Source organism: Pyrus communis, chromosome 7 (assembly GCF_963583255.1).
Source record: "Pyrus communis chromosome 7, drPyrComm1.1, whole genome shotgun sequence".
Classification (NCBI taxonomy): domain Eukaryota; kingdom Viridiplantae; phylum Streptophyta; class Magnoliopsida; order Rosales; family Rosaceae; genus Pyrus; species Pyrus communis.
This window is the reverse complement of record NC_084809.1, coordinates 619,672-680,619: the sequence shown is the minus strand read 5'-3', so window position 1 is coordinate 680,619 and position 60,948 is coordinate 619,672. Positions and strand designations below refer to the sequence as shown.

The 60,948-nt window shown below is 38.0% G+C and overlaps 6 protein-coding genes and 1 long non-coding RNA gene across 8 annotated transcripts in view; 6 read left to right on the top strand and 1 right to left on the bottom strand.

Moving 5' to 3' along the window:
• The first annotated feature begins 7,226 nt into the window (after positions 1-7,226).
• LOC137739232 (DNA replication licensing factor MCM2-like) lies at positions 7,227-8,722 on the top strand. Its single transcript, XM_068478784.1, has 5 exons — positions 7,227-7,593; positions 7,695-7,914; positions 8,056-8,134; positions 8,310-8,450; positions 8,603-8,722. The coding sequence occupies exons 1-5, from the start codon at positions 7,227-7,229 to the stop codon at positions 8,720-8,722; spliced, it is 927 nt and encodes a 308-aa protein (XP_068334885.1).
• A 2,379-nt stretch (positions 8,723-11,101) lies between these two features.
• Positions 11,102-14,597, bottom strand: LOC137741109 (uncharacterized). Of its 2 annotated transcripts, XR_011069215.1 has the most exons (6): positions 14,107-14,597; positions 13,029-13,268; positions 12,296-12,362; positions 11,966-12,072; positions 11,625-11,687; positions 11,102-11,269 (listed from the first exon to the last, which is right to left on the bottom strand). It is a non-coding gene; the product is annotated as an uncharacterized lncRNA (long non-coding RNA). The 2 variants fall into 2 exon arrangements; XR_011069214.1 differs by having other exon boundaries at positions 12,296-13,268.
• Positions 14,598-18,907: 4,310 nt separating this feature from the next.
• LOC137739231 (F-box/FBD/LRR-repeat protein At5g22660-like) lies at positions 18,908-20,266 on the top strand. Its single transcript, XM_068478782.1, has one exon. The coding sequence runs from the start codon at positions 18,908-18,910 to the stop codon at positions 20,264-20,266; it is 1,359 nt and encodes a 452-aa protein (XP_068334883.1).
• An 11,285-nt stretch (positions 20,267-31,551) lies between these two features.
• Positions 31,552-33,078, top strand: LOC137739229 (DNA replication licensing factor MCM2-like). Its single transcript, XM_068478780.1, has 5 exons — positions 31,552-31,930; positions 32,050-32,269; positions 32,411-32,489; positions 32,666-32,806; positions 32,959-33,078. Exons 1-5 carry the CDS (start codon positions 31,552-31,554, stop codon positions 33,076-33,078), a joined length of 939 nt encoding a protein of 312 aa, XP_068334881.1.
• Positions 33,079-38,741: 5,663 nt separating this feature from the next.
• Positions 38,742-40,100, top strand: LOC137739224 (F-box/FBD/LRR-repeat protein At5g22660-like). The gene has a single exon (XM_068478773.1). The coding sequence runs from the start codon at positions 38,742-38,744 to the stop codon at positions 40,098-40,100; it is 1,359 nt and encodes a 452-aa protein (XP_068334874.1).
• A 13,552-nt stretch (positions 40,101-53,652) lies between these two features.
• LOC137739222 (DNA replication licensing factor MCM2-like) lies at positions 53,653-55,175 on the top strand. Its single transcript, XM_068478770.1, has 5 exons — positions 53,653-54,031; positions 54,147-54,366; positions 54,508-54,586; positions 54,763-54,903; positions 55,056-55,175. The coding sequence occupies exons 1-5, from the start codon at positions 53,653-53,655 to the stop codon at positions 55,173-55,175; spliced, it is 939 nt and encodes a 312-aa protein (XP_068334871.1).
• Positions 55,176-60,838: 5,663 nt separating this feature from the next.
• LOC137739221 (F-box/FBD/LRR-repeat protein At5g22660-like) overlaps positions 60,839-60,948 on the top strand; it is a 1,359-nt gene continuing 1,249 nt past the window's right edge. Inside the window, exon 1 of the mRNA XM_068478769.1 lies at positions 60,839-60,948. This exon is cut by the window's right edge and continues 1,249 nt beyond it. Within this exon, the coding sequence (XP_068334870.1) occupies positions 60,839-60,948 (110 nt within the window).

The following is a 60,948-nucleotide window of genomic DNA, read 5'->3' as shown; positions in this document are numbered from 1 at the left end:
CTAATTGCCTATAGCAATTTAGGATAGGACTGGCACTTACAGTGAATCCAAAGTGAGCGTGACGTGAAGCCTAGCCCTGGTCCAGGCAAGTACAAACGCTAGTGTAGCATACGATAAGTAGATAACGTAAATATGGTCATACCACAATAATTCAATAACTTTAGTCAACATAATACTATCCATAGCCGTACATTTAATTAAAGCATCCACTATAGTCCTCTTACATGAGCATCCCGTAGGATTATTTTATAATTTCCCAATCGTAAGACATTCTCATAGACGTTAGTTTAATTATGGCATCACGTAGAAAATTTAATAGTAAATATAGATATATCGAAACTCAATAAGTACAAATACTATATAAAAGAAAAGACCTCCTCACAGATACAAGGCTGCAGCCGTTCGGACTAGGAAAGCCAGAGTCTCTGATAGGAATCGCACCTAAGCATAATATTGTGACCCATTAGTAAAACTCAACTAGAACGATTAAACTTCAGAAACGGAGTGCGGATTTGGAATCATGACGACGAAATACACTAGGAATGGTTCTGGGCAATTTTTGTAAAAAGTCAACGATCAACCTTAAAAAGTCAATTGAGCCGCAGCGGTCAATTACGTTAAAACTTCGAAATTTCACTAAATAGATGTCCAAAATGGACTCAAGGCATCGAAATTAGCCTCAGAAGATTTTAGAGAAAATTTCGTAAAAGTCAACACAAGGAATATTCTAAAGAATATCCCAAGAAAATTCCAGGTTCCAGATGCATTTTCAGAAATAGGCCAGATCGAGTCAACTGGCCGAAGGTTTGGGCTGGTTCATAGATTCGACTTGGGCTTTTTTATTTCCTCGATTGCCTCTGCAACCGTTGAGAGCTGAGTATTTTGGCCAAGAAACTACCACGGCTCTGTTTAGCTCCAAAAACTCAACCAAAACTCGCCATTTAAATACCATAGTGTAGCTAGGAAAGTAAAGATTCAAGTCATGCCAATGTTGGGTCAAGTAGTGACTGGAAAATGGCCTGCAACTCGCGGGTCCTTTGCTAGAAAACTGGAGAGATTTCCCAGAGTTAGTTCTGCATTCAACCATCACTACAAACTTTTAAAAATATTTTAATCGTACTACAAATTCCAAAAATATTTGGATAGATTAGGAGCCAAGTGCTTTTATTAAGCCTTTCATTTCCAAATTCCAAAACTAGCGCCAAAAAGATTCCCGCTACAAATGTTAACTTTGAAAATATCCAACCAAGGCTTCCCTCGCAAGCTTCTTTCCCTTAAAACCCTCATTCCACAAACGTCCTTCTTCAGTTACCATAAAATGACCATTGCCCTCTCCACACCATTCTCATCTGGTAGCCGCAATTGCAAACGCAAAGGAGACAAGTTGAATTGCACGCCTACTTAGCTTCCTAAATTACCCAAGGTACCCTCGTGTTCGGTTCATTCTCCCGCAAGCTTCTCGTAGATTCGAAATTACCCGCTCCCAAAACCCCAATTCAAGAAATTCTCTATATATTCAGTCCAACCCCCCAAAACACTAATTTCGAAAACTCTCAAAATCCCAATCCAAATTTCATCACAAAAATGCCGGCCTTCCCAGAATACCCGCTGCTAGCTCCGAACCTGGACTGATTATGTATCTTACCAATCCAATACCCAGGGCCGGTCCAGAGTTTTTTCGTGCCCAGGACGAACGTTCAATGACACACCCCGACCGAAGTCAGGGCATGCTGGCCGTCACGTGGAATTGATGTAACCATGTGCACAGTGCGGAAGCTAAGAAATAATAATAAAAGTACGAATAAATAAAAATCAAGCTATACACCCAGTAGAAACATACATGTGCAGCGTAAGTGTGAAAAACAATAATCAGAGCACGGAAGACCTAGTGCAGTCCGGGAGAAACAAACACTAAATAACACACCCAAATGTGGTCCTACACTGATGATAATCTGTCAAATATGTCGTGAATCCCTCGAGAGCCATTAACAGAGCTATCCAAACTAGAACCTGGAGGGGCGCAAAACAGAAAGCGTGAGTGGGCAAAAACAAAGCTTTTCAAAATCATTTCAATATCAAAAGTAGCCCCTCGCCGTAAAACCTGTATAGTTTCCCAGAAAATAGAGTATGCACATATATATAAAACATGCTCAGAAATATGCCATGTCAAATGCCTCAAAACAAAATGCAAGTACTCAGGTAATGTCAAATCAATGCCATATAATATGTCAGCCGGAGTCACCTAACATGACATGTACGGCTGAATCTAGAGCTCAAATCCCCAACTCAATAACTATACCTGCACACGAGTCGGAACCACCTAAAGTGATCTGTACGACATGACTAGGTGTAAATAAATACACTCAAGTGCTACGATCACGTGAAGACTGGGCGAATAATCGCGGGTCACCAACGAGTCGGAACCGCCTATAGTGGTCTGTATGACAGGATTGTGCACCTAACTTGGATCCAAGATGAGCGTGTGGTGCAGGAGGTGAACATCACGTGAAGGACTGTGCCCTACTTTGGGCGGGAGCACTAACACGGTGGGTGCATGTTATGAGCTCTCTATGCATCTCAAATCGCTACTAAACATAAACATAAACCATAACTTACCTGGCACTTACCTGTGCGTCCGCAACACCAAACATATGTATATATGCAACTAATAATGCATAATTAAACGGGCAAACATAATGCATGGCATATAAAACATATAGACGCTTAATTTCATTTTCTGGGAAAATCACAAGTATATAGGTATATATGGAAAACCAAAAGCCCACTCACTGGTATGTAGAAGGGTTGTAACCCCCTTGTCTCGAGTGACTGCGCTCGTCCTCGGGATAGGTTTCACCTATATGCGAAACAACTATAAAAACGTTAATTTAAAGCACATAACCCAAACTGGGTAAAAACTTCTCATACAATGCTTAAATTGGGTGTGTGAATACACCAACGTGATCTACTCAACCTCACGAACATCCCCATATTTTTAAAATAATTTTCTGACACCGCACGTGCCATCACGCGCCAGCCAAGGCACTGCCACACACGCCGCCCACGCGCAGGCACGTGCCTAGCACACTGACGACGTCAATTAACGTCGTCAGGAATATTTCGTTAACTCTGACAGATTCCGTTAACGCCGTTAGGTATATTCTGTCCAAACTGACGGAATATTCCGTCGTCTTCTTCGGCCAAACTCCGGCGCCGTGGCCGTCGCCGGAAAACCGGGAAAATTTCTAAACTTAATATCTCACTCGTTTTTCACCTAAATTTCACAAAATTGGTACCAAAATGAAGTTTACAACTAGAGGAACAAATCCTTACCACTTTCAAGCACTAAAGCCAATGGAATCTTGCCGGGAAAACTCCACCAAAACTGGCCAAACCTGCAACTCACGATCCCGACGTCCAAAACCTTCAAACGAACCACCCCGAGCCTCCTAAGGACCTCACCAAGCTTCCTACAAGCCTGAAAATCCCAAAAACACAAGATTTTACGTATGCATGAACAGTGAACAAATCGGGGATCACGAGTTCGACGTGAAAATGAAGGTATCCTTACCTGAAATGGGTATGGTTGAACTCCTAAAGAGCTCACAAGCACAAATATGTAGTTTTCTTCCTTGATCTACCACGTTTGCGAGCAATTGGACTCTTGTCCGTACATATGAAGAAGAGGGGAAAGAGAGAGAGAGACAGATACGGGACAGAGCAGAGAAGATGATGAGTGTGGGTGTGTGTGTGTGGTCCAAAACAACCAACCAAAACCCTAAAATAACCACACAACGAAACAAAAATACTAGGGGCAAAATCGTCATTTTACCCCTACGGTACGAAAAATCCGGGACGGGCTGTCACACTCAAAATATGCCTTTTTTTTAAATACAAGAACATGTATTAAAATGAATATTTAAAGATGGTTGGAATCTAATTGAAGTTGGGAGACTAGACCCTCACGCTCGTATTATATTACTTTAAAGAAAAAAAATACAAGGGGACATAATACCTAAATGCCGACCATCAAAAGCAAAATCATATTCAACCACTCCAAGCAAAACTCTCTTGAAATTTCAATCTTTAAGAAATCGTCTTCATCATTTATTGAAGTCAAATCATCAATCATATGATCATAATTCAAGTCTCCAAATGCATAAAATTGCTAATTTATTTAGGCTACCTTGAGTTATAATGGTCACAAGTAAGATTTTAATAATTTTAATTTTAAAAAATTTTCAATATCAAATTATAATTCCAATATATATTATAAAAAATACTAACTTATCATTCCAATATATATTAAAAAAATCATTAACATATCAATTATTGTAAGATTCCACATCGCCTAGGGGTGACGATCCTGTAAGCCTTATATGTATATTCCTATCTCTACTTAGCACGATGCCTTTTGAGAGCTCACTGGCTTCGGGTTCCGTAGGAACTCCGAACTTAAGCGAGTTTGGGTTAGAGCAATCCCAGGATGGGTGACCTCTTGGGAAGTTGCTCGTGAGGCCCAAACCGGACAATATCGTGTTACGATGGAGTCGAGCCAGGGATGTGATGGGATGTGATGGGGGCCCGGGCCAGGATGTGACAATTATCATTGCACATATCATTCCAACTATATAATAGAAAATTACTAATATACATTATAAAAAGTACCTAATATTATCAACCCAAGCTAGCAAACCATGCCAATCTGAAATTCGTAGACGAGGAGTTTTGCAATTTGCAGTCGCCAATCGGGTTTTGCAGACGTCTCAAAATGCAGTCTCACATTTGGCTGCAAAATAGAGCCATAAATCCATTATCAAACTGCAATAAAAAATAAATCCATTAAAAAGAAAGAGGCCAAATCGGAGGAGAGGCCAGACCGCAATCATTCCAACAAACATATATTGTAAAAATTTATACATTACTAAGAAAAGAGTCAGAAAACCAAATATATAATATCAAATAATACCTCTCGTCCAAAATATATATATATATATATATATATAATAATACCTAATAATGACTTTATGATCTGTGAGGTTTCACGACGCGACTTCCGAGTTGCGAAGAAGGAATACGAAGATAAGAGTCAGACTCAGAAGACGCGACTTCTGGGTTTGCAAATTTTTATTTATTTTTCTTATATATCCCCACATTTGTTAGTATAGCAAATTTTGGTGCCCCATAACATTCTGGGCCCTGGACAGTTGCACTGTCTGCACTGGGCCATGACGGAGCTTGCCAATACCCGAAATCTAGGTAATGTGCAAGAAGGCGGAAGCCTCATTCTGGACCGCCGAAGAGGTCGACCTCTGCCACGACATCCGCCTATGGGAAGCCTTATTCGACGGCGAGAGGCCCTTCGTCTCGCACATCCTCGCCTTCTTTGCCGCTTCGGACGACATCGTCCTTGAAACTACTAGGATATTTGATATTGCCCAACCTATGCTGAATTTACTTGCAAGCCTCTCTTGATACTTATACCGGATAAATTTTTGGTAAATATCGACAAATGTAATTTATTTATCATGCTACATTGATATATTTGTTAGTTAAATTTCTTCTTTATGTCGAGTCGAGATCTAGAACTTGTACGTGCATGTGCCTAATAATTACCGTTTTGGAGGTCTAGTTACGAAAACATATGTTCAAAGTTTCAAACATGTACCACAAAGAGATAGAAGCAAACGTTTTTGGTAAAAAGAAACTCTCCTTGCGTGGTTAGGGATGGATGAAGTGTGGAAATTTACATAATAAGCTCACGTACGTTGATTAGGTCAGTAATTTTTCGAGGTAGCGTGCTTGCTGCACTTACATACGAATTTGAAACTTTGACCACCTGCATTAGAGCAGTCTGAAATACATATCAAGATTGAAAAATATGCTTTCACACCAAACTATGAATAAAGATTTGAAGAATCGACAAAACTCAGTACATATGAAAATAACGTGAAAAACATGCATGTACGTCTATATTGGTTTTGCAGAGTTTTAAGAGAAACAATTTTAACAAATCATAAAAAAAATGTATTATAAACGAATTTAAAAATTTAAAACAATTTAAGATAGGTCACTTACATTTAGGAAACCAAAACGGTACACCAATTGCAAAATATCAAATCCGTTGCAGCCGGTTCCACGTGGATAACCGTCTCTCCTTCGAGCTGGGTACAAAGGCGGTTAGTGACTTCTCCATACTCAGCTCCTCTCTCTGCTGAAGCTCTGATCCTTCGAGCTGGGTACAAAACGTGGCCCTTTTGCCTGGCTTTGGTCTCGAATTGGTTATCAAAAAGGTTTACAAAATATTGATTTTGAGAGCAATTTAATTCAGATTGTTTCCGCATTGATGATCCTTCTACTTCGACTGTTCGTCTCGAATTGGTGATAGAAAGGGATTTAAAAAAAAAAAAAAAAAAGAAAAAAGAAAAAAAAAGGTCATTAGTTAGATTTGAGGATGGGGGGAATCGAACTTGGGTGAGGTGAGAGTTTTCTTGGCTCTAGTGCCACTGCAAATATGTCCCCATCCTCGAAAAAGAGACGGAAAAAGAAAAAAAAAATTAAAAAAAAAGGTTGAGTTGGATTAGGAGAGTAAACTAAATGGAATGAGGACCTCGGGCGTATAAAGCTTATTGGAGGGGTCCCAACATCAATCAAAACTCCTGACTCTTAAAGGACTTTAATTAATCTCTCCCTCCTTGGACTTGAAAACCCTAACTTAAGGCTAAAGAAATTGATCACATCATCTGGATTCCGCTAGCTTCTCAGTCACAGTTTTCAGAAGGAGCAAAGGGTTGATCAAAACCGATCGATCAGCTGCAGCACCGCACCGCACCATCTTCACATGCTAAGAGTGCGTAACACTTAAATAATTACTCCCTCTCTCTCTCTCTCTCTCCTTGTTATTATTTTGTAATTCTGATTGTAGTACGTACCCGATGTTTTCATATGAATTGATTGTGAAATCTTCAACACTACCTCTTCCGAGATTTTTAGATATACTAACAAATATTTTAGATTTCTTGAATTTTAACCGCTGGAGGATCTTAAGGGATATTGAACGGTTTGAGCATATGGGCTTCCACTAGTTCCGAGGGAGTGTATATATAGGGTTTAGGGTTAAACATATTGTTTGTTTGCTTTTCAAGTTTTCGCTAAGTCGTGATTATTCAGCTTTCTCTAAGAATACTGAAAGCTAATGATTATGCATGCAATGCATGGCAGTAGGAATGAATGGGCATGACCAGCTAATCATGGATTTCGATGAGGACGAATACATTAGCGACGACGACAATGTTGACGACGACGACGGATACTTTAGCGGCATCGAGGAAGAGGACGACTACTTTGGAGACGAATACCACTGCGACCAGTACTACTGCTTCGAGTTCGGCCAAGATCTCAAGTTTGAGAAGATGTTATTTCCTGAGGGGACGATCAAAGAGTGGGTTGCTAAAGATGAAGTGCGAAGATTTATAGCTGAGAAATTCAAAAAATTTCTACTCACCTTTGTCAATCATCACAGTAAAAATGTTCAGCAGCAGCATGATGAAACTGAAGTTGAGTACGTGCGCCTCATCAATCAGATGGTGTCAGGTAAACATCAATATATATATATATAAGTATATGTATATTGTCCCTCTTAAAAATCTGGATCACAAAGATAAAAGATTTATGCTCCATTTGTTTTGTTGCAGCCAACAAGTGTAGTCTGGTGATCAATTACGAGCAGCTTCTCCCCGTTCAAATCCAAATTGCCCGTTGGATGATCAAATCCCCCCGACTTATTCTGGAAACCTTTGAAGATGCTGCCAAAAATGTTGTGCTTAATTTACACCCAAACTACAAAAATGTCCATCGAAGCATCTACGTTCGCATAACCAACCTCCGCAAGTGCGTTTCCATTCGCAACATTAGGTATTTATGGAAAAACCACTCTCATTTTTTCACCTTGGCTTTGGGCAACCAATTTTACTTTAGTGGCTATTGTCCGTCTTTTTTGATGATATTGATTTCAATTTTGTTCCCGAATCTCTAACATGATGTTGTTGAACGCAGCGAAACCCATTTGGATGCCTTGATTTGCATTCGAGGGCTTGTGACCCGATGCTCTAACATATTTCCTAAGTTGCAACAGGTAATTAATTAGGCCTTGTTTGGTAGTGTTTTAGAACGAGTAAAAATACAAAACCTTGCCTTGTTTTCAGCTAAAAAAAAAAACTTTCTAACAACAAAAAATGCTTCTGAAATCATTTGGCAGAAAGAGGTTGAAAGTGTTTTAATTATTTAATTCCGTTTGTTTCTTGCATTAGGCAACATCGTCGTCCAGGAATTATCAGATACTCACACTCCAAGAGAGCTCCGGAAGTGTGCCTGCATGTCGACTTCCGAGATGCGTGGAAGTGATAGTATCGAATGATCTGATTGATTCTGCCCTTTCTGGGGACGAGATAGTGAGATATACTTATTCCTCCCCACCTTGATTGATTTGTTTGCTTTAATGCCCATTTAGCTTGTTATTTGTTTCAGTGAATGAATATTTACTCACCTTATTATGTTTCTATATACCTCCTTAATTAATTTTGATTTATATTTCTAATTATAGGAGGTCACCGGCATTTATACAGATAAATTCGACTTATCGTTGAATGCAAACAATGGAACTCCGGAGTTTGCCACTGTGGTTGAAGCAAATTATATCGCCAAGACCAAGAGCCGGGATTGATGATTAGGCATCTCCATATCCATCTCCGTCGCGGTCGCCTTACAATGCAAGAAAAGAAGTCATTTTGATTCTTAAAAGTTAACATGAAATGGGTATTTCGAACTTGGAAATTCGTCTATTATGTTATTCATATTAATGCAAATCGTCAATGCATTCATTATTTGTGAGCAATTAGATAACACTTTGAACCCATCTCTCGATTTCCATTTGAAATTCACTGTTCCGCATGCTGGATCCTTTACCATTCCATGTTCTTCCCGAAAATGGGCTAATCTCTATATTGTGCGAAGCTAAGCATCTTCTATAATGTTCCTAGTTGAAATATTATTTTTCTGCCTAGTATTATTGCATAAACTCGTGTCTATACCCAGATCTATGCTTATATTGCACAAATCAATTTCCACATTCGCGGGTAAATGGTTTACATAATTACTAGATTAGTAGTGGGCTTCAACTAAAGGGCGATGCTAGGGAGACTAAATTTGTAAACTAAATGATGTGTCATCAATAGGAACGAGCACGTTTATCAATGTTTCAGTAACAACTCAATCATCACCTTCCATGTCATTTATTTAGTTTGTAAACTAAATGATGTGTCATCAATAGGAGATACCACGTTTATCAATGCTTATGTAATAATCAACCATTGTCTTCCATGCCATTGAGTTTGCAAAATTTTATGTACAAATTAAGTTTACCTAGCATTACCCTAAACTAAAACAAGCCAAAATCCAATCTCTCTTCCGCCCAACATCCCAAACCCTGAACTCTTTCTTCATCCAACTAAAATCCCCCAAAAATTAACTTTCACATTCTTCCGCATTCCAAGAGGAACAATATTTAAATTGAAAAAAAGAAAAAGAAAATTACAAATGAAACCGACCTACCAAACCAAATCATACCCAATCACTCTACATAATATATCCTCTCTTTTTTTTTGGTGGGGGGAGGGATGGGGGGAATTGATATTTTATCCTTGCACAAAACTATGACTTGTAAATAAAATAATAAATAATAAAAATATGTTGCAGTCTTAATTTGGTTAGGAATGTGATTGCGTAAATCATATTGGAATTCTGTAGTATCTTTTAGATGGTTGTAATAACTAAAAGGTAAGAAATTTACATTCCTATTATTATAAATAAATAAACGCATAATGAGGTGACATAACATCCCCATCACAATTCCTCAAATTCTCTCTCCTTCGCACCGCACCGCTCTCTCTCCCACCCTATCATTTTTCAGTTAAATAGACCTACAACAAAATTCAATATAATATTAATACCAAATGAGATTTGGCTCAGACAATGGTTGAGAGGGAGAGATCGGGTCTTGGCACTACAAGAAAAAGACTCTTTTGCGACCCTCTATTTGCGACAGAGCACACATGTCACATCCCGGTCCGGGCCCCCACCACATCCCGGACTCGACTCCACCGTAGCACGATATTGTTCGCTTTGGGGCCCGACCATGCCCTCACGGTTTTGTTTTTGGGAACTCACACGAGAATTTCCCGATGGGTCACCCATCCTGGGAATGCTCTCGTGCGCTACTCGCTTAACTTCGGAGTTCCTACGAAACCCGAAATCAGTGAACTCCCAAAAGGCCTCGTGCTAGGTGGAGATGGGAATATACATATTGTTTTTGGGAACTCACACGAGAACTTTCCGATAGGTCACCCATCCTGGGAGTGCTCTCGTGCGCTACTCGCTTAACTTCAGAGTTCCTACGAAACCCGAAATCAGTGAAATCCCAAAAGGCCTCGTGCTAGGTGGAGATGAGAATATACATATAAGGATCACTCCCTAGGCGATGTGGGATGTCACAACACAACCATCACAAATTCTTAGTAATATAGATCGTAAGGTTTCTTGGAAAAAAACTTTTGCGACTCTACTTTAGGTAATGTCGCAAAAGATGACATTTGATACGACACCCTCCCCAAAATTTTTAATTTGGCGTCTGGTTTTTCATAGCACGCCCTATCTTTCGATGAAACGTATTTCACCGCTTTCAATTTTTGGTAAAGTTAGAAAGAACTAGAAGCTAAAATGTTGATCATACACACTACAAGAAAAATGAGCACTGCACACAATAAATTATCTGTGCCCTTTGAGGCCAAAAAGCACCAACAATTGTGCTCATAGACCAATAGCAACAATGCAGCTACTATCTTTGCGTCTGTGCCCTCTATGGGCGTCACCATTTGTCAAAGGGCACAATATGTTCTTTGCTGCCCAATGGCTCAGCACAAATAAGGGTTTTCTGTGCCTCTTTTCTGACACCATGTCAGATGACTTTTCGTTAGCCAAGTTTGTTATTGTGCCCAATAGGATAAATATATAAAAAAAATATATATTCAAATAGTAATACCATCAATAAGAAATTATTCATACATATAATGAAAATAATTCGTAATACATTTTTTATTCCATGAAAAACTATTAACTAAATCTAAGAACCTAACAAATACCATTACTCTCGAGTTCCTCGCATGCCAGACAACCCTCAACCACCGCAAACAACCTTCAGCCTCTGCTCCAGCCTCTGAAAATGAACATGAGTGAGAAATCTATCGAGCAGTAAAGGCAGCAATGCTGATGCATTGCTACTTTCTTTTGAAAGACTATGTAGCAAAGTTTCGACAGAAACGCCAACCAAAATACATAAATATTTTTCAATCATTGCCTAAATACACATACCATAAACTTTAACGATTTCTTATGTAAGAGAGTAGCTAAATAGCAAGTTGTTACACTAGTCCTAATTATAATAGTAGAAAGATATACTCTTGGCAGCATAATGCAACAACCAGCCAAATTGAAGAAAAGAGCAAAGAATAAGTAAAAAAACAAATAATCAGGCAAGCATAAGCTAATAAATAAGTTTTTTGAAATCTAACCTGCTTATAATCAAGTAGCTTTCAGCTTTGATAATGTCTTTCGTGCTTCCACTCGGTAGGGAACTATACAACAATATGAAAAATCATTATAATTTATCAATTTATTATAAGTCCGAAGAGAGGAAAGGTAACTTATCAATTCTAATACACAAAAAAAAAAAAAAAAAAAACATGTAGTTACTCTCCAATGGAATAACCAGACAAAAGGAATCACCAACGGGAAATAATAATGCACTTAGTGTAGCATATACAGAAAGAACAAACTTTTATAATCCAATACAACAGAGGAGAAAACATATACCCTTAAAAGAATAAAATTTACTGGAAGGCGAAAACCTAACCTGTTCTGGTATGGAAAAATCTGAATCTCAGCATAGTCCCAAGGTGCACTGGCATCAATTTCCCCTCCATTTTCAATGCGCTTAAAATTGAACCCAAGCAGAGCAACCTGTATGGGAAAAGAGGGAAACAAAGTTTAGGTAAAAAAAATTCAAATGCAGATTTACAAAAATTCAGCACTTAAACAAACTAAAAGCCCGCGAATTCAGTGTAGTAGATACACATACATACATACATCCGTACGTACATATACATATAAATTCAAAGATAAAGAAAAACCAAATAGTTTACAAGAGCAAAGAAAATGAAGGGATAAAGAATGAAAGATATACCTCTATCATCTGTGGGAGGACTCATATTTGCTTTAGGGGCCTTTCCACCACCTGCTTAAAGATGATTCTTATTTCACAACTCCACCATCCAAAACAACCAACAATGGAAGCAGAAGATTAATAGGGGAAACTACAAGTACTCCTCATAAAAAATACATTTACAAGCAAGATAAAAAACAAACAAAACTTCTAAGATTTTCTATAAAGCAGTTCACACAACCAACAAGAGGGGAAACTACCACATATTTCCAGTGATGTTCAAGGACCAAAAAACTTTCAAACATTAAAAACTTAATAATGCATTACTAGGTTGTTCAGTCCCATAAGACTTTGCACAAGGTTACATGGCTAGTTGCTCAATGATCAGATTCGTTATAGATAAATATTATCATCTTCATTTTGATTCCAGTATTCAAGCAGAGACTAGAGAAGTTTCCTATCCTTTTAAGTTATGTAACATACCAAAGAAATTGACCAACTGGAATTACCGCTATTGAGAGTGACCATGGCAAAACCTGTTGAAACCGACTGACATAACCCTTTGCTTGATGTTAGTGAATAAAAGACCCACTCGGCTAACAGACTACAATATTCATTACATACACATTCATTATGTAGTCAAATAGATACACATTCATTATATAGTCATCAAAACGAATATAGTCGAATTCAAAACCATTCCCACAATCAGTTGAAAATGACACCAAAAAATAGAGTTAATTAAAATCAATACCTAGAAGTTCCAGATCTGCCATGGAGTAAGGCTATCTCAGCATCTTTCAGAACTTGCAAATTCAAAATGTCTTAATCAAGTATATAAAAAGAAAAATCAGGTAAGCAAATACAATAGCTCTGAAGGTTAACATCATAATCCCCTGTTTGTTGTAGAAGCCCTTTGCAAGGTTTGTGCTTTCTTGTGCTTCTTTGGATTAGGACGTATGGAAGTTCTTGTCGGGGAAATTTTAGATGGAAGCTAGTTGGAAATTAACAGCATCATATCAAGCAAATTGATTAGAGCATACAAAAGCTAGTTGGAAATAAAATTAACTATAAAGGGAAGATTAGGAGAAAAATTGGAAGAGACTTGAACAAATAAACCATTTGCCACTTCCAATACCATAGCAATTTGACAACATATCAAAGTACAACCAGTGCCAGTTCATTTGCTTTCTAAGAAACCCCTTCTCTTTCTAGATTGTAAGTTCATCAATACATTATACATACTACTACCAGTACCAATTCATGCTTTATTTCCTAAACTAAATTACTCTACCAGTTCAACTTCCTTAAAGAATCATTGCCTACTGTTCAAATACGAAAACCCACTCATTGTACAATCAACCTGAATTGTACAAATGTGTTCATAGTGACAAGTCACAAATATGAACAATCAACCTGAATTGTACAATCAAAGAGAAATATGAACAAATTTGAGCAAAATGGAATAACAGCCTTCCAATTAATTATTGTGCCATGAAAAAGCTGAATAACAGCTTTCCAAAGCCAAATATACCATTGGCTAATACATTAATTAGTACATATACAACTCAATATTTGTTAATTCATAAAAACATCCAATCACCTTCCAGTATAAACCTATTCGAAGTGACAACAGGTCACTTCCCATTCAAAGCAAAAATGGATATGTTTGAATCTGAACCAGATCAAATCCCCTTTTGATTACCCAAAAGAGAAAAACGCTCAGTTCCCTTGTGTTTCAAACGAACCCTAACCCTAACCCTAACCCTAAAATTAATCACAAATTATTAACTAAATTAACCAATACAAGTTCTAAACTGTTACCATTTTACCTGGAACGAAGTGGAAAGGAAAGAATCCCATTATACAGGCATTGAACTGAAGGGGAACTCGGGATGAGATGAGAGTTGAGGCCAACTGATTTGTAGATTCTGTGTGAAGGAGATGGATTTGCAGAGTCTGAGAATTTGTGAACTCGACTGAAGACTTGAGTTGAGACCCACCGATTTGCAATGTGTGTGAAATTTGAAGGGGAAGGATTTGCAAATTCTGTTTCTGCGTGAGATGTGAACTCTGACTTGAGAATTGAGATGAGAGGCAAGAGAGACACAGAGAGGGAAATAGAAAATTTTGGCGAAAATAGATAGAGAGAGAGAGAGAGAGCCTAGGGTTGAAGAGAGGCTCGGAAGGGGAGAGCCAGAGAGAGAGGAGAGGCGGAGGAATTGAGGAGAGGCTGGGTTGAAAGGGGAAACACAGAGAGGCGGAATGAAGGAATGAGGACAGAGAGGCGTGAAGATTGAGGAAAATGGCTTCTTATTTTGTTTAAAACATTATTTTAAACAAAGGGCACAAAAAATCTACTTTTACTTTAAATATATTAAATTATAGGACACAATTATATTTATGGTGTCATTGCAAATTAATAAAAAATTTCCATTGCTGACATTAACGGCACAAAAGTCATGGTTCTGTGCCCGATAATGTATTTGTGTCCACTTTTCTTAACATTGCGCACAAGTCATGGTGGCCATTACCAAATGAGCACTGTTCCACCGTATTGGTGTTTAAACAAACACAAACACCTCATTCGTGTCCCTAATTTTGTGCCCAAAGGCCATTTTTCTTGTAGTGACAACATTTAATGTTTTTGCCCATTTGGATAAGGGTAGTTTCTTTGATGGACAATTGTCTCTAAGTTTCCGGAATTAGATAGAGGAATCAAAACGCATCCATAAAGCAAATTATTTGATCATTCATTAGCCTTTAAGTTGCTATTGGTGTGAAAAAAGTATGCATTGTTAGATATTTGGAAGCAAAATTGGGGTTCTTAATCTTATGAGACTTGAGTTTGGGTCTTCTATGTAAGTAAGTTTAAAATAAACTTGCAATGTAATTTTAGGTTATAATACCAAAATTGAGTTTTTCCCGCCAAGAAAGAACCGAGGGAGATAAAATGTTGAGCATACAACATTTAATGTTTTTGCACTTGTTTCTTTATTTATAATGCACTTGTTAGCACCTTCTTGTTTTAGAAATAGTAGTTTTCTACTCGTGTAGATAATTACAGGGGATGAACACTTGGTCAAACTACCTCTTGTAAGATATTACTTTTGTAGTATTGTGTTTAGATGAACTCTCCCAACTGTTTTAGCTACGTGTACTACTTTGCAACCTATGTCAAGGACGATCTAGTCTCTTATGCGCACCATTAGGGTCTGTAGGAGAGAATTTCCGATCAAGAACATTCTTCGTTTGTCGTGCTCTGGCGATCTCATGCAAATAATTCCCAACAATGCATACTTTTTTCCACACGAAAAGCAGCTCAAACCCTAATGAATGATCAAATAACTTGATCTATTCGCACATTTCGATACCTCTATCTAATTCCGGAAACTTCAAGACAAACAAGCACCAAAGCATTACCCTTACCCAAATCACTGCATTTATGCATGAATTTATCGATTTCGAGACATGGGTTCTACTAAAATCGAAAATTAAGCAACACCCATTTGATCAATTTAACTTTAAAATCACATTCCGTACGAAAAAAACCACATGCAATTGAGATTTTATTCATGTTCTATCACCACAACACCTAACAAGAAAAAAAAGACCAGAACAGCGAATGATTCGAAGAAGGAAAGGAGTCTGTGGATCTCAATTTAATTTAATTATGGTATTCAATTGAGTATTTTAATCTGATTCAGGCTTTTGGTTCACAAAGTTGATTTCTTTACACAATCTGAATTTTTTGTGTGGAACCCACTTTCGTAATCGTATTTAGATTAATTTTTCATTTAATTGTTGTTTTGTTAAATCTGAATAGTGATTGATACTATATGTTAATTGTCAAGATTAATACTTTTCCAAATTTGGGGTTTCTTGTTTTGTTTTTGGTTTTATGACATTCCTTTCGCTAACATTGTTTGTGTAATGATTAGTCATTGCAAGCCAGTGTCGAAGGAGGAGCGAAATGGTTGGTTAATAAATTCAAAGGTTAGTTTTCTCCGCTGGCTCTGTTTACTTGCATTGTCTGTTAGAGTAAACCTCACATAATGTTGTTTATATGACTGATTTTACGAGTCCTGAAAGTTCGGACACTGTAGTTGTATTAATTCATGGGGTTTATATGTAATACGTCTAAGTAGTGGCAATGAAAAGTGAGTTAGCGATCGCGGATTCTGGCCAAAGTATCGGTGAGCTCGAGTTGTAGAACGCGTTGTGGTTGAGGTTATGCCCGAGATGGTATGTTCCTTAATCTTAATTATGCTGGGTAGATATGTGTATATTTATACAACCCTTTTCCTATGGCTTTAACTTGCTCAGGCTCTCGAAAATGTCGTATGTGGAGTACAAGTAAGTAACTTGCTGCTGGGGTTTCTTGAAATAGCCCAACTTTACAAGGCAAAAGAAAAAATAGCGAGTTCTATAAGTTGTACTTGTGCTGTCGTGGAGGGCGGAATGGTGCTTCCAAGGTCTAGGTTTTGGATTGTATAAACTGCTATCCTCATGGGTGAACTAGTACTATATTCGTTCACTGATTTTTTGGGCGACAGAGTCATTACTGGTGTAGTAAATTGAAAAGAATTGAAGATCATCTCGGTGAGTATTTTTTGCTATCTTAAGCTGCTTTGCTTCTTTGTTTTTAGATTGTTATTATTCAAGTTAGGGTCTTGCTTTTGTCATTCGAATCAGGGTTCCACTTCATTCTTGTTTTTTGTTCTGTTGTCGATCAATAGTACTACAGTGAAGTAATCTTGATTTGTATTGCTAGAATGAAATAAGATTGTTCTTTGTTTTAGATAGCTACCCCTTCCCTTACTTATCTTGATTTGTATTGCTACAATGAAATAAGATTGTTGTTTTTTCATTTGCGTTTTTTATATATGTTCAGGGATTATTCGGATGATGTACGCAACACATGATACAGATGCTTGTAAGTCGACGAAGAGGGAACCAGATTATCTACCTGTAAGAATGTCACTGCGTCGAATACGTATATTTTCTTCTTTGCATCCCAACATATAGGATCTTGTCATGTTTTTTCTTTTACAATCAGCATTTTACCAAAATAAAAAGTACACGGAAGAAGGGGGATTGCTCGTGAAGTTCTAAGATTGGTCTTGATTGTATCATGGTTTACACAAATTGGTTGCCTATGTATATGAAAATGTTCTCGCATGGTTTGCACAGATGGGAGTGCACACTTGTTACTGCAAAGGGGAACTCTTTTTTGTTCATAGCTTGTCTTATACGAAAGTGTTCTTTCATGGTTTTAATGCCCATCCTGTGCTTCTGACTGCAGATTCTTTGTTCGTGGTGATGGGCCTTTTGGAGCGCTTGCCTAGTTTATTGGTGTTCAACTCGGTAACTTTCACATTCGATTGTATTTCAAGAACACTCGTACCTCCGATTGGTGAGCAGAGATGCATTTCTTTTCTTTTTGTTTCCCAAATTATTTGCAGACTTTGTGTTTGTAATAACTCTAATTCTTGCACTGTTGCCGAGGTGGACATACCTCAGTTTTAATTTGAGCCTCTATTCGAAGGACTGAGAGTAGAGCTGCTGCAAGGGGTGACATAATTTCTCGCAGGTTCGAGGGGAGGAAGTTAGTTGTCGAACTAACTTCCTAGCAAGGAGTGACATATTTCCTGTAGGATTGTAGACGGTATAAATGTTTAAATACTGGAAGTGAAATATTTTCTTTAATATCAAAGAAACCAAATAAGTGTTTTTTTGTTTTGTGAATTATGAATTATATCAATGCTTTTGGATTTTATTTAAGTTTGAACCTGCAGTAGAATTTCAAATGAAATAATTTGGTGAAGCTGTTAAAAATAATGTCATTGTGGCATCTCATTTGACGATCCATTTATTTTTTTTATTTTTATAAACCTGAGGCCACTTATTTGCGACGCGTAAGTTGACGTCGCAAGTCCGTAGTTAATACTATTTGCGACGCGCTTAAAGCGTTGTATATAATCGACCAAACATTTACAACGCCACTTTGTTGCGACGCGTTGCTACCCGTCGCAGGCCTGTCGTAAAAGGACTATTGCGACGCTTTTAGCCGCTTTCGCAACGCTTTTTGTCCGTCCGAAAAGGCCCATTTTTTTGTAGTGTGGGGTGTTAATTCAATTATTTTGGTAAATTTAATTTGTTGGGTGGAAGTTCTTGCACGGGGAGAGTAGCAAAGTGAAAGAGAGAAGGGTAGAAGAGTCACTTTCTCACTATAGCATTGCTCGTTAATTTGTGCCTAATTAATCAAAATATTTTATTGAGGTTCAAAACAATAATCGATCACTGATATATGACTAACTTACAAAGATTTCATTGATTTTGAATAAATAATTTTAGCTCCAAATTCCTTTACTTTCTCACACAGTACGTAATCCGGATATATATCTATATAGGATCGGTATCAAATTTAAATATACCAATACCGCAAGGAGTTAGTTCTCTCGCTAATTTTAATCCCTTGTTTCACAAGTAAGCCCTTAGATGTGTTGGACTTAATCTCTAACCGGACTACAAGAAAACCGATAACTCTAACTTAGTCTTTAGCCTATATATACCATTCATATGTTCGTATGATCAGAACTCCAAAACCAACAAGATCGTCTTTAAGGAGCAATGGATTCGAAAGCAAAACGCCAAACTCCTCCTGGAGATAGGATCAGTGAATTACCGGATGCAATTCTTTGTCACTTACTTTCGTTCCTTCCAACTTTACATGCCGTGCGGACCACGATTTTGTCTACAAGATGGAACAACGTATGGTGTACCAGTGCTCCCATTAGCCTACAGTTTGATAGCAGAGATTTTTCTTCTGGACCTCAACAACAAACGAGGTTTATGAGATTTGTTGACTGCGTGATTAAATTATGCGGCTCATCATGCAACATTAGAAGACTATGTCTTCACTGTCACTCTTTCGCTTTCAAAGATGAAGATTTCTCTCGCATTCATAGATGGATATCCACTGCCATAAAAAACAATGTCATTGACCTTGATCTTTATTTGTTTAGTAATAATAATTATGATTCCTTCGAGAAATTTGAAATGCCTCCTAGCGTTTTCCAGTGCAGATCATTGGTGAGTCTGAAGTTGGACACAAATTGTCTTACCTATAGTCCATCTACATCAGGTTGTTTCCCAAGCCTCAAGTACCTTCATGTTACGTTTCGGGACTATATTAATGAGAGAAGGGTAAAGATCTTTCTGAACTGCCCTGCTCTTGAAGATTTGACTATAGTTGAAAACGTGGGTGGAGATGTTTTGGAACTTAACATCTCCGCACCTCAGCTGAAGACGTTAACAACTGATAATCTCGACTGCAAGTTTTTCGTTGATGCCCCGAGACTTGAAAACCTCAATGTCAACATCGATTGGCCTTCTTTGACGTCGAATTATGTTTTGGACAATTCTAAATCTTTGGTCAAGGCCAAAGTTCACGTCAAATATATAGCACCAAAACATAAGCATCGATATCCATCTTATGTTCCCAATATATCTAAGTTACTTGCAGGTACTTCAAGTGTTAAATATTTAACATTTTTAGCTCCTCAGTATCTGGAAGCACGCTATCTGCCGGATTATGAGAATCTGAACCAACTGGAGTTAGATCTTCGTTGCTTTTGCTGGGACCTTGTAATAGAGTTGCTCAAGAAATGTCCTAGTATGAAACACTTGATCTTAAACCTTCATCGTACGGCATGGAATCACGATTACAAGCCAGTCAATCCACCAACGCTTGTGCCGGGGTGTCTCTCGTCACACCTTAAGACTGTCTCTATGCGTGGATTCCACGGAGAACAGGAGGAGGTTCAAGTGCTCAAGTACTTGTTAAACTACGGTGAGGTTTTGAATAAGATTACTATTTCTACAAGGAATTTCGTAGGTAATCCCGCATGTCTTACAAAAGAGGACTTGTGCAAGGAAATTTTGTTGTTTCAAAAGGGTTCAGAGACATGCCAAGTTGAAGTTATCTAGAAGAATGCAAGCAGTTTTAGCCTCTCTGGTAAGAGAAGGGCCGGGTTCGTATACTCTCAAAGTTGTAATTTAGACATCATGATATTTTCTTATTGTGAATGCAATTACGCTCCAAAAGCGTTTTAATTTTTATAAATAAATGTGAACTAGAGATTCGTGCAACACACATTTTTCGAGAGTTGTATATATATATATATATATTAGATTCACATTTTTACGTGGACATGTTGTCATGACAAATATTATATGACGTCCTATTTAGTAAAATCTAAATTCTGAAAATTGTTGAGGCAAATTTGGAAAACAATATAACAGCCGGCCTCGTAATCATCATCTTTTTACCACCTTTTGTTTTTCTTGTTTCCTAATCTATTTACAATAACAAGGAGAACATGATTCCTTAATTCTAGGCTAATTACAACATAAGAAGCCATGTTGGACAAAGGACTAAACCCTAGCTTTGTATTGTACCTGGAGTAAAACTCTAAACCCTAGTTGACTAGAGGATTGGACTTGTGTTGATGGGATTCCCGATAGCCTCCAATCTCTCAATCGAGAGAAAAGGATGTAAAACTATTGCGATATGGATATCGCTTGGTCCATGCTGAATTTTTGGTAAAATGTCGAGTGGAGATCCACATCCTGTGTGTACGTGCTTTTGACCAAGCGAGAGAAAAGGATTGACTCCTCCTCGAGGCTTCATTTGTCAGTGATAGAATGGAATGACTAAACGCACCGTCTTTGAGTTTGCACTCAATCCGAATTAAGCCCAATAACATCTTCGGCACACGGGGCAAAAGCCCAAAATCATAACTTGACAGAAATAAGTTTGGATTAGGTCCAAACATAGACTTTGATTCTAACCCCAAATCCTTGCGGCATTTGTTTTCCATTTTCTTTCGTTGACATTTCGGGACGGTTCGTGAACGACTTCATCAAAACTCCATTTAATAATTAATAGTGGAATGTTTTTAATAAAAAAAAAAAAAGTAAACATTCTGAAAATTACAATTTTTTCCTGGAATAGATTCATTCTTGAAACGTTTCTAACTAAGGAATGTTAATTGACACACCCCGACCCAGAGTGTTAACTTGAATTCCGAATCGAGCTATGTCGGCCGAAGTCATAAAGTGTAGCGAGGTGGAAAATGTGAGTAAATTTAAACCTAAAAATGCCTAAATGCGAGAGTGTGCTTGTGAGCGGGAATGAACCCATTTCACAAGTGATGTCAAAGCATAAGTAAAGTAAGTAGAATGAAAATTATACAAACGAAGGGAATCTCCTACACCAAGATTTGCCAAGAATCCTCATCAACACGAAAGCTCTGCTACTAAAACCTGGAGGGCGAAAAACAAGGGTGAGTGTGCCTAAAAATAAAGCTTTGTAAAAACCTTTTCGAAAACATAATAACCCCTCGCCATAAAACAAGTATAGTTTTCAAAAAATAACATACTATGTATATTATGAAAATACTTACCATAACCTCAATATCTCCAGATTTCAATACTTCACAATATTTTGAAAATAAACAACTAAGTTCCGGTAATCACATAATCTCGCATAAACAAACATATCGTATCGAGTGCTCATTCACATATGCTGACACACGAGTTCATGCAGAGGTATTCTGACATGAACATGACTGGGTGCAATAATGATTTATGCTCTAGTACTACAATCATGTGAAGATAAGCGATATGCGCATCACATACGAGTCCTAATTGCCTATAGCAATCTAGGACAGGACTGGCACCTACAGTGGATCCAAAGTGAGCGTGACGTGAAGCCTGGCCCTGGTCCAGGCGAGTACAAATGCTAGTGTAGCACACGATGAGTAGATAACGTAAATATGGTCATGCCACAATAATTCAATAACTTTAGTCAACATAATACTATCCATAGCCGTACATTTAATTAAAGCATCCACTATAGTCCTCTTACATGAGCATCCCGCAGGATTATTTTATAATTTCCCAATCGTAAGACATTTCTCATACACGTTAGTTTAATTATGGCATCACGTAGAAAATTCAATACTAAATATAGATACATCGAAACTCAATAAATACAAATACCATATAAAAGAAAAGACCCACTCACATATACAAGGCCGCAGCCGTTCGGACTATGAAGGCCAGAGTCTCCGATAGGAATCGCACCTAAGCATCATATTGGGACCCATTAATAAAACTCAACTAGAACGATTAAACATCGGAAAACGGAGTGCGGATTTGGAATCATGGCGGCGAAATACACTAGGAATGGTTCCAGGCAATTTTCGTAAAAAGTCAACGATCAACCTTAAAAAGTCAACCGAGCCGCGGCGGTCAATTACGTTAAAACTTCGGAATTTCACTAAATGGATGTCCAAAATGGACTCGAGGCATCGAAATTAGCCTAGGAAGATTTTAGAGAAAATTTCGTAAAAGTCAACACAAGGAATATTCTAAAGAATATCCCAAGAAAATTCCAGGTTCCAGATGCATTTTTGGAAATAGGCCGAATCGAGTCAACTGGCTGAAGGTTTGGGCCGGTTCATAGATTCGACTTGGGCCTTTTTATTTCCTCGATTGCCGCTGCAACCGTTGAGAGCTGGGTATTTTGGCCAGGAAACTACCACGGCTCTGTTTAGCTCCAAAAACTCAACCAAAACTCGCCATTTAAATACCATAGTGTAGCTAGGAAAGTAGGGATTTGAGTCATGCCGATATTGGGTCAAGTAGTGGTCGGAAAATAGCCTGCAACCCGCGGGTCCTTTGCTAGAAAACTGGAGAGATTTCCTCGAGTTTGTTCTGCATTCAACCATCACTTCAAACTTTTAAAAATATTTTAATCGTACTAAAAAATGTGATTTGAAAAAGTTTAAGGAGTTTTCGAAGTTTACCCTCGTCGGAGAAATTCTTGAACTGTGGCGGTGCCACTGTGCATCGATAAGGAAAATGAAGAGAGAGTGGCCACGTCCAGGGCTTTGGGTTATGTGACTCCGTCATCATTTGTTGAGAAAGAGTTCGTGAATGAGGTGTTCTTCAGAAAAGATGGTGTGTGGTGGCAGGTGTTGCCGTCGGTGTTGCAAAAGAGAGACTCGGGAGGGAAGTGAGGGAGAAGAGAGAGAGTGCTTGAGAAAGTTGGGTGAGAATGCCATGCGGAAGAGAAGGAAAGGTGAGTTCGGTGTGAGTATGGGTCCCACTGCCAGAAAAATAATAAAATATTAAAAATATCCCCAAATATTAATAAAATAATAAAAGTAATAATTTCTTAAAAAAAAATATTTCGGATTAGTAAATCCGTGAAATTTTAACCGTAAGTCCTATTTTGGTTCCACATGCACCTACGCGTTCGTACCGTCGAGTACTTCAAGAATACGGTAAAATAATAACTCATACGTATCACAAAATGACGGTCAACAAAAATCAACAATCTCGTCTCCAGGGGCATTTTCATCAATTTCATCTTTTTAAAATTAATAAAATCGTAAAATTAGGGACGGGATGTTGCATTAATTGGTAATGAGTTTACATTGGTTGATAATGAATTAATTGGTAAGAAAATTAATATAAAGACAAAGTTAAGAAAAGTTAATTGTTAATGGAAGGGAGGCAAACTATTTATACCAAATTTTGCAAACCACATGACGTGGTTATTGATAATTTAGATTGTTATTTAAATATTGATTAACGTATTTGTTTTTCATTGATGACATATCAAATGATCAACGTATTTGTTTTTCATTGATATTTGATCCTCGCACAAAACTATGACTTGTAAATAAAATAATAAATAATAAAAATATGTTGCAGTCTTAATTTGGTTAGAAATGTGGTTGCGTAAATCATATTGGGATTCTGTAGTATCTTTTAGATGGTTGCAATAACCAAAAGGTAAGAAATTTACATTCCTATTATTATAAATAAATAAACGCATAATGAGGTGACATAACATCTTCATCACAATTTATCAAATTCTCTCTCCTTCGCACAGCACCTCTCTCTCCCACCCTATAATTTTTAAGTTAAATAGACCTACAACAAAATTCAATATAATATTAATACCAAATGAGATTTGGCTCAGACAATGGTTGAGAGGGAGAGATCAGGTCTTGGCACTACAAGAAAAAGACTCTTTTGCGACCCTCTATTTACGACAGAGGTCGACCTCTGGCACGACATCCGCCTATGGGAAGCCTTATTCGACGGCGAGAGGCCCTTCGTCTCGCACATCCTCGCCTCCTTTGCCGCTTCGGACGACATCGTCCTGGAAACTACTAGGATATTTGATATTGCCCAACCTATGCTGAATTTACTTGCACGTCTCTCTTGATACTTATACCGGATAAATTTTTGGTAAATATCGACAAATGTAATTTATTTATCATGCTACATCGATATATTTGTTGGTTAAATTACTTCTTTATGTCGAGTCGAGATCTAGAACTTGTACGAGTTGATGTGTAATTTATTTATCATGCTACATTGACATATGTTCAAATATGTACCACAACGAGATAGAAGCAAACGTTTTTGGTAAAAAGAAACTCTCCTTGAGTGGTTGGGGATGGATGAAGTGTGGAAATTTACATAATAAGCTGGCATACGTTGATTAGGCCAGTAATTTTTCGAGGTAGCGTGCTTGCTGCACTTACATACGAATTTGAAACTTTGACCACCTGGATTAGAGCAGTCTGAAATACACATCAAGATTGAAAAATATGCTTCCACACCAAACTATGAATAAAGATTTGAAGAATCGACAAAACTCAGTACATATGAAAATAACGTGAAAAACATGCATGTACTTCTATATTAGTTTTGCAGTTTTAAAAGAAACAATTTTGACAAATCATACACAAATGTATTATAAACGAATTTAAAATTTTCAAACAATTAAAGATACGTCACTTACATTTAGGAAACCAAAACGGTACACCAATTGCAAAATATCAAATCCGTTGCAGCCGGTTCGGCCACGTGGATAACGGTCTCTCCTTCGAGCTGGGTACAGAGACGGTTAGTGACTTCTCCATTTGATACAGCCGGTTCGGCCACGTGGATAACGGTCTTTCCTTCGAGCTGGGTACAAAGGCGATAGTGACTTCTCCATACTCAGCTCCTCTCTCTGCTGAAGCTCTGATTCTCTCTCTCTCTCTCTCTCTCTCTCTCTCTCTTCTCTCTGCTTTCTTGATTTTTCTTGCTATGGGAGGCGGTGACGATCAATGCAGCGAAATGCTTCCTAATGTTGAAGAAATGGCAGGTCTCCATCTCTCTCTCTCTCTCTCTCTCTTTCTCTCTTTCTCTCTTTTTCTCTCGTTCGTTTTCTTTATATTTCTTTCCATTGTTTTGGAAGGCGGTGACGCTCGATCCGAAGAAATCTCTCTCTCTCTCTCTCTCTCTCTCTCTCTCTCTTTCTCTCTCTCTCTCAAAATGTTTATTTATTTTTCTTTCAAATTGTTTTGGAAGGCGGTGTCGCGCGATCCGAAGAAATGATTCCTAATGTTGAAGAAATGCTTCCTAATGTTGAAGAAATGGCGAGGCCCCGTGTCTGGTAGGACTGACTCACTTGCTTATTTACTATCATATGTGTATAAATTCAGCTTCTTGGAATTTGAGAAATGACTTGATATATTTATGTGATTTTAAACCCTTTAAATTTTAATTTGGCTGGCTACAACTCCATCTGTTTCCCAATCGAAGCATTATTTTGTGTGCTTGCCCTGATTCTTGGTTCTGGGCTCCTGACCAAAAACTATGTCAGGAACATTCGGCAAGAAGACACGCATTCTGCCAATGTGCCCGTGTTCATGCACCTGGGCAAGAGGATTTTCAGGCTTGGCGAAGCAACCCGCCAGCAGCTGACAAGCTGGAATGATGTACACAACATTTTGGTCAGGTTGGATGACGGCTATGTGCGAAGGTGCAGACTTAGATTTGAAGTGAAGTATTCCTCCTGGTCGCTGAAGAAACGCTATGCCTCGGGGTCTACAGGGAGGATGCCTGGAACTGCCTTCAAGGTTGGGGAGCCCGCGAGGCGCAGGGGTGAGATAGCTAAGATGAGGGAGCATTTGTTTGCAATCCACATGTTTCAGGTTAAAAGGTACGTCTCTGAACATCTTGCTTGCTTGATTTCATTTGCTTAATTCCCTTTTAAGTTTTAATAATTTGTATCATGTGGGTTTTTAACTGACTGTAGTTTTCTTTTTCTTTTTCAAGGGTGCTGCCATCGCGAGGTGTGCGTGACATGATCGAGATCGATATCGAGTGATGGCTGCGTACGTTTCAGATGTTACCTTTATCTGAAAAACAATTATATACTTTTACTTCTTCTTATGATTACCATTTATAACTTTTACTTCGCATTCGTATTCGACTTTTTAGTATGAGTTTACCTTTTACTTCCTATTTGATTCTTTCGAATTACTTTGAAAATATAGGGTTTTGCTTCGAATTAGTTTTCAAGTTAAGATTGGTTTCGTTTCTTCAATTTAGGGTTTTTCGTTTCTAGGGTTGGTGAAATTTGTGGTTTTTTGTTTTTAAGTAATATTTATGTGGTAATGTGATATGAGCAAATTTAGGAAGAAAAAGAATTCTTAACGGGTCATAACGGGGTAAAATGACCCGACTTGTTAAGAATCCGTACGTTAAGATAATGGATGTAACATGACATGAACCTTTAAGATAACATGTATTATACGAAAACGACACGAACACGGCAAATATGGAACTTTTGCCTGGCTTTGGTGTAGGGGTGGTAATCTGCGACTCTAGTTGAGGGTTGGTCTCGAATTGGTTATCAAAAAGGTTTACAAAATATTGATTTTGAGACCAATTCAATTCAGATTGTTTCCGCATTGATGATCCTTCTACTTCGACTGTTCGTCTCGAATTGGTGATAGAAAGAGGTTTTAAAAAAAAAAAAAAAAAAGGGTCATTAGTTAGATTTGAGGGGGGGGGGGGGGGGGGTGGTGTGGGAATCGAACTTGGGCGAAGTATGCTAATCTCTATACTGTGCGGAGCTAAGGATCTTCTATAATGTTCCTAGTTGAAATATTATTTTTCTGCCTTGTATTATTGCATAAACACATGTCTATGCCCACATCTATGCTTATTTTGCACAAATCAATTTCCACATTCGCGGGTAAATGTTTTACATAATTACTAGATGAGTAGTGGTCTTCAACTAAAGGGTGATGCTAGGGAAGCTAAATTTGAACAAATTTTTAGTTGTGACGGGAATACAGGTGGTACACCACATGTTTTTATGTAAGTAGTGAAAATTTTTATTTTTTAAGTTATTAATTTTTTAACACACATCCCACCATTTATATAGCAACACGTGGTGTACCACCCCGTGTGACGGTCACATTGAAAAATCTCTCCTAAATTTGTAAACTAAATGATGTGTCACCAATAGGAATTAGTACGTTTATCAATGCTTAAGTAACAACCTAATCATCACCTTCCATGTCATTTAGTTAATTTGTAAACTAAATGATGTGTCATCATTAGGAAATACCACGTTTATCAATGCTTATGTAATAACTCAACCATCGTCTTTCATGTCATTTAGTTTGCAAAATTTTATCTACAAATTTAGTTTACGTAGCATTACCCTCAACTAAAACAAGCCAAAATCCGATCTCTCTTCCGCCCAACATCCCAAACCCTGAACTCTTTCTTCATCCAACTAAAATACCCCAAAAATTAACTTTCACATTCTTCCACATTCCAGGAGGAACAATATTTTTTTTCAAAAAAGAAAATTACAAATAAAACCGACCGACCAAACCAAATCATACCCAATCACTCTACATAATATATTCTCTTTTTCTTTTCTTTTTTTGGGGGGGGGGGGAGGGGGAGGGAACTAAAATACCCCAAAAATTAACTTTCACATTCTTCCACATTCCAGGAGGAACAATATTTTTTTTCAAAAAAGAAAATTACAAACCGACCGACCAAACCAAATCATACCCAATCACTCTACATAATATATTCTCTTTTTCTTTTCTTTTTTGGGTGGTGGGGGGGAATTGATATTTGATCCACGCACAAAACTATGATTTGTAAATAAAATAATAAATAATAAAAATATGTTGCAGTCTTAATTTGGTTAGAAAAGTGATTGCATAAATCATATTAGGATTCTGTGGTATCTTTTAGATAGTTGTAATAACTAAAAGGTAAGCAATTTACATTCCTACTATTATAAATAAATAAACGAATAATAAGGTGACATAACATCCACATTACAATTCATCAAATTCTCTCTCCTTCGTGTTGCATCTCTCTCTCCCACCCTATAATTTTTCAGTTAAATAGGCATACACCAAAATTCAATATAACATTAATACCAAATGAGACCTGGCACTGTCAATGGTTGGGAGGGAGAGATCGGGTCTTGGGGTGTTAATTCAATTATTTTGGTAAAATTAATTTGTTGGGTGGACTTGCACGGGGAGAGTAGCAAAGTGAAAGAGAGTAGCAAAGTGAAAGCGAGTTTGGGCTAGAGCAATCCCAGGATGGGTGACCTCTTGGGAAGTTGCTCGTGAGTTCCCAGAAACAAAATCGTGAGAGTGTGTTTGGGGCCCAAACCGGACAATATCGTGTTACGATGGAGTCGAGCCAGAGATGTGATGGGGGCCCGGGGCGGGATGTGACAATTATCATTGCACATATCATTCCAACTATATAATAGAAAATTACTAATATACATTATAAAAAGTACCTAATATTATCAACCCAAGCTAGCAAACCATGCCAATCTGAAATTCGTAGACGAGGAGTTTTGCAATTTGCAGTCGCCAATCGGGTTTTGCAGACGTCTCAAAATGCAGTCTCACATTTGGCTGCAAAATAGAGCCATAAATCCATTATCAAACTGCAATAAAAAATAAATCCATTAAAAAGAAAGAGGCCAAATCGGAGGAGAGGCCAGACCGCAATCATTCCAACAAACATATATTGTAAAAATTAATAAATTACTAAGAAAAGAGTCAGAAAACCAAATATATAATATCAAATAATACCTCTCGTCCAAAATATATATATATATATAGCGAATAATACCTAATAATGACTTTATGATCTGTGAGGTGTCACGACGCGACTTCCAAGTTGCGAAGAAGGAATACGAAGATAAGAGTCAGACTCAGAAGACGCGACTTCTGGGTTTGCAAATTTTTATTTATTTTGTCTTATATATCCCCACATTTGTTAGTATAGCAAATTTTGGTGCCCCATAACATTCTGGGCCCTGGACAGTTGCACTGTCTGCACTGGGCCATGACGGAGCTTGCCAATACCCGAAATCTAGGTAATGTGCAAGAAGGCGGAAGCCTCATTCTGGACCGCCGAAGAGGTCGACCTCTGCCACGACATCCGCCTATGGGAAGCCTTATTCGACGGCGAGAGGCCCTTCGTCTCGCACATCCTCGCCTTCTTTGCCGCTTCGGACGACATCGTCCTTGAAACTACTAGGATATTTGATATTGCCCAACCTATGTTGAATTTACTTGCAAGTCTCTCTTGATACTTATACCGGATAAATTTTTGGTAAATATCGACAAATGTAATTTATTTATCATGCTACATTGATATATTTGTTAGTTAAATTCCTTCTTTATGTCGAGTCGAGATCTAGACCTTGTACGTGCATGTGCCTAATAATTACCGTTTTGGAGGTCTAGTTACGAAAACATATGTTCAAACATGTACCACAAAGAGATAGAAGCAAACGTTTTTGGTAAAAAGAAACTCTCCTTGCGTGGTTAGGGATGGATGAAGTGTGGAAATTTACATAATAAGCTCACATACGTTGATTAGGTCAGTAATTTTTCGAGGTAGTGTGCTTGCTGCACTTACATACGAATTTGAAACTTTGACCACCTGCATTAGAGCAGTCTGAAATACATATCAAGATTGAAAAATATGCTTCCACACCAAACTATGAATAAAGATTTGAAGAATCGACAAAACTCAGTACATATGAAAATAACGTGAAAAACATGCATGTACGTCTATATTGGTTTTGCAGAGTTTTAAGAGAAACAATTTTAACAAATCATAAAAAAAATGTATTATAAACGAATTTAAAATTTTAAAACAATTTAAGATAGGTCACTTACATTTAGGAAACCAAAACGGTACACCAATTGCAAAATATCAAATCCGTTGCAGCCGGTTCCACGTGGATAACCGTCTCTCCTTCGAGCTGGGTACAAAGGCGGTTAGTGACTTCTCCATACTCAGCTCCTCTCTCTGCTGAAGCTCTGATCCTTCGAGCTGGGTACAAAACGTGGCCCTTTTGCCTGGCTTTGGTCTCGAATTGGTTATCAAAAAGGTTTACTAAATATTGATTTTGAGAGCAATTTAATTCAGATTGTTTCCGCATTGATGATCCTTCTACTTCGACTGTTCGTCTCGAATTGGTGATAGAAAGGGATTTAAAAAAAAAAAAAAAAAAAAAAAAAAAAAAAAGGTCATTAGTTAGATTTGAGGATGGGGGGAATCGAACTTCGGTGAGGTGAGAGTTTTCTTGGCTCTAGTGCCACTGCAAATATGTCCCCATCCTCGAAAAAGAGACGGAAAAAGAAAAAAAAAATTAAAAAAAAAGGTTGAGTTGGATTAGGAGAGTAAACTAAATGGAATGAGGACCTCGGGCGTATAAAGCTTATTGGAGGGGTCCCAACATCAATCAAAACTCCTGACTCTTAAAGGACTTTAATTAATCTCTCCCTCCTTGGACTTGAAAACCCTAACTTAAGGCTAAAGAAATTGATCACATCATCTGGATTCCGCTAGCTTCTCAGTCACAGTTTTCAGAAGGAGCAAAGGGTTGATCAAAACCGATCGATCAGCTGCAGCACCGCACCACACCATCTTCACATGCTAACAGTGCGTAACACTTAAATAATTACTCCCTCTCTCTCTCTCTCTCTCTCTCTCTCTCTCTCTCTCCTTGTTTTTAATTGTTATTGTTATTATTTTGTAATTCTGATTGTAGTACGTACCCGATGTTTTGATATGAATTGATTGTGAAATCTTCAACACTACCTCTTCCGAGATTTTTAGATATACTAACAAATATTTTAGATTTCTTGAATTTTAACCGCTGGAGGATCTTAAGGGATATTGAACGGTTTGAGCATATGGGCTTCCACTAGTTCCGAGGGAGAGTATATATAGGGTTTAGGGTTAAACATATTGTTTGTTTGCTTTTCAAGTTTTCGCTAAGTCGTGATTATTCAGCTTTCTCTAAGAATACTGAAAGCTAATGATTATGCATGCAACGCATGGCAGTAGGAATGAATGGGCATGACCAGCTAATCATGGATTTCGATGAGGACGAATACATTAGCGACGACGACAATGTTGACGACGACGACGGATACTTTAGCGGCATCGAGGAAGAGGACGACTACTTTGGAGACGAATACCACTGCGACCAGTACTACTGCTTCGAGTTCGGCCAAGATCTCAAGTTTGAGAAGATGTTATTTCCTGAGGGGACGATCAAAGAGTGGGTTGCTAAAGATGAAGTGCGAAGATTTATAGCTGAGAAATTCAAAAAATTTCTACTCACCTTTGTCAATCATCACAGTAAAAATGTTCAGCAGCAGCATGATGAAACTGAAGTTGAGTACGTGCGCCTCATCAATCAGATGGTGTCAGGTAAACATCAATATATATATATATATATATATATATATATATAAGTATATGTATATTGTCCCTCTTAAAAATCTGGATCACAAAGATAAAAGATTTATGCTCCATTTGTTTTGTTGCAGCCAACAAGTGTAGTCTGGTGATCAATTACGAGCAGCTTCTCCCCGTTCAAATCCAAATTGCCCGTTGGATGATCAAATCCCCCCGACTTATTCTGGAAACCTTTGAAGATGCTGCCAAAAATGTTGTGCTTAATTTACACCCAAACTACAAAAATGTCCATCCAAGCATCTACGTTCGCATAACCAACCTCCGCAAGTGCGTTTCCATTCGCAACATTAGGTATTTATGGAACAACCACTCTCATTTTTTCACCTTGCCTTTGGGCAACCAATTTTACTTTAGTGGCTATTGTCCGTCTTTTTTGATGATATTGATTTCAATTTTGTTCCCGAATCTCTAACATGATGTTGTTGAACGCAGCGAAACCCATTTGGATGCCTTGATTTGCATTCGAGGGCTTGTGACCCGATGCTCTAACATATTTCCTAAGTTGCAACAGGTAATTAATTAGGCCTTGTTTGGTAGTGTTTTAGAACGAGTAAAAATACAAAACCTTGCCTTGTTTTTAGCTAAAAAAAAAAAACTTTCTAACAACAAAAAATGCTTCTGAAATCATTTGGCAGAAAGAGGTTGAAAGTGTTTAAATTATTCAATTCCGTTTGTTTCTTGCATTAGGCAACATCGTCGTCCAGGAATTATCAGATACTCACACTCCAAGAGAGCTCCGGAAGTGTGCCTGCATGTCGACTTCCGAGATGCGTGGAAGTGATAGTATCGAATGATCTGATTGATTCTGCCCTTTCTGGGGACGAGATAGTGAGATATACTTATTCCTCCCCACCTTGATTGATTTGTTTGCTTTAATGCCCATTTAGCTTGTTATTTGTTTCAGTGAATGAATATTTACTCACCTTATTATGTTTCTATATACCTCCTTAATTAATTTTGATTTATATTTCTAATTATAGGAGGTCACCGGCATTTATACAGATAAATTCGACTTATCGTTGAATGCAAACAATGGAACTCCGGAGTTTGCCACTGTGGTTGAAGCAAATTATATCGCCAAGACCAAGAGCCGGGATTGATGATTAGGCATCTCCATATCCATCTCCGTCGCGGTCGCCTTACAATGCAAGAAAAGAAGTCGTTTTGATTCTTAAAAGTTAACATGAAATGGGTATTTCGAACTTGGAAATTCGTCTATTATGTTATTCATATTAATGCAAATCGTCAATGCATTCATTATTTGTGAGCAATTAGATAACACTTTGAACCCATCTCTCGATTTCCGTTTGAAATTCACTGTTCCGCATGCTGGATCCTTTACCATTCCATGTTCTTCCCGAAAATGGGCTAATCTCTATATTGTGCGAAGCTAAGCATCTTCTATAATGTTCCTAGTTGAAATATTATTTTTCTGCCTAGTATTATTGCATAAACTCGTGTCTATACCCAGATCTATGCTTATATTGCACAAATCAATTTCCACATTCGCGGGTAAATGGTTTACATAATTACTAGATTAGTAGTGGGCTTCAACTAAAGGGCGATGCTAGGGAGACTAAATTTGTAAACTAAATGATGTGTCATCAATAGGAACGAGCACGTTTATCAATGTTTCAGTAACAACTCAATCATCACCTTCCATGTCATTTATTTAGTTTGTAAACTAAATGATGTGTCATCAATAGGAGATACCACGTTTATCAGTGCTTATGTAATAATCAACCATTGTCTTCCATGCCATTGAGTTTGCAAAATTTTATGTACAAATTAAGTTTACCTAGCATTACCCTAAACTAAAACAAGCCAAAATCCAATCTCTCTTCCGCCCAACATCCCAAACCCTGAACTCTGTCTTCATCCAACTAAAATCCCCCAAAAAATAACTTTCACATTCTTCCGCATTCCAAGAGGAACAATATTTAAATTGAAAAAAAGAAAAAGAAAATTACAAATGAAACCGACCTACCAAACCAAATCATATCCAATCACTCTACATAATACATCCTCTCTTTTTTTTGGTGGGGGGAGGGGTGGGGGGAATTGGTATTTGATCCTTACACCGCACCGCTCTCTCTCCCACCCTATAATTTTTCAGTTAAATAGACCTACAACAAAATTCAATATAATATTAATACCAAATGAGATTTGGCTCAGACAATGGTTGAGAGGGAGAGATCGGGTCTTGGCACTACAAGAAAAAGACTCTTTTGCGACCCTCTATTTGCGACAGAGCACACACGTCACATCCCGGTCCGGGCCCCCACCACATCCCGGGCTCGACTCCACCGTAGCACGATATTGTTCGCTTTGTGCCCCGACCATGCCCTCACGTTTTTGTTTTTGGGAACTCACACGATAACTTTCCGATGGGTCACCCATCCTAGGAATGCTCTCGTGCTCTACTCGCTTAACTTCGGAGTTCCTACGAAACCCGAAACCAGTGAGCTCCCGAAAGGCCTCGTGCTAGGTGGAGATGGGAATATACATATAAGGATCACTCCCCTGGGCGATGTGGGATGTCACAACACAACCATCGCAAATTCTTAGTAATATAGATCGTAAGGTTTTTTGGAAAAAAACTTTTGCGACTCTACTTTAGGTAATGTCGCAAAAGATGACATTTGATACGACACCCTCCCCAAAATTTTTAATTTGGCGTCTGGTTTTTCATAGCACGCCCTATCTTTCGATGAAACGTATTTCACCGCTTTCAATTTTTGGTAAAGTTAGAAAGAACTAGAAGCTAAAATGTTGATCATACAACATTTAATGTTTTTGCCCATTTGAATAAGGGTAGTTTCTTTGATGGACAATTGTCTCTAAGTTTCCGGAATTAGATAGAGGAATCAAAACGCATCCATAAAGCAAATTATTTGATCATTCATTAGCCTTTAAGTTGCTATTGGTGTGAAAAAAGTATGCATTGTTAGGTATTTGGAAGCAAAATTGGGGTTCTTATGAGACTTGAGTTTGGGTCTTCTATGTAAGTAAGTTTAAAATAAACTTGCAATGTAATTTTAGGTTATAATACCAAAATTGAGTTTTTCCCGCCAAGAAAGAACGAGGGAGATAAAATGTTGAGCATACAACATTTAATGTTTTTGCACTTGTTTCTTTATTTATAATGCACTTGTTAGCCCCTTCTTGTTTTAGAAATAGTAGTTTTCTACTCGTGTAGATAATTACAGAGGATGAACACTTGGTCAAACTACCTCTTGTAAGACATTACTTTTGTAGTATTGTGTTTAGATGAACTCTCCCAACTGTTTTAGCTACGTGTACTACTTTGCAACCTACGTCAAGGACGATCTAGTCTCTTATGCGCACCATTAGGGTCTGTAGGAGAGAATTTCCGATCAAGAACATTCTTCGTTTGTCGTGCTCTGGCGATCTCATGCAAATAATTCCCAACAATGCATACTTTTTTCCACACGAAAAGCAGCTCAAACCCTAATGAATGATCAAATAACTTGATCTATTCGCACATTTCGATACCTCTATCTAATTCCGGAAACTTCAAGACAAACAAGCACCAAAGCATTACCCTTACCCAAATCCCTGCATTTATGCATGAATTTATCGATTTCGAGACATGGGTTCTACTAAAATCGAAAATTAAGCAACACCCATTTGATCAATTTAACTTTAAAATCAAAATCCGTACGAAAAAAACCACATGCGATTGAGATTTTATTCATGTTCTATCACCACAACACCTAACAAGAAAAAAAAGACCAGAACAGCGAATGATTCGAAGAAGGAAAGGAATCTGTGGATCTCAATTTAATTTAATTATGGTATTCAATTGAGTATTTTAATCTGATTCAGGATTTTGGTTCACAAAGTTGATTTCTTTACACAATCTGAATTTTTTGTGTGGAACCCACTTTCGTAATCGTATTTAGATTAATTTTTCATTTAATTGTTGTTTTGTTAAATCTGAATAGTGATTGATACTATATGTTAATTGTCAAGATTAATACTTTGGAGAATTTGGGGTTTTTGGTTTTATGACATTCCTTTCGCTAACATTGTTTGTGTGATGATTAGTCATTGCAAGCCAGTGTCGAAGGAGGAGCGAAATGGTTGGTTAATAAATTCAAAGGTTAGTTTTCTCCGCTGGCTCTGTTTACTTGCATTGTCTGTTAAAGTAAACCTCACATAATGTTGTTTATATGACTGATTTTACGAGTCCTGAAAGTTCGGACATTGTAGTTGTATTAATTCATGGGGTTTATATGTAATACGTCTAAGTAGTGGCAATGAAAAGTGAGTTAGCGATCGCGGATTCTGGCCAAAGTATCGGTGAGCTCGAGTTGTAGAACGCGTTGTGGTTGAGGTTATGCCCGAGATGGTATGTTCCTTAATCTTAATTATGCTGGGTAGATATGTGTATATTTATACAACCCTTTTCCTATGGCTTTAACTTGCTCAGGCTCTCGAAAATGTCGTATGTGGAGTACAAGTAAGTAACTTGCTGCTGGGGTTTCTTGAAATAGCCCAACTTTACAAGGCAAAAGAAAAAATAGCGAGTTCTATAAGTTGTATTTGTGCTGTCGTGGAGGGCGGAATGGTGCTTCCAAGGTCTAGGTTTTGGATTGTATAAACTGCTATCCTCATGGGTGAACTAGTACTATATTCGTTCACTGATTTTTTGGGCAACAGAGTCATTACTGGTGTAGTAAATTGAAAAGAATTGAAGATCATCTCGGTGAGTATTTTTTGCTATCTTAAGCTGCTTTGCTTCTTTGTTTTTAGATAGTTATTATTCTAGTTAGGGTCTTGCTTTTGTCATTCGAATCAGGGTTCCACTTCATTCTTGTTTTTTGTTCTGTTGTCGATCAATAGTACTACAGTGAAGTAATCTTGATTTGTATTGCTAGAATGAAATAAGATTGTTCTTTGTTTTAGATAGCTACCCCTTCCCTTACTTATCTTGATTTGTATTGCTACAATGAAATAAGATTGTTGTTTTTTCATTTGCGTTTTTTATATATGTTCAGGGATTATTCGGATGATGTACGCAACACATGATACAGATGCTTGTAAGTTGACGAAGAGGGAACCAGATTATCTACCTGTAAGAATGTCACTGCATCGAATACGTATATTTTCTTCTTTGCATCCCAACATATAGGATCTTGTCATGTTTTTTCTTTTACAATCAGCATTTTACCAAAATAAAAAGTACACGGAAGAAGGGGGATTGCTCGTGAAGGTCTAAGATTGGTCTTGATTGTATCATGGTTTACACAAATTGGTTGCCTATGTATATGAAAATGTTCTCGCATGGTTTGCACAGATGGGAGTGCACACTTGTTACTGCAAAGGGGAACTCTTTTTTGTTCATAGCTTGTCTTATACGAAAGTGTTCTTTCATGGTTTTAATGCCCATCCTGTGCTTCTGACTGCAGATTCTTTGTTCGTGGTGATGGGCCTTTTGGAGCGCTTGCCTAGTTTATTGGTGTTCAACTCGGTAACTTTCACATTCGATTGTATTTCAAGAACACTCGTACCTCCGATTGGTGAGCAGAGATGCATTTCTTTTCTTTTTGTTTCCCAAATTATTTGCAGACTTTGTGTTTGTAATAACTCTAATTCTTGCACTGTTGCCGAGGTGGACATACCTCTGTTTTAATTTGAGCCTCTATTCAAAGGACTGAGAGTAGAGCTGCTGCAAGGGGTGACATAATTTCTCGCAGGTTCGAGGGGAGGAAGTTAGTTGTCGAACTAACTTCCTAGCAAGGAGTGACATATTTCCTGTAGGATTGTAGACGGTATAAATGTTTAAATACTGGAAGTGAAATATTTTCTTTAATATCAAAGAAACCAAATAAGTGTTTTTTTGTTTTGTGAATTATGAATTATATCAATGCTTTTGGATTTTATTTAAGTTTGAACCTGCAGTAGAATTTCAAATGAAACAATTTGGTGAAGCTGTTAAAAATAATATCATTGTGGCATCTCATTTGACGATCCATTTATTTTTTTTATTTTTATAAACCTGAGGCCACTTATTTGCGACGCGTAAGTTGACGTCGCAAGTCCGTAGTTAATACTATTTGCGACGCGCTTAAAGCGTTGTATATAATCGACCAAACATTTACGACGCCACTTTGTTGCGACGCGTTGCTACCCGTCGCAGGCCTGTCGTAAAAGGACTATTGCGACGCTTTTAGCCGCTTTCGCAACGCTTTTTGTCCGTCCGAAAAGGCCCATTTTTTTGTAGTGTGGGGTGTTAATTCAATTATTTTGGTAAATTTAATTTGTTGGGTGGAAGTTCTTGCACGGGGAGAGTAGCAAAGTGAAAGAGAGAAGGGTAGAAGAGTCACTTTCTCACTATAGCATTGCTCGTTAATTTGTGCCTAATTAATCAAAATATTTTATTGAGGTTCAAAACAATAATCGATCACTGATATATGACTAACTTACAAAGATTTCATTGATTTTGAATAAATAATTTTAGCTCCAAATTCCTTTACTTTCTCACACAGTACGTAATCCGGATATATATCTATATAGGATCGGTATCAAATTTAAATATACCAATACCGCAAGGAGTTAGTTCTCTCGCTAATTTTAATCCCTTGTTTCACAAGTAAGCCCTTAGATGTGTTGGACTTAATCTCTAACCGGACTACAAGAAAACCGATAACTCTAACTTAGTCTTTAGCCTATATATACCATTCATATGTTCGTATGATCAGAACTCCAAAACCAACAAGATCGTCTTTAAGGAGCAATGGATTCGAAAGCAAAACGCCAAACTCCTCCTGGAGATAGGATCAGTGAATTACCGGATGCAATTCTTTGTCACTTACTTTCGTTCCTTCCAACTTTACATGCCGTGCGGACCACGATTTTGTCTACAAGATGGAACAACGTATGGTGTACCAGTGCTCCCATTAGCCTACAGTTTGATAGCAGAGATTTTTCTTCTGGACCTCAACAACAAACGAGGTTTATGAGATTTGTTGACTGCGTGATTAAATTATGCGGCTCATCATGCAACATTAGAAGACTATGTCTTCACTGTCACTCTTTCGCTTTCAAAGATGAAGATTTCTCTCGCATTCATAGATGGATATCCACTGCCATAAAAAACAATGTCATTGACCTTGATCTTTATTTGTTTAGTAATAATAATTATGATTCCTTCGAGAAATTTGAAATGCCTCCTAGCGTTTTCCAGTGCAGATCATTGGTGAGTCTGAAGTTGGACACAAATTGTCTTACCTATAGTCCATCTACATCAGGTTGTTTCCCAAGCCTCAAGTACCTTCATGTTACGTTTCGGGACTATATTAATGAGAGAAGGGTAAAGATCTTTCTGAACTGCCCTGCTCTTGAAGATTTGACTATAGTTGAAAACGTGGGTGGAGATGTTTTGGAACTTAACATCTCCGCACCTCAGCTGAAGACGTTAACAACTGATAATCTCGACTGCAAGTTTTTCGTTGATGCCCCGAGACTTGAAAACCTCAATGTCAACATCGATTGGCCTTCTTTGACGTCGAATTATGTTTTGGACAATTCTAAATCTTTGGTCAAGGCCAAAGTTCACGTCAAATATATAGCACCAAAACATAAGCATCGATATCCATCTTATGTTCCCAATATATCTAAGTTACTTGCAGGTACTTCAAGTGTTAAATATTTAACATTTTTAGCTCCTCAGTATCTGGAAGCACGCTATCTGCCGGATTATGAGAATCTGAACCAACTGGAGTTAGATCTTCGTTGCTTTTGCTGGGACCTTGTAATAGAGTTGCTCAAGAAATGTCCTAGTATGAAACACTTGATCTTAAACCTTCATCGTACGGCATGGAATCACGATTACAAGCCAGTCAATCCACCAACGCTTGTGCCGGGGTGTCTCTCGTCACACCTTAAGACTGTCTCTATGCGTGGATTCCACGGAGAACAGGAGGAGGTTCAAGTGCTCAAGTACTTGTTAAACTACGGTGAGGTTTTGAATAAGATTACTATTTCTACAAGGAATTTCGTAGGTAATCCCGCATGTCTTACAAAAGAGGACTTGTGCAAGGAAATTTTGTTGTTTCAAAAGGGTTCAGAGACATGCCAAGTTGAAGTTATCTAGAAGAATGCAAGCAGTTTTAGCCTCTCTGGTAAGAGAAGGGCCGGGTTCGTATACTCTCAAAGTTGTAATTTAGACATCATGATATTTTCTTATTGTGAATGCAATTACGCTCCAAAAGCGTTTTAATTTTTATAAATAAATGTGAACTAGAGATTCGTGCAACACACATTTTTCGAGAGTTGTATATATATATATATATATTAGATTCACATTTTTACGTGGACATGTTGTCATGACAAATATTATATGACGTCCTATTTAGTAAAATCTAAATTCTGAAAATTGTTGAGGCAAATTTGGAAAACAATATAACAGCCGGCCTCGTAATCATCATCTTTTTACCACCTTTTGTTTTTCTTGTTTCCTAATCTATTTACAATAACAAGGAGAACATGATTCCTTAATTCTAGGCTAATTACAACATAAGAAGCCATGTTGGACAAAGGACTAAACCCTAGCTTTGTATTGTACCTGGAGTAAAACTCTAAACCCTAGTTGACTAGAGGATTGGACTTGTGTTGATGGGATTCCCGATAGCCTCCAATCTCTCAATCGAGAGAAAAGGATGTAAAACTATTGCGATATGGATATCGCTTGGTCCATGCTGAATTTTTGGTAAAATGTCGAGTGGAGATCCACATCCTGTGTGTACGTGCTTTTGACCAAGCGAGAGAAAAGGATTGACTCCTCCTCGAGGCTTCATTTGTCAGTGATAGAATGGAATGACTAAACGCACCGTCTTTGAGTTTGCACTCAATCCGAATTAAGCCCAATAACATCTTCGGCACACGGGGCAAAAGCCCAAAATCATAACTTGACAGAAATAAGTTTGGATTAGGTCCAAACATAGACTTTGATTCTAACCCCAAATCCTTGCGGCATTTGTTTTCCATTTTCTTTCGTTGACATTTCGGGACGGTTCGTGAACGACTTCATCAAAACTCCATTTAATAATTAATAGTGGAATGTTTTTAATAAAAAAAAAAAAAGTAAACATTCTGAAAATTACAATTTTTTCCTGGAATAGATTCATTCTTGAAACGTTTCTAACTAAGGAATGTTAATTGACACACCCCGACCCAGAGTGTTAACTTGAATTCCGAATCGAGCTATGTCGGCCGAAGTCATAAAGTGTAGCGAGGTGGAAAATGTGAGTAAATTTAAACCTAAAAATGCCTAAATGCGAGAGTGTGCTTGTGAGCGGGAATGAACCCATTTCACAAGTGATGTCAAAGCATAAGTAAAGTAAGTAGAATGAAAATTATACAAACGAAGGGAATCTCCTACACCAAGATTTGCCAAGAATCCTCATCAACACGAAAGCTCTGCTACTAAAACCTGGAGGGCGAAAAACAAGGGTGAGTGTGCCTAAAAATAAAGCTTTGTAAAAACCTTTTCGAAAACATAATAACCCCTCGCCATAAAACAAGTATAGTTTTCAAAAAATAACATACTATGTATATTATGAAAATACTTACCATAACCTCAATATCTCCAGATTTCAATACTTCACAATATTTTGAAAATAAACAACTAAGTTCCGGTAATCACATAATCTCGCATAAACAAACATATCGTATCGAGTGCTCATTCACATATGCTGACACACGAGTTCATGCAGAGGTATTCTGACATGAACATGACTGGGTGCAATAATGATTTATGCTCTAGTACTACAATCATGTGAAGATAAGCGATATGCGCATCACATACGAGTCCTAATTGCCTATAGCAATCTAGGACAGGACTGGCACCTACAGTGGATCCAAAGTGAGCGTGACGTGAAGCCTGGCCCTGGTCCAGGCGAGTACAAATGCTAGTGTAGCACACGATGAGTAGATAACGTAAATATGGTCATGCCACAATAATTCAATAACTTTAGTCAACATAATACTATCCATAGCCGTACATTTAATTAAAGCATCCACTATAGTCCTCTTACATGAGCATCCCGCAGGATTATTTTATAATTTCCCAATCGTAAGACATTTCTCATACACGTTAGTTTAATTATGGCATCACGTAGAAAATTCAATACTAAATATAGATACATCGAAACTCAATAAATACAAATACCATATAAAAGAAAAGACCCACTCACATATACAAGGCCGCAGCCGTTCGGACTATGAAGGCCAGAGTCTCCGATAGGAATCGCACCTAAGCATCATATTGGGACCCATTAATAAAACTCAACTAGAACGATTAAACATCGGAAAACGGAGTGCGGATTTGGAATCATGGCGGCGAAATACACTAGGAATGGTTCCAGGCAATTTTCGTAAAAAGTCAACGATCAACCTTAAAAAGTCAACCGAGCCGCGGCGGTCAATTACGTTAAAACTTCGGAATTTCACTAAATGGATGTCCAAAATGGACTCGAGGCATCGAAATTAGCCTAGGAAGATTTTAGAGAAAATTTCGTAAAAGTCAACACAAGGAATATTCTAAAGAATATCCCAAGAAAATTCCAGGTTCCAGATGCATTTTTGGAAATAGGCCGAATCGAGTCAACTGGCTGAAGGTTTGGGCCGGTTCATAGATTCGACTTGGGCCTTTTTATTTCCTCGATTGCCGCTGCAACCGTTGAGAGCTGGGTATTTTGGCCAGGAAACTACCACGGCTCTGTTTAGCTCCAAAAACTCAACCAAAACTCGCCATTTAAATACCATAGTGTAGCTAGGAAAGTAGGGATTTGAGTCATGCCGATATTGGGTCAAGTAGTGGTCGGAAAATAGCCTGCAACCCGCGGGTCCTTTGCTAGAAAACTGGAGAGATTTCCCCGAGTTTGTTCTGCATTCAACCATCACTTCAAACTTTTAAAAATATTTTAATCGTACTAAAAAATGTGATTTGAAAAAGTTTAAGGAGTTTTCGAAGTTTACCCTCGTCGGAGAAATTCTTGAACTGTGGCGGTGCCACTGTGCATCGATAAGGAAAATGAAGAGAGAGTGGCCACGTCCAGGGCTTTGGGTTATGTGACTCCGTCATCATTTGTTGAGAAAGAGTTCGTGAATGAGGTGTTCTTCAGAAAAGATGGTGTGTGGTGGCAGGTGTTGCCGTCGGTGTTGCAAAAGAGAGACTCGGGAGGGAAGTGAGGGAGAAGAGAGAGAGTGCTTGAGAAAGTTGGGAGAGAATGCCATGCGGAAGAGAAGGAAAGGTGAGTTCGGTGTGAGTATGGGTCCCACTGCCAGAAAAATAATAAAATATTAAAAATATCCCCAAATATTAATAAAATAATAAAAGTAATAATTTCTTAAAAAAAAATATTTCGGATTAGTAAATCCGTGAAATTTTAACCGTAACTCCTATTTTGGTTCCACATGCACCTACGCGTTCGTACCGTCGAGTACTTCAAGAATACGGTAAAATAATAACTCATACGTATCACAAAATGACGGTCAACAAAAATCAACAATCTCGTCTCCAGGGGCATTTTCATCAATTTCATCTTTTTAAAATTAATAAAATCGTAAAATTAGGGACGGGATGTTGCATTAATTGGTAATGAGTTTACATTGGTTGATAATGAATTAATTGGTAAGAAAATTAATATAAAGACAAAGTTAAGAAAAGTTAATTGTTAATGGAAGGGAGGCAAACTATTTATACCAAATTTTGCAAACCACATGACGTGGTTATTGATAATTTAGATTGTTATTTAAATATTGATTAACGTATTTGTTTTTCATTGATGACATATCAAATTATCAACGTATTTGTTTTTCATTGATATTTGATCCTCGCACAAAACTATGACTTGTAAATAAAATAATAAATAATAAAAATATGTTGCAGTCTTAATTTGGTTAGAAATGTGGTTGCGTAAATCATATTGGGATTCTGTAGTATCTTTTAGATGGTTGCAATAACCAAAAGGTAAGAAATTTACATTCCTATTATTATAAATAAATAAACGCATAATGAGGTGACATAACATCTTCATCACAATTTATCAAATTCTCTCTCCTTCGCACAGCACCTCTCTCTCCCACCCTATAATTTTTAAGTTAAATAGACCTACAACAAAATTCAATATAATATTAATACCAAATGAGATTTGGCTCAGACAATGGTTGAGAGGGAGAGATCAGGTCTTGGCACTACAAGAAAAAGACTCTTTTGCGACCCTCTATTTACGACAGAGGTCGACCTCTGGCACGACATCCGCCTATGGGAAGCCTTATTCGACGGCGAGAGGCCCTTCGTCTCGCACATCCTCGCCTCCTTTGCCGCTTCGGACGACATCGTCCTGGAAACTACTAGGATATTTGATATTGCCCAACCTATGCTGAATTTACTTGCACGTCTCTCTTGATACTTATACCGGATAAATTTTTGGTAAATATCGACAAATGTAATTTATTTATCATGCTACATCGATATATTTGTTGGTTAAATTACTTCTTTATGTCGAGTCGAGATCTAGAACTTGTACGAGTTGATGTGTAATTTATTTATCATGCTACATTGACATATGTTCAAATATGTACCACAACGAGATAGAAGCAAACGTTTTTGGTAAAAAGAAACTCTCCTTGAGTGGTTGGGGATGGATGAAGTGTGGAAATTTACATAATAAGCTGGCATACGTTGATTAGGCCAGTAATTTTTCGAGGTAGCGTGCTTGCTGCACTTACATACGAATTTGAAACTTTGACCACCTGGATTAGAGCAGTCTGAAATACACATCAAGATTGAAAAATATGCTTCCACACCAAACTATGAATAAAGATTTGAAGAATCGACAAAACTCAGTACATATGAAAATAACGTGAAAAACATGCATGTACTTCTATATTAGTTTTGCAGTTTTAAAAGAAACAATTTTGACAAATCATACACAAATGTATTATAAACGAATTTAAAATTTTCAAACAATTAAAGATACGTCACTTACATTTAGGAAACCAAAACGGTACACCAATTGCAAAATATCAAATCCGTTGCAGCCGGTTCGGCCACGTGGATAACGGTCTCTCCTTCGAGCTGGGTACAGAGACGGTTAGTGACTTCTCCATTTGATACAGCCGGTTCGGCCACGTGGATAACGGTCTTTCCTTCGAGCTGGGTACAAAGGCGATAGTGACTTCTCCATACTCAGCTCCTCTCTCTGCTGAAGCTCTGATTCTCTCTCTCTCTCTCTCTCTCTCTTCTCTCTGCTTTCTTGATTTTTCTTGCTATGGGAGGCGGTGACGATCAATGCAGCGAAATGCTTCCTAATGTTGAAGAAATGGCAGGTCTCCATCTCTCTCTCTCTCTCTCTCTTTCTCTCTTTCTCTCTTTTTCTCTCGTTCGTTTTCTTTATATTTCTTTCCATTGTTTTGGAAGGCGGTGACGCTCGATCCGAAGAAATCTCTCTCTCTCTCTCTCTCTCTCTCTCTCTCTCTCTTTCTCTCTCTCTCTCAAAATGTTTATTTATTTTTCTTTCAAATTGTTTTGGAAGGCGGTGTCGCGCGATCCGAAGAAATGATTCCTAATGTTGAAGAAATGCTTCCTAATGTTGAAGAAATGGCGAGGCCCCGTGTCTGGTAGGACTGACTCACTTGCTTATTTACTATCATATGTGTATAAATTCAGCTTCTTGGAATTTGAGAAATGACTTGATATATTTATGTGATTTTAAACCCTTTAAATTTTAATTTGGCTGGCTACAACTCCATCTGTTTCCCAATCGAAGCATTATTTTGTGTGCTTGCCCTGATTCTTGGTTCTGGGCTCCTGACCAAAAACTATGTCAGGAACATTCGGCAAGAAGACACGCATTCTGCCAATGTGCCCGTGTTCATGCACCTGGGCAAGAGGATTTTCAGGCTTGGCGAAGCAACCCGCCAGCAGCTGACAAGCTGGAATGATGTACACAACATTTTGGTCAGGTTGGATGACGGCTATGTGCGAAGGTGCAGACTTAGATTTGAAGTGAAGTATTCCTCCTGGTCGCTGAAGAAACGCTATGCCTCGGGGTCTACAGGGAGGATGCCTGGAACTGCCTTCAAGGTTGGGGAGCCCGCGAGGCGCAGGGGTGAGATAGCTAAGATGAGGGAGCATTTGTTTGCAATCCACATGTTTCAGGTTAAAAGGTACGTCTCTGAACATCTTGCTTGCTTGATTTCATTTGCTTAATTCCCTTTTAAGTTTTAATAATTTGTATCATGTGGGTTTTTAACTGACTGTAGTTTTCTTTTTCTTTTTCAAGGGTGCTGCCATCGCGAGGTGTGCGTGACATGATCGAGATCGATATCGAGTGATGGCTGCGTACGTTTCAGATGTTACCTTTATCTGAAAAACAATTATATACTTTTACTTCTTCTTATGATTACCATTTATAACTTTTACTTCGCATTCGTATTCGACTTTTTAGTATGAGTTTACCTTTTACTTCCTATTTGATTCTTTCGAATTACTTTGAAAATATAGGGTTTTGCTTCGAATTAGTTTTCAAGTTAAGATTGGTTTCGTTTCTTCAATTTAGGGTTTTTCGTTTCTAGGGTTGGTGAAATTTGTGGTTTTTTGTTTTTAAGTAATATTTATGTGGTAATGTGATATGAGCAAATTTAGGAAGAAAAAGAATTCTTAACGGGTCATAACGGGGTAAAATGACCCGACTTGTTAAGAATCCGTACGTTAAGATAATGGATGTAACATGACATGAACCTTTAAGATAACATGTATTATACGAAAACGACACGAACACGGCAAATATGGAACTTTTGCCTGGCTTTGGTGTAGGGGTGGTAATCTGCGACTCTAGTTGAGGGTTGGTCTCGAATTGGTTATCAAAAAGGTTTACAAAATATTGATTTTGAGACCAATTCAATTCAGATTGTTTCCGCATTGATGATCCTTCTACTTCGACTGTTCGTCTCGAATTGGTGATAGAAAGAGGTTTTAAAAAAAAAAAAAAAAGGGTCATTAGTTAGATTTGAGGGGGGGGGGGTGGTGTGGGAATCGAACTTGGGCGAAGTATGCTAATCTCTATACTGTGCGGAGCTAAGGATCTTCTATAATGTTCCTAGTTGAAATATTATTTTTCTGCCTTGTATTATTGCATAAACACATGTCTATGTCCACATCTATGCTTATTTTGCACAAATCAATTTCCACATTCGCGGGTAAATGTTTTACATAATTACTAGATGAGTAGTGGTCTTCAACTAAAGGGTGATGCTAGGGAAGCTAAATTTGAACAAATTTTTAGTTGTGACGGGAATACAGGTGGTACACCACATGTTTTTATGTAAGTAGTGAAAATTTTTATTTTTTAAGTTATTAATTTTTTAACACACATCCCACCATTTATATAGCAACACGTGGTGTACCACCCCGTGTGACGGTCACATTGAAAAATCTCTCCTAAATTTGTAAACTAAATGATGTGTCACCAATAGGAATTAGTACGTTTATCAATGCTTAAGTAACAACCTAATCATCACCTTCCATGTCATTTAGTTAATTTGTAAACTAAATGATGTGTCATCATTAGGAAATACCACGTTTATCAATGCTTATGTAATAACTCAACCATCGTCTTTCATGTCATTTAGTTTGCAAAATTTTATCTACAAATTTAGTTTACGTAGCATTACCCTCAACTAAAACAAGCCAAAATCCGATCTCTCTTCCGCCCAACATCCCAAACCCTGAACTCTTTCTTCATCCAACTAAAATACCCCAAAAATTAACTTTCACATTCTTCCACATTCCAGGAGGAACAATATTTTTTTTCAAAAAAGAAAATTACAAATAAAACCGACCGACCAAACCAAATCATACCCAATCACTCTACATAATATATTCTCTTTTTCTTTTCTTTTTTTTTGGGGGGGGGGAGGGGGAGGGAACTAAAATACCCCAAAAATTAACTTTCACATTCTTCCACATTCCAGGAGGAACAATATTTTTTTTCAAAAAAGAAAATTACAAATAAAACCGACCGACCAAACCAAATCATACCCAATCACTCTACATAATATATTCTCTTTTTCTTTTCTTTTTTGGGTGGTGGGGGGGAATTGATATTTGATCCACGCACAAAACTATGATTTGTAAATAAAATAATAAATAATAAAAATATGTTGCAGTCTTAATTTGGTTAGAAAAGTGATTGCATAAATCATATTAGGATTCTGTGGTATCTTTTAGATAGTTGTAATAACTAAAAGGTAAGCAATTTACATTCCTACTATTATAAATAAATAAACGAATAATAAGGTGACATAACATCCACATTACAATTCATCAAATTCTCTCTCCTTCGTGTTGCATCTCTCTCTCCCACCCTATAATTTTTCAGTTAAATAGGCATACACCAAAATTCAATATAACATTAATACCAAATGAGACCTGGCACTGTCAATGGTTGGGAGGGAGAGATCGGGTCTTGGGGTGTTAATTCAATTATTTTGGTAAAATTAATTTGTTGGGTGGACTTGCACGGGGAGAGTAGCAAAGTGAAAGAGAGTAGCAAAGTGAAAGCGAGTTTGGGCTAGAGCAATCCCAGGATGGGTGACCTCTTGGGAAGTTGCTCGTGAGTTCCCAGAAACAAAATCGTGAGAGTGTGTTTGGGGCCCAAACCGGACAATATCGTGTTACGATGGAGTCGAGCCAGAGATGTGATGGGGGCCCGGGGCGGGATGTGACAATTATCATTGCACATATCATTCCAACTATATAATAGAAAATTACTAATATACATTATAAAAAGTACCTAATATTATCAACCCAAGCTAGCAAACCATGCCAATCTGAAATTCGTAGACGAGGAGTTTTGCAATTTGCAGTCGCCAATCGGGTTTTGCAGACGTCTCAAAATGCAGTCTCACATTTGGCTGCAAAATAGAGCCATAAATCCATTATCAAACTGCAATAAAAAATAAATCCATTAAAAAGAAAGAGGCCAAATCGGAGGAGAGGCCAGACCGCAATCATTCCAACAAACATATATTGTAAAAATTAATAAATTACTAAGAAAAGAGTCAGAAAACCAAATATATAATATCAAATAATACCTCTCGTCCAAAATATATATATATATATATAGCGAATAATACCTAATAATGACTTTATGATCTGTGAGGTGTCACGACGCGACTTCCAAGTTGCGAAGAAGGAATACGAAGATAAGAGTCAGACTCAGAAGACGCGACTTCTGGGTTTGCAAATTTTTATTTATTTTGTCTTATATATCCCCACATTTGTTAGTATAGCAAATTTTGGTGCCCCATAACATTCTGGGCCCTGGACAGTTGCACTGTCTGCACTGGGCCATGACGGAGCTTGTGACACACCCCGTCCCGAAGGAGGGTATGCTGGCCGTCACGTGAGAGTGACGTAACCATTTGCACAGTTCGGAAGCTTTAAAATATACTACTTCTAAAATGCAACACCCGAAGGTGAGTCCTTATTTGGTCCATTCTGTCAGAACTCCGTTGAATTTCCTCGTAGTCACCACACCTTTGCAATTCTTGAACCTGGAGGGGCGCAAAACAAAGTTGAGTGGGTCAGTAAAACAATTCTTTTCCAATTCTAAACACTTCTCAAAACTTTGTAACCCCTCGCCGTAAAACAAGTATAATTTCCCAGAAAATAAACATATATACGTATGTATAGATATGTCAATCATGTTCCATGATATGCCATTCATGCTCACAATATGCCATTCATGCTTGAGAATATGCCACAATAGAATCTCATAATAAATGTAAATGCTCAAGCGTAATCACATCACAATATATAATCTGGCAGCCGGGAGTCACCTAACGTGACATGTACCGCTGCACTTAGAGCTCCACGCTCAACTCAATCACTGAATCTGCACACGAGTCGGAACCACCTAACGTGGTCTGCACGACAAGCTGGGTGTAATATATATGTATGCTCTAGTGCTACGATCACGTGAAGCTGTGCGATAAATCGCGGGTCACCTACAAGTCGGAACCACCTAATGTGGTCTCCACGACAGGCTTGCACCTAACTTGGATCCAAGACGAGCATGCGGTGCTGGTGAACATACACGTGAAGGCTGTGCCCTGGCCTTGGACGGGAGCACTAACACCGGGGGTGCAGATTATGAGCTCTCTAATCCTCTCAACCTACTACTGCATAACAACATGAATACCACTTACCTGGCACTTACCTGTGCGTCCACAGCACCAATACACATATATAAATGTATGCCACTACTAATGCATGTGATGATAGTATTTCAATCGTAGCTTACCTGGGCCTCCTCAGCACCATGCAACAGTATGCATAATTATGGTAATGCACATATTAAAATATGATGCATATATGACAGGATAATTAATTCGTATTTCTTTTAAAATACGTTTCTGGGAAATACGTCAAGCATACGTATATATATATATATATACTGAAAAATAACTGCCCACTCACTGATCACATCGACGTCTCATAGGTCCCTGAGCCTCCCCTAGATTGGTTACATTCTTCTTCTGTATAATTTTCACCTATACAAAAAGTAACCAAATTGACGTTATTTAACGCACATACACCAAACATTCGTCCATAACTTTCTCATACGTTGCTCAATTTGGGTGTATGAATATACCACGGTGATCTACACGACGTCACGAACGCGTGACAATTTTCAGAACTCAATTTGGAGCTCTCACGCGCCCCCCACGCGCACTGTTCACGCGCTGCCCACGCGCGCGTCTTCTTCCTCGCGTCGCCGGACTGGTTTCGCCGGAGATAGTGTTTTGCCGGAATTTCTGGGTAAATTTCAAAGTGTCATAACTTCTTCATTTCTTAACCATTTTCGACGTACTATATATCAAAATGAAGGTATTAACGAGACGAACACATCCATACCTGTCTCGACCCCTAACTCGCCGTGGTTTCGCCGGAAAAAGCCCCGACAGCTCCGGCCAAACTTTGAACTTGTCATTCTCCGTGTTCCTATGTCCATTTTTCACGTAATTTATACCAAAATGAAGCCCTAATCATAATCTACCACGTTGGACTAGTTTTAGGGCCTAAAAACAACGGAATCAAACTTTTCCAAAAATACGAAAATTCGGCCGGACTTACAGTTCGTGATCCCGACGTCCAAATCCTTCAAACGAAGCACTCCGAGCTTCCTTAGGACCTCACCAAGCTTCCTACAAGCTTCAAAATCCCAGAAAACATCAAGTTTTACGTGTGCATGAACAGTGCACACGCACAGTGAAATTGAAATCCATGTTTTCCGAAGTGAAACTCACCTAAAATTGGTACCATCGTGTTCGTGTGGTCCTCAGGAGAATGATGGTGGTCTTAGATCCTTCGTTGGTATAGTTTTGGGGTGGTTTGTGGGTGGTCTGTGTGAGTTCGAAGGAGAGAGAGAGAACTCTCAGAGAATGAGAGATTTGTGAGGGAGGAGAGAGAGAGAGACAAGGCACGGGAATGAGGGAGAGATTTGAGGGAGGTGGGATCCTACCCAATCCCCAAATCATCAAGTTACAACATATTTTACGCCCCTTAGTCCCGTTTAAGGGCATTTTCATAACTTCACGTCCTCGGAATTAAAATTCTGGGACGGGTTGTGACAGCTTGCCAATACCCGAAATCTAGGTAATGTGCAAGAAGGCGGAAGCCTCATTCTGGACCGCCGAAGAGGTCGACCTCTGCCACGACATCCGCCTATGGGAAGCCTTATTCGACGGCGAGAGGCCCTTCGTCTCGCACATCCTCGCCTTCTTTGCCGCTTCGGACGACATCGTCCTTGAAACTACTAGGATATTTGATATTGCCCAACCTATGTTGAATTTACTTGCAAGTCTCTCTTGATACTTATACCGGATAAATTTTTGGTAAATATCGACAAATGTAATTTATTTATCATGCTACATTGATATATTTGTTAGTTAAATTCCTTCTTTATGTCGAGTCGAGATCTAGACCTTGTACGTGCATGTGCCTAATAATTACCGTTTTGGAGGTCTAGTTACGAAAACATATGTTCAAACATGTACCACAAAGAGATAGAAGCAAACGTTTTTGGTAAAAAGAAACTCTCCTTGCGTGGTTAGGGATGGATGAAGTGTGGAAATTTACATAATAAGCTCACATACGTTGATTAGGTCAGTAATTTTTCGAGGTAGTGTGCTTGCTGCACTTACATACGAATTTGAAACTTTGACCACCTGCATTAGAGCAGTCTGAAATACATATCAAGATTGAAAAATATGCTTCCACACCAAACTATGAATAAAGATTTGAAGAATCGACAAAACTCAGTACATATGAAAATAACGTGAAAAACATGCATGTACGTCTATATTGGTTTTGCAGAGTTTTAAGAGAAACAATTTTAACAAATCATAAAAAAAATGTATTATAAACGAATTTAAAATTTTAAAACAATTTAAGATAGGTCACTTACATTTAGGAAACCAAAACGGTACACCAATTGCAAAATATCAAATCCGTTGCAGCCGGTTCCACGTGGATAACCGTCTCTCCTTCGAGCTGGGTACAAAGGCGGTTAGTGACTTCTCCATACTCAGCTCCTCTCTCTGCTGAAGCTCTGATCCTTCGAGCTGGGTACAAAACGTGGCCCTTTTGCCTGGCTTTGGTCTCGAATTGGTTATCAAAAAGGTTTACTAAATATTGATTTTGAGAGCAATTTAATTCAGATTGTTTCCGCATTGATGATCCTTCTACTTCGACTGTTCGTCTCGAATTGGTGATAGAAAGGGATTTAAAAAAAAAAAAGAAAAAAAGAAAAAAAAAAGGTCATTAGTTAGATTTGAGGATGGGGGGAATCGGAACTTCGGTGAGGTGAGAGTTTTCTTGGCTCTAGTGCCACTGCAAATATGTCCCCATCCTCGAAAAAGAGACGGAAAAAGAAAAAAAAAATTAAAAAAAAAGGTTGAGTTGGATTAGGAGAGTAAACTAAATGGAATGAGGACCTCGGGCGTATAAAGCTTATTGGAGGGGTCCCAACATCAATCAAAACTCCTGACTCTTAAAGGACTTTAATTAATCTCTCCCTCCTTGGACTTGAAAACCCTAACTTAAGGCTAAAGAAATTGATCACATCATCTGGATTCCGCTAGCTTCTCAGTCACAGTTTTCAGAAGGAGCAAAGGGTTGATCAAAACCGATCGATCAGCTGCAGCACCGCACCACACCATCTTCACATGCTAACAGTGCGTAACACTTAAATAATTACTCCCTCTCTCTCTCTCTCTCTCTCTCTCTCTCTCTCTCTCCTTGTTTTTAATTGTTATTGTTATTATTTTGTAATTCTGATTGTAGTACGTACCCGATGTTTTGATATGAATTGATTGTGAAATCTTCAACACTACCTCTTCCGAGATTTTTAGATATACTAACAAATATTTTAGATTTCTTGAATTTTAACCGCTGGAGGATCTTAAGGGATATTGAACGGTTTGAGCATATGGGCTTCCACTAGTTCCGAGGGAGAGTATATATAGGGTTTAGGGTTAAACATATTGTTTGTTTGCTTTTCAAGTTTTCGCTAAGTCGTGATTATTCAGCTTTCTCTAAGAATACTGAAAGCTAATGATTATGCATGCAACGCATGGCAGTAGGAATGAATGGGCATGACCAGCTAATCATGGATTTCGATGAGGACGAATACATTAGCGACGACGACAATGTTGACGACGACGACGGATACTTTAGCGGCATCGAGGAAGAGGACGACTACTTTGGAGACGAATACCACTGCGACCAGTACTACTGCTTCGAGTTCGGCCAAGATCTCAAGTTTGAGAAGATGTTATTTCCTGAGGGGACGATCAAAGAGTGGGTTGCTAAAGATGAAGTGCGAAGATTTATAGCTGAGAAATTCAAAAAATTTCTACTCACCTTTGTCAATCATCACAGTAAAAATGTTCAGCAGCAGCATGATGAAACTGAAGTTGAGTACGTGCGCCTCATCAATCAGATGGTGTCAGGTAAACATCAATATATATATATATATATATATATATATAAGTATATGTATATTGTCCCTCTTAAAAATCTGGATCACAAAGATAAAAGATTTATGCTCCATTTGTTTTGTTGCAGCCAACAAGTGTAGTCTGGTGATCAATTACGAGCAGCTTCTCCCCGTTCAAATCCAAATTGCCCGTTGGATGATCAAATCCCCCCGACTTATTCTGGAAACCTTTGAAGATGCTGCCAAAAATGTTGTGCTTAATTTACACCCAAACTACAAAAATGTCCATCCAAGCATCTACGTTCGCATAACCAACCTCCGCAAGTGCGTTTCCATTCGCAACATTAGGTATTTATGGAACAACCACTCTCATTTTTTCACCTTGCCTTTGGGCAACCAATTTTACTTTAGTGGCTATTGTCCGTCTTTTTTGATGATATTGATTTCAATTTTGTTCCCGAATCTCTAACATGATGTTGTTGAACGCAGCGAAACCCATTTGGATGCCTTGATTTGCATTCGAGGGCTTGTGACCCGATGCTCTAACATATTTCCTAAGTTGCAACAGGTAATTAATTAGGCCTTGTTTGGTAGTGTTTTAGAACGAGTAAAAATACAAAACCTTGCCTTGTTTTTAGCTAAAAAAAAAAAACTTTCTAACAACAAAAAATGCTTCTGAAATCATTTGGCAGAAAGAGGTTGAAAGTGTTTAAATTATTCAATTCCGTTTGTTTCTTGCATTAGGCAACATCGTCGTCCAGGAATTATCAGATACTCACACTCCAAGAGAGCTCCGGAAGTGTGCCTGCATGTCGACTTCCGAGATGCGTGGAAGTGATAGTATCGAATGATCTGATTGATTCTGCCCTTTCTGGGGACGAGATAGTGAGATATACTTATTCCTCCCCACCTTGATTGATTTGTTTGCTTTAATGCCCATTTAGCTTGTTATTTGTTTCAGTGAATGAATATTTACTCACCTTATTATGTTTCTATATACCTCCTTAATTAATTTTGATTTATATTTCTAATTATAGGAGGTCACCGGCATTTATACAGATAAATTCGACTTATCGTTGAATGCAAACAATGGAACTCCGGAGTTTGCCACTGTGGTTGAAGCAAATTATATCGCCAAGACCAAGAGCCGGGATTGATGATTAGGCATCTCCATATCCATCTCCGTCGCGGTCGCCTTACAATGCAAGAAAAGAAGTCGTTTTGATTCTTAAAAGTTAACATGAAATGGGTATTTCGAACTTGGAAATTCGTCTATTATGTTATTCATATTAATGCAAATCGTCAATGCATTCATTATTTGTGAGCAATTAGATAACACTTTGAACCCATCTCTCGATTTCCGTTTGAAATTCACTGTTCCGCATGCTGGATCCTTTACCATTCCATGTTCTTCCCGAAAATGGGCTAATCTCTATATTGTGCGAAGCTAAGCATCTTCTATAATGTTCCTAGTTGAAATATTATTTTTCTGCCTAGTATTATTGCATAAACTCGTGTCTATACCCAGATCTATGCTTATATTGCACAAATCAATTTCCACATTCGCGGGTAAATGGTTTACATAATTACTAGATTAGTAGTGGGCTTCAACTAAAGGGCGATGCTAGGGAGACTAAATTTGTAAACTAAATGATGTGTCATCAATAGGAACGAGCACGTTTATCAATGTTTCAGTAACAACTCAATCATCACCTTCCATGTCATTTATTTAGTTTGTAAACTAAATGATGTGTCATCAATAGGAGATACCACGTTTATCAGTGCTTATGTAATAATCAACCATTGTCTTCCATGCCATTGAGTTTGCAAAATTTTATGTACAAATTAAGTTTACCTAGCATTACCCTAAACTAAAACAAGCCAAAATCCAATCTCTCTTCCGCCCAACATCCCAAACCCTGAACTCTGTCTTCATCCAACTAAAATCCCCCAAAAAATAACTTTCACATTCTTCCGCATTCCAAGAGGAACAATATTTAAATTGAAAAAAAGAAAAAGAAAATTACAAATGAAACCGACCTACCAAACCAAATCATATCCAATCACTCTACATAATACATCCTCTCTTTTTTTTGGTGGGGGGAGGGGTGGGGGGAATTGGTATTTGATCCTTACACCGCACCGCTCTCTCTCCCACCCTATAATTTTTCAGTTAAATAGACCTACAACAAAATTCAATATAATATTAATACCAAATGAGATTTGGCTCAGACAATGGTTGAGAGGGAGAGATCGGGTCTTGGCACTACAAGAAAAAGACTCTTTTGCGACCCTCTATTTGCGACAGAGCACACACGTCACATCCCGGTCCGGGCCCCCACCACATCCCGGGCTCGACTCCACCGTAGCACGATATTGTTCGCTTTGTGCCCCGACCATGCCCTCACGTTTTTGTTTTTGGGAACTCACACGATAACTTTCCGATGGGTCACCCATCCTAGGAATGCTCTCGTGCTCTACTCGCTTAACTTCGGAGTTCCTACGAAACCCGAAACCAGTGAGCTCCCGAAAGGCCTCGTGCTAGGTGGAGATGGGAATATACATATAAGGATCACTCCCCTGGGCGATGTGGGATGTCACAACACAACCATCGCAAATTCTTAGTAATATAGATCGTAAGGTTTTTTGGAAAAAAACTTTTGCGACTCTACTTTAGGTAATGTCGCAAAAGATGACATTTGATACGACACCCTCCCCAAAATTTTTAATTTGGCGTCTGGTTTTTCATAGCACGCCCTATCTTTCGATGAAACGTATTTCACCGCTTTCAATTTTTGGTAAAGTTAGAAAGAACTAGAAGCTAAAATGTTGATCATACAACATTTAATGTTTTTGCCCATTTGAATAAGGGTAGTTTCTTTGATGGACAATTGTCTCTAAGTTTCCGGAATTAGATAGAGGAATCAAAACGCATCCATAAAGCAAATTATTTGATCATTCATTAGCCTTTAAGTTGCTATTGGTGTGAAAAAAGTATGCATTGTTAGGTATTTGGAAGCAAAATTGGGGTTCTTATGAGACTTGAGTTTGGGTCTTCTATGTAAGTAAGTTTAAAATAAACTTGCAATGTAATTTTAGGTTATAATACCAAAATTGAGTTTTTCCCGCCAAGAAAGAACGAGGGAGATAAAATGTTGAGCATACAACATTTAATGTTTTTGCACTTGTTTCTTTATTTATAATGCACTTGTTAGCCCCTTCTTGTTTTAGAAATAGTAGTTTTCTACTCGTGTAGATAATTACAGAGGATGAACACTTGGTCAAACTACCTCTTGTAAGACATTACTTTTGTAGTATTGTGTTTAGATGAACTCTCCCAACTGTTTTAGCTACGTGTACTACTTTGCAACCTACGTCAAGGACGATCTAGTCTCTTATGCGCACCATTAGGGTCTGTAGGAGAGAATTTCCGATCAAGAACATTCTTCGTTTGTCGTGCTCTGGCGATCTCATGCAAATAATTCCCAACAATGCATACTTTTTTCCACACGAAAAGCAGCTCAAACCCTAATGAATGATCAAATAACTTGATCTATTCGCACATTTCGATACCTCTATCTAATTCCGGAAACTTCAAGACAAACAAGCACCAAAGCATTACCCTTACCCAAATCCCTGCATTTATGCATGAATTTATCGATTTCGAGACATGGGTTCTACTAAAATCGAAAATTAAGCAACACCCATTTGATCAATTTAACTTTAAAATCAAAATCCGTACGAAAAAAACCACATGCGATTGAGATTTTATTCATGTTCTATCACCACAACACCTAACAAGAAAAAAAAGACCAGAACAGCGAATGATTCGAAGAAGGAAAGGAATCTGTGGATCTCAATTTAATTTAATTATGGTATTCAATTGAGTATTTTAATCTGATTCAGGATTTTGGTTCACAAAGTTGATTTCTTTACACAATCTGAATTTTTTGTGTGGAACCCACTTTCGTAATCGTATTTAGATTAATTTTTCATTTAATTGTTGTTTTGTTAAATCTGAATAGTGATTGATACTATATGTTAATTGTCAAGATTAATACTTTGGAGAATTTGGGGTTTTTGGTTTTATGACATTCCTTTCGCTAACATTGTTTGTGTGATGATTAGTCATTGCAAGCCAGTGTCGAAGGAGGAGCGAAATGGTTGGTTAATAAATTCAAAGGTTAGTTTTCTCCGCTGGCTCTGTTTACTTGCATTGTCTGTTAAAGTAAACCTCACATAATGTTGTTTATATGACTGATTTTACGAGTCCTGAAAGTTCGGACATTGTAGTTGTATTAATTCATGGGGTTTATATGTAATACGTCTAAGTAGTGGCAATGAAAAGTGAGTTAGCGATCGCGGATTCTGGCCAAAGTATCGGTGAGCTCGAGTTGTAGAACGCGTTGTGGTTGAGGTTATGCCCGAGATGGTATGTTCCTTAATCTTAATTATGCTGGGTAGATATGTGTATATTTATACAACCCTTTTCCTATGGCTTTAACTTGCTCAGGCTCTCGAAAATGTCGTATGTGGAGTACAAGTAAGTAACTTGCTGCTGGGGTTTCTTGAAATAGCCCAACTTTACAAGGCAAAAGAAAAAATAGCGAGTTCTATAAGTTGTATTTGTGCTGTCGTGGAGGGCGGAATGGTGCTTCCAAGGTCTAGGTTTTGGATTGTATAAACTGCTATCCTCATGGGTGAACTAGTACTATATTCGTTCACTGATTTTTTGGGCAACAGAGTCATTACTGGTGTAGTAAATTGAAAAGAATTGAAGATCATCTCGGTGAGTATTTTTTGCTATCTTAAGCTGCTTTGCTTCTTTGTTTTTAGATAGTTATTATTCTAGTTAGGGTCTTGCTTTTGTCATTCGAATCAGGGTTCCACTTCATTCTTGTTTTTTGTTCTGTTGTCGATCAATAGTACTACAGTGAAGTAATCTTGATTTGTATTGCTAGAATGAAATAAGATTGTTCTTTGTTTTAGATAGCTACCCCTTCCCTTACTTATCTTGATTTGTATTGCTACAATGAAATAAGATTGTTGTTTTTTCATTTGCGTTTTTTATATATGTTCAGGGATTATTCGGATGATGTACGCAACACATGATACAGATGCTTGTAAGTTGACGAAGAGGGAACCAGATTATCTACCTGTAAGAATGTCACTGCATCGAATACGTATATTTTCTTCTTTGCATCCCAACATATAGGATCTTGTCATGTTTTTTCTTTTACAATCAGCATTTTACCAAAATAAAAAGTACACGGAAGAAGGGGGATTGCTCGTGAAGTTCTAAGATTGGTCTTGATTGTATCATGGTTTACACAAATTGGTTGCCTATGTATATGAAAATGTTCTCGCATGGTTTGCACAGATGGGAGTGCACACTTGTTACTGCAAAGGGGAACTCTTTTTTGTTCATAGCTTGTCTTATACGAAAGTGTTCTTTCATGGTTTTAATGCCCATCCTGTGCTTCTGACTGCAGATTCTTTGTTCGTGGTGATGGGCCTTTTGGAGCGCTTGCCTAGTTTATTGGTGTTCAACTCGGTAACTTTCACATTCGATTGTATTTCAAGAACACTCGTACCTCCGATTGGTGAGCAGAGATGCATTTCTTTTCTTTTTGTTTCCCAAATTATTTGCAGACTTTGTGTTTGTAATAACTCTAATTCTTGCACTGTTGCCGAGGTGGACATACCTCTGTTTTAATTTGAGCCTCTATTCAAAGGACTGAGAGTAGAGCTGCTGCAAGGGGTGACATAATTTCTCGCAGGTTCGAGGGGAGGAAGTTAGTTGTCGAACTAACTTCCTAGCAAGGAGTGACATATTTCCTGTAGGATTGTAGACGGTATAAATGTTTAAATACTGGAAGTGAAATATTTTCTTTAATATCAAAGAAACCAAATAAGTGTTTTTTTGTTTTGTGAATTATGAATTATATCAATGCTTTTGGATTTTATTTAAGTTTGAACCTGCAGTAGAATTTCAAATGAAACAATTTGGTGAAGCTGTTAAAAATAATATCATTGTGGCATCTCATTTGACGATCCATTTATTTTTTTTATTTTTATAAACCTGAGGCCACTTATTTGCGACGCGTAAGTTGACGTCGCAAGTCCGTAGTTAATACTATTTGCGACGCGCTTAAAGCGTTGTATATAATCGACCAAACATTTACGACGCCACTTTGTTGCGACGCGTTGCTACCCGTCGCAGGCCTGTCGTAAAAGGACTATTGCGACGCTTTTAGCCGCTTTCGCAACGCTTTTTGTCCGTCCGAAAAGGCCCATTTTTTTGTAGTGTGGGGTGTTAATTCAATTATTTTGGTAAATTTAATTTGTTGGGTGGAAGTTCTTGCACGGGGAGAGTAGCAAAGTGAAAGAGAGAAGGGTAGAAGAGTCACTTTCTCACTATAGCATTGCTCGTTAATTTGTGCCTAATTAATCAAAATATTTTATTGAGGTTCAAAACAATAATCGATCACTGATATATGACTAACTTACAAAGATTTCATTGATTTTGAATAAATAATTTTAGCTCCAAATTCCTTTACTTTCTCACACAGTACGTAATCCGGATATATATCTATATAGGATCGGTATCAAATTTAAATATACCAATACCGCAAGGAGTTAGTTCTCTCGCTAATTTTAATCCCTTGTTTCACAAGTAAGCCCTTAGATGTGTTGGACTTAATCTCTAACCGGACTACAAGAAAACCGATAACTCTAACTTAGTCTTTAGCCTATATATACCATTCATATGTTCGTATGATCAGAACTCCAAAACCAACAAGATCGTCTTTAAGGAGCAATGGATTCGAAAGCAAAACGCCAAACTCCTCCTGGAGATAGGATCAGTGAATTACCGGATGCAATTCTTTGTCACTTACTTTCGTTCCTTCCAACTTTACATGCCGTGCG

Excerpts from the sequence above, each read along its gene's own strand:
- LOC137739232 (XM_068478784.1), top strand. The coding sequence starts at position 7,227 with ATGAATGGGCATGACCAGCTAATCATGGATTTCGATGAGGACGAATAC. Across the intron at positions 8,135-8,309 it reads TATTTCCTAAGTTGCAACAG|GCAACATCGTCGTCCAGGAA; the intron begins GTAATTAATTAG and ends TTCTTGCATTAG. Across the intron at positions 8,451-8,602 it reads CCCTTTCTGGGGACGAGATA|GAGGTCACCGGCATTTATAC; the intron begins GTGAGATATACT and ends TTCTAATTATAG.
- LOC137739231 (XM_068478782.1), top strand. The coding sequence starts at position 18,908 with ATGGATTCGAAAGCAAAACGCCAAACTCCTCCTGGAGATAGGATCAGT.
- LOC137739229 (XM_068478780.1), top strand. The coding sequence starts at position 31,552 with ATGGCAGTAGGAATGAATGGGCATGACCAGCTAATCATGGATTTCGAT. Across the intron at positions 32,270-32,410 it reads GTTTCCATTCGCAACATTAG|CGAAACCCATTTGGATGCCT; the intron begins GTATTTATGGAA and ends TGTTGAACGCAG. Across the intron at positions 32,490-32,665 it reads TATTTCCTAAGTTGCAACAG|GCAACATCGTCGTCCAGGAA; the intron begins GTAATTAATTAG and ends TTCTTGCATTAG.
- LOC137739224 (XM_068478773.1), top strand. The coding sequence starts at position 38,742 with ATGGATTCGAAAGCAAAACGCCAAACTCCTCCTGGAGATAGGATCAGT.
- LOC137739222 (XM_068478770.1), top strand. The coding sequence starts at position 53,653 with ATGGCAGTAGGAATGAATGGGCATGACCAGCTAATCATGGATTTCGAT. Across the intron at positions 54,367-54,507 it reads GTTTCCATTCGCAACATTAG|CGAAACCCATTTGGATGCCT; the intron begins GTATTTATGGAA and ends TGTTGAACGCAG. Across the intron at positions 54,587-54,762 it reads TATTTCCTAAGTTGCAACAG|GCAACATCGTCGTCCAGGAA; the intron begins GTAATTAATTAG and ends TTCTTGCATTAG.